Below are 72,089 nucleotides of genomic sequence, written 5' to 3'. Positions count from 1 at the left end.
GGAAATCAATGTGAAGACTCGAAGAATCTTAAGATATGGTTCTTACGATGAATTTTCCAAAGCTAGAAAGGTTTATCATTTCTCGGAGTGAAGACAAGGAAATTTAAAGACTTGAGATGAGGTAGTCTTCGACAGGGTGCTCTAAGATTAAAGGGTCTGTCATATGAGAGGACAGTTCAAGATGAAGCGGTCTTCGACGGCGTTCGCTATGATTTTGGAGGTTGTCACTTTGATTTGAGAGGAGCGGTTCGTGATGAAGCGGTCTTCGGTAGCTTTCGCTATGATTGTGGAGGTTGTCACTTTGATTTGGGAAGAGCGGTTCATGATGAAGCGGTCTTCGGTAGCTTTTGCTATGATTGGGGAGGTTATCATTTGTTTGAGAGGAGCGGTTCGTGATAAAGCAGTCTTAGATAGCTTTCGCTATGATTGGAGAGGTTATTATTTTATTTGAGAGGAGCGGTTTGTGATGAAGCGGCCTTCGATAGCTTTCGCTATGATTGGGGAGGTTATCATTTGATTTTAGAAGAAAAATTCATGATGTAGAGGTCTTCGACGACATTCGCTATGATTGTGGAGGTTCTCAAACTAGATGAATTTGATTCAAGTGATGCGACCCGGATGGGTGTACTCGACAGTGCAAGATACGCGTTTCTAACTGCCTTATTTGTAGGACAAACATTTTTCTGCAGGTATCGGCGTATAAAGAATAATTTAGGATTGCAGTACGTTGTGAATCATTCTTCATCCCTATCGATACTGTGACTTTTATTTTCGAAACTTATGTTTCTCCAAACTCAGTCAAAGTGGGGGCTTCTGTAGACACCTGATTGTGTCTCCCCAAAAACCAAACCCAGCAATGAGTACCTTTCACGTCTTTGATTATCGAGTTAGGTGAAGATTTGAAGAGTCTCTTGAATTTCTCTTTAGCCTTGACCGTTTCTAACCTTTCTTTAAATGTTTTAAGTCAAAATCATTTATTTCGTGCCTTTAAGCCCAAAATCATTCATTTCGCGTCTTTGAAAATCGTTTATTTCGTGTCCTCTTAATAAAACATCCAAACCAGTTTTTTTTGGTCCATAGTCTAGGTCCAATGATTGTGTAGTTGGATGGGTTTGAAAAGAGCTTTCTAACGATATATTATAAGCCCAAATCCGAGTTACAACGAGGAAGTTATGGCCAAAATACTAAACCAAACCCAAACCGACCCTTACCTACGGATCCAATGATCTTGTGGAAGGTCCATTAACCTTAAACATCATTCCTAAAATCCATAGGATTTATTATTGGCTTCTAAAATCCTCTGGAAGGATCTAATTTATTCTGTTTTTGAAAAGACAAAATCTAAGAATTTTACTTCGGATAAAATACTTGTTTTTAATATATTTAATTCTAATAAGATAAGGATAAGTACGGATATTCGACTAACCCAATTTGATTGGAAGTCGGATTCCATACGGATCTTATCTTCTGAAAAGCATCGCGCCGCGATGTAACCATCGTTACGCGATGAAAGGCGTTTTACTCTGAGTTGAATTATGACTCTTTTTTCTGATCTTTTCGGTCGTTTTTTCCTATAAATAGGGGCGTTTTCCTTCGTTTTGATTCACCAACAATCATCATCTTAATATCTCTCTAGCTTTAAGCTTTTTCTCTTTCTCACTCTTTCTTAGCCTTAGCCTAAATACAGCACACCATACGACCTTTGCGAGACTTGAATACTCCAACCCATTCTTGTAGTTGCCTTCGACCTCGACGTGAAAGGTTGATAGTTATGGGGTTTGGTCCCTAATCTATATTTCAATTCTTATTTGATTTATTTGTTTGATTTAATCTTTCTTGAAGTTACTAATGTGTGTATTGTTTTGATAGAAATAGGTACGAGGTATCAAAGAGAGTAATTTGATCTCCCTAATATTTATTCTTTTGGTGTAGAAATCATGCTTAAAGTATTATATTAATTCCTAGTATCGTGTTAGGATGTTGATTTTGATTTCTAGTATCATGTTAGGATGCTCTTATGATTTCTAGTATCATGTTTTGGGTGTTAATTAATATTCCTAATATCATGTTGCTTTCTAGTATCATGTTTAGGCTAAAGCTTTGATTTTTATTATTTAGTGACATGCTAGGTTGTTATTAATCCGTTTAGTATCATGCCTAAGATCTTGCTAATATTATTTTGGAGATATTACTTTATTATGATGATGATGATTTGATGTGTCAATTAATTATAATTATGTTGCTTGATTGTTTATTATTTATTATTATTACTTGATAATGCCTCTTCTTGTAGGTTTAAAGGGAATTTATACTTGAAATCACACTTAATAAGATAATTAATAATTTTGTTTTAGGCTTAATATGAATTTAATTCAAGTGATCGCCAATAATAGATTTATTTCTGCATTAATATCAACCAATATAGATTAAACAGGTTTAGGGCTAACTTGTTGATTGTATGTTGATCAGAAAACGCACATGAATATCATAAGAATTAAGTAGAGGCCGATTTAGGGCAGGTTCAATCTCTTTTAGGTTGGTTTCGTACCATCATCCACGAATATCTAGTCATGGCTTTGGACCACTATGGAGTTAGCGATCTCCGTGATCGTGAATGGGGTGTAACCTTCACACCCGTGAACGGTTTACAAGTCCCTAAAACTTGATGGCGACTCTTTTGCTCTAGCTTCTTTCCCTTTGGACGCCACCATGCTTAAATGCATGATCACAATGGACTCAAAGTTGATGTCCGAAATATTCCCTACACTAACATCACATGCGCTTTATACATAGATCAAACATATGTATAGTCATATGAAAACTTGTTAGAATGTCTCAATTATATCTATCTCAATATCAACTTTTTGTAATTTATACTCATTAACACTACTATCTTTTCTTATAATTTTTAAATACCCTGACTACCCTACTTAAATCTTTTTTTATTAAATCATTTAATTCACTTAAAAGAATGTGTTGGACAAAGTGTAACACTTAACAAAAAAACGGAGGGAGTACATGTATCCACCATGCTCCCAAGTGCCTAAGCTACAAAAAGTAAACCATAAAATTATGAGGCTTATGATATGATTAGGGTCCTTCGATCTTCTTATTGTAAAATATATGGGTGTGTTCTATGAATCTGATTTTTTACTTATCTAAACTTATTTGAACTTAATTAAGTGAACTAATTAGTTTTTATTACACATTATCAAAATTTATTTTAATTTTAATTGCACTTGAGCAACCCTTATTAGAACATTTTCCTAAATTTATCTTATCTGACCTTATATAATCTTATGAGTAGGGGTGTATGTCCATTCGATTTTCGGTTTGGATTTAGGCCAAATTCAATCTATTCCGAAATAAAGATCGATTTTTGATTTTTAAATCCGATCTGATCCAAATTTCACATCAAATCCAATCCGATTCATTCCAAATTAAAATTCAATTATTTGAATCCGATCCGAAAATCCAAATTATAATAATTTATAAGGACCTAATGCAAGTATAAAAATAAAAATGCGATTATAAAAAAACAATTCATGAAAACATAGTTGTACACTTGTAAATGATTAATGCAATAATTGTAAACATAGTTTTACATAATTAAAATGTAATAAAACATAATTTTACGTGATTAATATAAACATTCTTTAGTTGTAAAATCACAGTTTCATATTCTAGTTACTTCGATTTTTTGATCCAAATGAGGTTCATCAAATCCGATCCTAAAATTCGAATTTTCAAAAAATTCAATTCTAATCCGATCTGATTCGATTTAAAGTTCGAGTCCAATCCGAATTAATAATTCAATTTGGATTGAATTGGATTTTGGGTTCAATCCGAATAATGAACATCCCTAGCCTACTTTTGAGGGTTGAAAGAAGTGAATATAAGTAAAATAGAACAAACCTATATATAAATTTTTTTAAAAAAAAACAACTTTCTCAGCCTTTAATTCTCACGCCTCTCATTTACTTCTATCTTAAAAAAAAATAAAACCCTCTCTCCTCCTCTTCTCCTTCTCTCCCCTCTTCTTCTCCTTTGCTCTCTTCCTCTTCCTCACTTCTCTCTTTCTCACACCTCTCGTTCCTCTCTTCTCATCCTTTCTCACCCCCTCCTCTTCTCTTTCTCTCTCTTCTTCTTCCTCTGCTCTCTTTCTTTCTCTTTCTCACGCCTTTCTTTCCCTCTTTCTCATGGTTTCTTTCATTCAAATTGTTGGTCTTTACGGTCAAATTCGACAATGAAACCTCTAGATCTAGAGGTTTCATGGTCGAATTCGGCCATATTAAACCATATTTGAGGTGAAATTCAATGCCAATATCAATTTTAAAGGTATATATGTTTTCTTGTTTTTAATTTTCTTTCTGTTTTTTTATTTTTTGTTAATTTATGAGTTGTAGTTGTGGTTTTTGGCGGTCATGGTGGGTGGTTTTAGGTGGGTGGTGGGGTGGTTTGCTTAGGATGGGTGGCTCGGCCAGATTGTTTAGGGTTAGGGTTGTAGATTTGGGTTTGGGTGGTAGATCTAAATTTGAGTTGCTTAGGGTTAGGTGGGGTGGGTTAGGGTGGTGGGTCTAGTCGTTTAGGGTTAAGGGTGGGTCTGGTTCAATTGGGGTGGGTGGTGGGGTAGTTCGATTAGGATGGGTTGTTGGGTGGGGATGACTGGGTTTTCGGGTTGTTGGGTGGGGATGGCTATGGGTTTTCTTAGGCTTTTCGGGCAGTTGGGTGGGGCTGGGATAATGGGTTGTGGTGGGTGGAGGTGGTGATAGGCCGTGGCAATGGTTGTGTGGCGTGGTTTTTTTTCTAATTTTTTTTGCAGCATTTTCCGTCGGAATTTTGGGCATTCCGATGCCGGAGAATCTCATCCAATGCCCGAAATTCCGTCGGAAAAGGTTATTTTTCCTATAAATACGTAGATGTGGTTTTCGGCGGTCGTGTTGGGTGGTTTTAGGTCAATGGTGGGGTGGTTCGCTTAGGTTGGGTGGTTTAGTCGGATTGGTTAGGGTTAGGGTTAGGTGGGATGGGTTAAGGTGGTGGGTCTGGACATTTAGGGTTAGGGGGTGGGTATGGTTTGGTTGGGGTGGTGGTGGGGTAATTCGTTCAGGGTGGGTTGCTGGGTGGGGATGACTGGGTTTTTAGGTTGCTGGGTGGGGATGGCTATGGGTTTTCTTGGGTTTTTTGGGCAGTTGGGTAGGGTGGGGTAATGGGTTGTGGTGATTGGAGGTGGTGATAGGCCGTGGCGGTGGTGGTGTGGCGTGGTTGTTTTTTTTAATTTTTTTTGCAGCATTTACCGATGGAATTTTCTCGGAAACTTTCGGCGAAAAACTTTTCGACGGAATTTTCGGTGCCGGAGAATCTCATCCGACGCTCGAAATTCTGTCGAAAAAGGTCGTTTGTCCTATAAAACGTTTCCGACGATTATTTTCCGACGAAATTCATTGGAAACACGTTTTTCAAGGAAAAACAGGATATTTCTAACAGAATAATTCCGTCGAAAATCGCCTATTCTAGTAGTGTATATAATAAGGTAAATAATTGACACTTTCCACACCCGAAAGAATCCTAGCTAAAGCATATAGTTGTATTTGACAGGCCTCTTTAAGTTTTAACTTTAAGTACGTGTCAAATGCTCAATAAAAAATGCTCAATAATCTCCATAATTACCTCAATTTCTCAATATATAACATCCGTTCTTTTTTCAATTTTATCTCTTATGCATCTTAAACATGCATTTGCTACTTTTTACACCAAAAGATAAAGTATATTGGGTAAAAGGTATAGCACTTGGTACCAGTCACACTAATGGACATTATAAATTTATAAGTGCTTGTATGATTAGTTAGCTCCCAATAATTAGTACTCCCTTCGCGTTTAAATAAATGAAACGTTTTGACTTTTTGCACTATTTATCTTATTCACTTTGACTAATGTTTGTGAATTATACATAAGAATTAATAGTCTTATGGATATTTGTTGAAATCGTTCCAATGAATTATTAATATTCATTTGTTATAATTTTTACTTATTAATAACTAAAGACATTATTAGTCAAAGTATTGCATTGGCATACATGCACAAGGGAAACATTTCATTTATTTAAATACAGATGGAGTAAGTGTTTAGCTCATACGTTGTATGAATATGTTTTGAAATATATAAATTACAAATAATTATATTTATTAATCCGTAACTTATAAAAAAACGTTCTTAAAACTATCTTATATGTGTTGTGTGTCAGATACTTACACTATTAGTAATAGGCCATTTTCCGACTTAATCGTTCCGACGCACCTAGAATTCCGACGGAAAATTTGAATTTTCCGATGAAATTTAATCCGTAGGAAAATTCCGACGGAAAAAGTACTTTCGGACGGAATATCCCTCAAAAAATTTCCAACTGAATTTTTTTCTGTCGGAAATTAGTACTTCCGACGGAATATTCCGTCGTAAAGGATATTCCGACGGAATATTCTCTCGAAAGTACTAATTTCTGACATAAAAAAATTCCGTTAGAAAGTATTTAATTCAAAATCACTACTAGAAAAAAATTCGAAGTTTTCGATGAATTTTAATCCGTCAAAATATTTTATGACGAAATATCCCTCGCTATAATTTCGACGTTTCTAACGAATTTAATTCCGTCGGAAAGTCTTTAATTAAAAAAAACGAGTTTAGATCTACTCATTTGTCGAACCAGACAGAATAGGGGGAAGAGAAAGAACGACGGAAAGGGAAAGAGAAAGAGAAAGGGAAGAAAAAAGGGGGCAAAATTTCACATAGGAAACCACCGGCGTCTCATCGCCGCCGCCGTGTGAAAGGGAACGAGAAAGAGTAGGGGTAAGAGAGAGAACGACGGAAGAACGAGAAAGAGAAAGGGAAAGAGAAAAGGGGGCAAAGTTTAAAGAGGCGCTGTTTCCCAGCAACCACTAGCGTCTCGCTGCCGCCGCGTTGTGACTCCTGGGCCGCCGATTGGTAAGTTTAATAAATTTTGTATTTGGTTTTTTTTCCATTAAACCCTAACCACCATCACCATTTCTACAGGATCCACCTCCTTTGTCATCGCTATGACCAGAACCGCCACCACCTCCATCCTCCCGCCGTTGTGCAGCCGGTAAGCCTCGACCTTTATTTATTTTTTAAAATAATTAAAACTGATCGAATCCTCCATCTAGGTTGTTTTTCGGGCAGCCACCACTGAATCCTCCTCTACCCTTAGTGAATTATTTTTCCCATGTTTTCCAATTCAATTTAAGTTGTTTAATTAATTGCAAACCCTAATTAAGTTTCTAATTGTAATTATTTGTAGGATTTGTAGATTTACTTGGTTTGATTGTTAATAAAAAGTGCAGATCTAGAGGTTAGTGACATTATAAACCTTCAAATTCTTAGTTTAGTTTATACATGGCATGTTAGTGACTAATTTCATATAGATATATGTAAGTTTATCATTGTTTTTAGTGTAGTGTATACATGTTTGCTGTATTTTATGTTTAAATATGTTGAAATATTTGAAATGAATGTGCTGTATTATGATATGTTAGCTTAGTTTGGTTTAGTTTAATATAATAATGTATGTTAGTTTAGTTTAGTTTAGTTTAATATAATGTATGTTAGTTTATTTAGTTTAATATAATTGTTTTATATAATGTTTCATTGTTTAATATATTTGTTTAGTTTAGTTGTATTATGATATATTTGTTTAATACAATGCATGTGCCCTTTACTTTATATGTTTTGTAAATAAATCATTTGCATAATCATATGCCTAGATACCCGTTCAAGGCATACACATGAGGAGTATGTCTTTAATAGTCCTCGGTTGGGACTGTCCTTGTACGTTTATTCTCACTTAGGTGGTGAATGTATGCCTTGTTATTGATTCTTGGGAAAATCCTGACTTATCATTTCTCTACACTGTTCTCTGGGTACATATGTAGGTGTATCTAATTGCCTACATCGTGTACTTGGAGAATTGTAGGGAAATGCTGCCGAATTTTCCATAGAATTGAAAACCTGGCTTATCATTTCTCTGCATTGTTCTCTGGGTACATATGTAGGCTTACATTCACTAGTGAGATTAAACGTATAAGGATGGGTTAGGTTGGAGTGATAAGGACCCTTGGATATCATTTCAAATCTCATTTGCATTTCCAAACACTTTGATGGATAATGAATATTAAATATGCTTTATGACTAATGTGATTATACATATGTGTGAGTTATGTAGAAGTTGTAATCATGAAACAAATAGAACGTAGCTGGATGTATGAAAGGAAGGTTGGGCATTCTATTAATCCAGAGTTCGTGAAAGGGGTTGATGAATTCATTCAGTACGTCAAAGATCATCCCAAGTGTAGTAACCCAAATGAAGTTAGGTGTCCATGTTTTAAATGTAAGAACAAGCGGCTTTCGGATGCAGAAACGGTCAAAATTCATTTGTATCGCAAGGGTTTTGTACCTAAGTACTATGAGTGGATGTGTCATGGGGAAGGGTTTCTAGGAGTTCCTGAACGACAATCCAATGAATATCGTGAAATGGTTTTCGATGCTTTTGGTCATACACAAGATCAAGGGCATTCCGAATAGGCTAGTGCTTCATCAGAGGAGGAGCCTAATGCACAAGCCAAGCATTTTCTGGATTTGTTGAAGGCTTCTAAATAACCATTATACAAAGGGAGTTCATTGTCTGTGTTAGAGATGGGTGCTAGAATTTCTAGTCTAAAGTGCGAGTATAATTTGCCCCACATATGTATTGATGGGTTTGCTTCTTTGGTCAATGAAGCGATTCCTAACAACAACCATATGGCCGACACATTCTATTAGGTGAAGAAGATTGTGAAGGGGTTGGAGCTGCCTCATGAAATGATTCATGCATGCCCGAAAGGAAGTATGTTGTTTTGAAAGGATGATGCTCAGCTATCTACATGTAGGGTGTGTGGTAGCGACCAATACAAGAAGACATTTAAAGGCAACTTAGTGCCTTTGAATGTTTTATTTATATTCCCGATCACACCCAGGTTGCAAAGGCTCTTTGCAACCAAGAACATTTCGGAGGAAATGACATGGCATTCGAAAAACCCTCAAGTTCAAGGCCCAATAGCATACCCTATTGATAAAGAAGCTTGGAAACACCTAAATAGTTGTAGGGTTTCGTAGTGACCCGACACTACGCGGAAGGAAACCCACCAAGACCCGTCCCTTAATTAAAACAATTAACAAGCATATTAAACTTAATCAAACAAGATTAAGAACAAGAATTATACCTTTGACGCGTGCTTTGCTCCCAAACAGCTATTACTTCAAAATCCCGAAAACACGAGATCTCCGACGGGTCGTACCCTAGACCCGACCCGAGTGTCCTAAGTCTTGAAGGTTAGTCAAGACCCGGACAAAATAACTATGAGTTTTACGAATCAAAGGTTTACTCTTACTTAGAGTTTCCTTTTTAATTCCACTCAAGGTTGTATTCTCAAAATCCCAACCAAGTGGGTATTTATAGAAAATGGGGACTTAAAACCCCTTTTCATGATCAATGTGGGATCATGTGCAATTGCAATAATTTATTTAATTCTAAAATAAATAATTAGATAAAAGCAATCACAATGCAACAAGTGGCAAGAGGAGAGAATGGGTTAGGTTAAGACCATATCCCATGAAGGGACCATTGTCTTGCTCCCCAAGGGAAGCTTAGAGGCTTTGGTCCCCATCTCTCCTAAACCGCCACTCACAAGGCCGCTAGGCTGGCTGCCACCTGGTACTGCCAGCACGCACAACCACCTAGCATGCCTGGCTGGCATAGCACGCATCTCTCAGCCCAACACTTGCGTGCTGCTAGCGAGCCACGCCTTGTGCTGGGCACTAGGCGTTGTTGCCTTGCTATCGCAGGCACACACACATGCATGCGTGGTGCTGCTGCCTTGCTATCGCAGGTACACGCACATGCATGTCTCTTGCATAGCCAGTATCATACGCATCATCGCTTATTCTTCGCACATGCTCGCACACCCAGCCAACAAGCACCACTCGCCCATGTTCGCACATCTACGCGCATCCAGGCCAGCACGCACTAGCGCTGTGCTTGGTGCGTGGCCTGCGATGGTGCCTAGCACACACGCAAGGCCAATGCTGCCTGCCAGCTAGCTGGGCTTGGTGTGTGGCTTGCGAGGTGCCTAGCACACACGCAAGGCCAGTGCTGCCTGCCAAATTGTTGTGCTATGGTGCACACGCACACACGCATGTGCCTAGCACTGCGATGGTGTTGTGCGTGGTGCTAGGGGGCTGCGATAGTGCCCACGCTTATGCACACACACATGGGTGATGTGCTTGGTACGATAGGGCTGCGATGGTGCCTAGCATCATGCTAGGGCTGCGATAGCGCCTAGGCATGATGCTAGGGCTGCGATAGTGCCTAGCACACCATGGTGCGCCTAGCACATACATGGTGCGCCTAGGCTTGCAATGAGCTAGCCTAGCCTAGCTACGGCTACGCTCATACTTGTTGCTTGTGATTTTGCGACGCTCGGTCTCGACGCCCTAGGCTCGATATCCGACGTCTGTATTCGTAAAACTCTGCTGACTGATTAAATCCTTTCGGATTAATTCGTCATCACGGATCGGTGATTCGATTGGGTTCGACCCGAAGGGTTCAGTTAAGATTAAGCTGTAACATCAATTGTACATTGATATTACTGATCGGAAGCGGCCTCCACCTAAGCATTCCGATCACTTGACCTTACTGAAGAATTAGCTCCGTAATAATTCTGAACCCTCTATTGGAAGAATACACTTGTTGGAAGGACACCATTCCTTTCAATCTCCCACTTGTCCTTCCGGACAAGTGTGCATACAGTGTATAGCTCATTTCCTATGTCACTTAATGTTTCTTCGTGAACTATAAGGTAAGATTCTTTGTCATCCTTATTACGTTCAAAAGTGTTTCTCGATCTCCGAGTTCTACTGTCAATAAGCAGATGATTTCTAAAATCCATCTAAGCACGGCCATGCATTTTCACAGTCTCGCTCTTCGAGCGGCCTTGCAAACAACAAAACATTTTCCCTATTGTTAGTAGGGGGACAATCCCAGTCTTGTATTATAAGTTCTTCTTACTAAGAGGACATAGTCTCCTGAGTGTTCCCGTTATAATCCCCTATTACGGCAGACGTTTGGAAACATCAAAGAGTCTAGTACTCAAACAAGAAAACTTCACAGTACTCATGGTCGGAGGAAACAAGTTCCGATAGTCATAATGAGAAATGTACTTATGACAAAATTTAAATTTTCTTAAAGTACTCTCATAGGTCTTATCCAGTACAGTTCCAAACCGTGCCTGTGCAAATGATTTATGACCGTCACGTCCTCGCAACACAAGAAACGATGTTGTAAATCATACTACACACTAATCTATGGCGGTCATCAATCGTCCATCTGTTAGATGACCTCGATTAGGGATAATTTTCGATTTAAATATTCAATGTTCACTTAACACGTGTTTCTTTATCCGAGACATGGTCTTGATACCCTATTATGAATATTTCCGTAAATCGAATGGACTCATTATTTAATTCTAAACCACAATTAAATAGTAATGGATTGAACGATAATTTTGCACAAAAATTAATTACTCCATCAATGAATGGTTTTAATACAGTGTCTTACATTAAATATCCTATTTAATTAAAACACATGTACAGGGAATTTCAAAGCCAGTCACCAACACGCTTGATTCCCATCGCCTCAATGTGCTTGTTGTGTTTCACTTGAGGCAGCAGTTTAGTCAAAGGATCGGCTACATTATCATCTGTGCCAATCTTACAAATTTTTATTTTACCTTCGGATTTCCATTCCCTTATCATGTGAAATCGCCTTTGCACGTGTTTGATCTTCTGGTGCTCTCTCGGCCCCCTGGCGTGAGCGATAGCTCCATTGTTATCACAATAGAGGTCTATCGGCCCCTTGATTGAGGGTACAACACCAAGTTCGCTAATGAACTTGCGAATCTAAACAACTTCCTTGGCAGCTTCTGAAGCGGCCAAGTACTCGGCTTCAGTTGTAGAGTCTGCAGTGGTGCTCTGCTTGGCACTCTTCCAGCTAAACGCTCCTCCATTCAGACAGAATATGTACCCCGACTGTGACTTGAAGTCGTCTCTGTTAGTCTGAAAGCTAGCGTTGGTGTAACCTTCAACATCCAGTTCTTTATGGCCTCCATACACCAGGAATTTATCCTTGTTCCTTTTCAGGTACTTAAGGATGTTCTTGGCTGCAGTCCAATGCGCCTCTCCTGGGTTTGATTGGTATCGACTCGTTGCACTCAGGACATACGATACATCTGGCCTTGTACATATCATGGCATACATGATCGATCCGATTAGCGAAGCATATGGGATCTTATTCATTCTTTCTCGCTCAACAGGTGTTTGTGGACACTGTTTCTTGCTAAGAGTTACGCCATGGGACATGGGTAAATGCCCTCTTTTGGCATTCTATATGTGGAATCGAGCCAGTACCTTATCAATGTAATTACTCTGGCTTAATCCAATCATCCTCTTAGATCTATCCCTGTAGATCTTGATGCCCAATATGTACTGTGCCTCTCCTAACTCCTTCATTGAAAAGCACTTGCCCAATATGTATTGTGTTGTTTCCAATGAGAAGTATGCCATCGACATACAGGACTAGGAATGCAATATCACTCCCACTGACCTTCTTGTATACACAAGATTCATCAGGATTCTTGATAAAACCAAACTTGCTAATGGCTTCATCAAATCGCAGATTCCAACTTCTGCTGGCTTGCTTTAGTCCATAAATCGACTTCTTCAACTTGCAAACCTTTCCAGCGTGGCCGGGATCGACAAAACCTTCTGGCTGTGTCATACACACGGTTTCTTCTAAAATTCCATTAAGGAAGGCGGTTTTGACATCCATTTTCCATATTTCGTAATCGTAATATGCAGCAATCGCTAGGATGATCCGGACGGATTTTAGCATTGTAACTGGTGAAAACGTTTCGTCATAGTCAATCCCGTGGACTTGTCTATAACCTTTTGCCACCAGTCTAGCTTTGTATATTGATACATTTCCATCCTTGTCTGTCTTCACTTTGAAGATCCATTTGCAACCAATGGGTGTATAACCCTCGGGCAAATTCACCAAGTCCCAGACTTAATTTTAAGACATGGAGTCCATCTCGGATTTCATGGCCTCTTGCCATTTTGCAGATTCGGGGCACGTCATAGCTTGCTTGTATGTCGCCGGCTCATCACCATCCATGACTAGGATGTCCTGATCATCGGTTAAAACGATACCGAGGTATCTGTCTGGATGAGATCTTTGCCGTTGCGACCTACGAAGGGTAATCAGTTGAGCATTTTCATCGTCTGTTTTGAAAACAATCTTCCATTCACCCATTCACTATTTGTGAATGGCCCATGCAATTTTACGAAATACATAATTAAACACGCAAAACTAGTAACTAACTTAGGTGGTTAATCCAATTAACGCGCCTAATTAAAACTAGTCAAAGTTGTTTAATCCATTATTTCTAAACGCAAAAATGCTAACGCACTTGATTAAGCTCCCACTAAATTCCGCATCCGTACTTAATTAATCCGATTAATTAAGTCGGCATAACCCATAATTTATCAAAAAAATTTGCAAAATCGAAAATCGAGGTTTTTAGCCTCGTTAAAATAATTATTTAAAATTATTAAAACGGAAAAATAATCGCAAAATCATAGCTCAAACTTAAGCAACAAGGCCCCATCCTATGATGCATGGCACACCATGGCTGCTAGGCAGCAGTGTGCTGGCTGGCTGGGGCTTGCTACCTCGCTGCCCAGCAGCAGCACAAGCCCGCCAGTAGCTCATGCTTTACACGCACTAGCAGCATTGAATGGGCTGGGCTGGCGCTTGGTGCTAGCATGTTGCGCCCAACACAGCACACAACGCTGGCCAGCACCACGCATGCCTGCACGCATGCTGGCGCCTAGCAGCAAGTGGGGCTGGCTGGTGCTTGCTACCACGCTGCCCAGCAGCGCCTCCAAGCACCCAGCAGCCAAGGCCACTTCCCAAGCCCAACCATAGCATCCCTCGCCACACTGCCACGTACCAACGATGCACAGCCATATGCGCACCACAGGCAGCCTACATGTGGGCTGCTAGGCAACCTGGCTAGCCTTAGTGACGCTTGCGGTTTTGCATCGATTTGCGTGCATTTTACTTGGAATTTTAATTCCGATTTGTGTGTGACAATAATCAATTCTAAATTACATTTTAGAATTAATTTGAGGGAAAATAAAATAAAATTAAGTCCTACTTAAATAAAATTTATTTTATTGGTGCACAAGCCTGAATTGTCCAAAATTTCAATTTTGAACAAAATTAGGTCTAATTTTATGCTTAAAATAAAATGAGCTATGTCCAAAATTAATCTTGCCAATATGCAAATTAATAATGGATTTGACAAATGGGAGTTGGAAAAATAAATCAACCATCCAATGATTAAAATTTTCCAACTTGCATACTTGTGTAAAATACCAAGATTACATCTTCCAATATGAAGATTAATCAAATTTTACTCTCAAGTAATTGAACTTAATGGATTTTAATCAACCAAACATGAAAAAATCTAAACTTTGTTCAACATGGAATTTAGGGTTAGTGTTCCAATCATTTAAACTTTTAAAGATAAGAACTTTAACATTATAGGAACTTAAAATTACAAAATCACAACAAGTTTTCACACTTTATTGCAATTTATTTGCAAAATTTGTGAAAAACAAGTTTATGTGAAAAAATGGTATATCAACTTAAGCACTAATAAAAACTCCATTATTATGCTCAAGGATATTTTAAAACTAGTAGATTAGTCCATTTAATCTAACCTTGTAATGCTTGCATTAATCAAGGCTTAAAAAGAATTAAAATTTTCGTTGAAAAACGAAAACCCCAGAAAAAATTGGGTTTCTGGTTCGAATTTTGCTTCTGGAAAGTCCTGCAAGGGTTGAATCTGTTCTAGAATGTCCATTCCACCCAAAAATCACTATTTTTGAGCCAAAATCTGGGTTCGACAGCCAAATCAAAAATAAAATCGAGTTTTAAAATTAATTAAAACGAGCATCTAATCTAATTAGAAGAACATGAACCAGAAAATTAAATTCTTTTAAAACACCTTAATTAAAAATAAGTGCAAAAATTAGAAGGAGCGTGGCTCCTATACCGCTGTAGGGTTTCGTAGTGATCCGACACTACGCGGAAGGAAACCCACCAAGACCCGCCCCTTAATTAAAACAATTAACAAGCATATTAAACTTAATCAAACAAGATTAAGAACAAGAATTATACCTTTGATGCGTGCTTCGCTCCAAAAGAGCTCTTACTTCAAAATCCCGAAAACACGAGATCTCCGACAGATCGTACCCTTGACCCGACCCGAGCGTCCTAAGTCTTGAAGGTTAGTCAAGACCCGGACAAAATAACTATGAGTTTTACGAATCAAAGGTTTACTCTTACTTAGAGTTGCCTTTTTAATTTCACTCAAGGTTGTATTCTCAAAATCCCAACCAAGTGGGTATTTATAGAGAATGGGGACTTGAAACCCCTTTTCATGATCAATGTGGGATCATGTGCAATTGCAATAATTTATTTAATTCTAAAATAAAAAATTAGGCAAAAGCAATCACAAGGCAACAAGTGGCAAGAGGAGAGAATAGGTTAGGTGAGGACCATATCCCATGGGGGGACCATTGCCTTGCTCCCCAAGGGAAGCTTAGAGGCTTTGGTCCCCACCTCTCCTAAACCGCCACTCACAAGGCAGCTAGGCTGGCTGCCACCTGGTACTGCTAGCACGCACAGCCACCTAGCATGCCTGGCTGGCATAGCACGCATCTCTCAGCCCAGCACTTGCGTGCTGCTAGCGAGCCACGTCTTGTGCTGGGCACTGGGCGCTGCTGCCTTGCTATCGCGGGCACACTCACATGCATGCGTGGTGCTGCTGCCTTGCTATCGCAGGCACATGCACATGCATGGCTCTCGCATAGCCAGCATCACACGTATCATCGCTACACCCTTCGCACATGCTCCCACACCCAGCCAGCTAGCACCACTCACCCATGTTCGCACATCTACACGCATCCAGGCCAGCACGCACTAGCAATGTGCTTGGTGCGTGGCCTGCGATAATGTCTAGCACACACGTAAGGCTAGTGCTGCCTGCCAGCTTGCTGTGCTATGGTGCACACGCACACACGCATATGCCTAACACTGCGATGGTGTTGTGCGTGGTGCTAGGGGGCTGCGATAGTGCCCACGCTTATGCACACACACATGGGTGTTGTGCTTGGTATGATAGGGCTGCGATGGTGCCTAGCATCATGCTAGGGCTGCGATAGCGCCTAGGCATGATGCTAGGGCTGCGATAGTGCCTAGCACACCATGGTGCGCCTAGCACACACATGGTGCGCCTAGGCTAGCGATGAGCTAGCTTAGCCTAGCTACGGCTACGCTCATACTTGTTGCTTGTGATTTTGCGACGCTCGGTCTCGATGCCCTAGGCTCGATATCCGACGTCTGTATTCGTAAAACTCTGTTGACTCATTAAATCCTTTCGGATTAATTCGTCTTCTCGGATCGGTGATTCGATTGGGTTTGACCCGAAGGGTTCAGTTAAGATTAAGCTGTAACATCAATTGTACATTGATATTACTGATCGGAAGCGGCCTCCACCTAGGCATTCTGATCACTTGACCTTACTAAAGAATTCGCTCCGTAATAATTCTGAACCCTCTATCGGAAGAATACACTTGTTGGAAGGACACCATTCCTTTCAATAGTTGCTTTCCAGAGTTTGCCTCTGAGCCTCATAATGTTCGAATTGGCTTGTGTACAGATGGTTTTTCTCCTCTTGGTAAGTTTGGGGGACAATATTATTGTTATCATGTCATTTTAACCCCTTATAACTTGCATCTCTCAATGTGTATGAAAAGACAATTCATGTTCCTTTCGTTGCTCGTTCATGGTCCTAAAAACGCTAAGGGCAACTTGAATGTGTACATGCAACCGTTGATAGAAGAGTTGAAACAATTATGGGAAGTTGGCGTAAATACTTACGATATTTCGAGGAAACATAATTTCAATCATCGAGCAGCCATCCTATCAACCGTTAGTGACTTCCTGGCTTATGGTATGTTGTCTGGTTGGACCACATCTGGTAAGAAGGCTTGTCCATATTGCATGGAGAAAAGCAAAGCAATTTAGCTCAAACATGGGGGTAAAGTTTCTTGGTTTGATTGCCACCGCCAATTCCTTTCGACAGATTAACCTTTTTGGAATAGTAGAACTGCATTTTGTAAAAACAAAGTCGAAAAAGATGCACCTCCACACATAATGTCAGGAGAGGAATTGTGAGAATGTGTGAAAGACCTTCCGAAGGCTACAAATGGGCCTGAGGCACTTAAACGCCTCAAAAAAGCTAAAAAGGGGTGGTTCAAGCAAAGCACACTGTGGGAGCTTCCATATTGGATGCCTCTGCTCTTCGTCATAACTTAGATGTCATGCACATTGAAAAGTACTTCTTTGATCAATTAATTCACACTATAATGGATGTGAAAAAGCATACATGTGACACGCCATTAGCTCGAAATGACATTGTCAAATATTGTAAACGGCCGCAGCTTCATCTTTAGGAGGATGATAGAGGAAAAGAGTTCATGCCAAAGGCTTCATTCGCTCTTGACATGGCTCAGAGAAAATCTTTGTGTGAGTGGGTTAAATAGTTGCGGTTTCCTGATGGTTACGCCTCCAATTTGAGCAGATGCGTAGATTTGCAAGCATGTAAGCTACACGAAATGAAAAGCCATGATTGTCACGTGTTCATGGAGAAGTTGTTGCCCACTGCTTTAAGGTAATTGCTCCCTGACCATATTTGGAATGCAATTATAGAGATCAGCCAATTCTTCCGTGATTTATGTTGCTACACAATCACAGTTAGTAACATGGACTGATTGGAGAAAAACATAGCTGAGATCCTTTGCAATCTTGAGAAGGTCTTCCCTCCTGCATTCTTTAACTCCATGGAGCATTTACCTATTCATTTTCCATATGAGGGCAAGTTATGTGGTCTTGTTCAATATAGATGGATGTATCCCTTCAAAAGGTAAATCAAAGACCCTTTCACATCCTCTTATTTACATCTCATTCATTGTCATGACTTGTTTATACATTTATATAACTATAATTGCAGGTTCCTCAATCACTTGAAACAAAAAATTGGGAACAAGGCTCGAGTTGAAGGTTCCATATGCAATGCTTATCTCACCCAAGGGATAGCAAGCTTCCGCTCTAATTACTTTCAAGCGTCAGTTGACACAAAAACACGAGATCTCGGTTGAAATGTGAATGCCGACGTGGACTCCATAGTGGACAACACTGAAATACCAGAGTTGTTCATGGTGGATAGCGGTCGTGTGTCAAATGAGGGTAAAGCTCAGTTTTTAGATGAAAAAGAACTCGAGTGTGCTCATTTGTTCGTGTTACGAAACAGCGGCATTCTTGGTGAATACGAAAGGTATAATATGTTTAGGAATGAATTGTATTCAAAGTTATGAACAATTAAAATGATTACAATGTTGATTTACCGCGTGTCTTTGACCTCGTAGGAAGTTTGAGGACTGCATTCTTAGTACTCGACCTTATCTGCATAGAGAAAAAGTCATGGAGAAATGCGAAGTTGAATTCTCTAATTAGTTTCATCACAAGGTGATATAAATGGTCTAACTGTGACATAATTATGAATTTTACATCTTGCACTTCAATTTATTCTATTCATGAATTGTGACGTTTATATTCAAAACGTTGGTAGGTGGTTGAAGAGAAACCAAATTCGGATGTCCTGCGAGCATTGTGCATGCGTCCTTTCAAGCGTGTTCGAACTTGGAGGCAGATTTTTGTCGGTGGATTTAATTTCCATATACATGCCCATGGCAAGCACAAATCTACAATGAATTATGGTGTGTGTGTATCAAGTGAGGATGGTGGAGACTACTTCGGCATTTTAGACGACATAATTGAACTTGTCTACACTGGTCCCGAAAAAGAGTACAAGACTATTTTGTTAAAGTGTAGTTGGATGGATTGTGGTAGGGGAATTAACATACATGAACAATACAAGCTTGTCAAAGTAAATCATATTAAGAAATACCCCAAGTATGATCCCTTTGTATTATCTTACCAAGTGACTCAAGTGTACTACGCATCATACCCTAGCCTGAATTAGGATCGAGTTCAATGGTGGGTTGTGTTTAAAACACAAGCAAGGTCAGTGGTTGATGCTCCGGTGGACTTAGAGTTTTTGCAGGCACCATCCCCACAAGTACATGCAACACTTTGCCCACCGAATGACATTCCAAACTATGTCCTAGATGATGATGATGAAGATGATAACGATGGCTTTGTTATCTCAAGCGATGAAGATGATGAATCTAACATCGACTCTAGTGATAGTGACGAGGATGATGACATCGATGTATTATTAGATGATAGTAGTGATGATTACAGTAGTGATTGTAGTGATGAGATTAATGAATACGAGAATTTGTTAATCTCCTTTAAGAATTTGCTTGTTATTGTAAAATCAAAATATGACTTAGTCTTATAATAAATCATTACTTTTTGTATAAAATTTTATTACATCGCACTATACTTGTAATTTATAATATCATGTCATCTTACTAACAACTATTTCAGGTGGTCATGGCGGGGGGTAAAGATGGAGAATCGTCGAAGAAAACAAAGGGGAACGGGAAAGCTCAAATGGTGATCGATGACGATGACGAAGAAATGGAGGAAGCGGAGGCACATGATTTGGGTGCCACTCAGGAGCCCGCCTTCACCCAACCACAAAATTAGACACAGCAGCATTCATAGTTGTCGGTATTAGACCTTACTACGCTCTGGTACATATGTACATTTAATGAATTGGACTTATATTCTTATTTTCAAAAAATTAACCTATTTATTACTTCTAACAAGTTCTATATTACTTTTTGTTGATGATTATCTAACATTGTTGTTTCTCGTTTAATGTAGGTTTGATGATACCAAGGTGAAGAGTGTGGTCTCCGGTACGCTAACTAAATACTATCGAGACCCTTGGAGGAATTATGGAGAGGTTGATGAAGGAACAAAACAACACCAGAGGAACTTGATCAGCGTATGCTATTTTTAACTAAGTTAATACATGTTTTATTAAGTGTATTGATGGAGTTGAGTTTATAACTCTTAAAGTTTATCATTCGGAGAAATTGTAGGGTTTCGTAGTGACCCGACACTACGCGGAAGGAAATCCACCAAGACCCGCCCCTTAATTAAAGCAATTAACAAGCATAATAAACTTAATCAAACAAGATTAAGAACAAGAATAATACCTTTGACGCGTGCTTCGCTCCTAAAGAGCTCTTACTTCAAAATCCCAAAAAGACGAAATCTCCGACGGATCGTACCCTCGACCCGACCCGAGCGTCCTAAGTCTTGAAGGTTAGTGAAGACCCGGACAAAATAACTATGAGTTTTACGAATCAAAGGTTTACTCTTTCTTAGAGTTGCCTTTTTAATTCCACTCAAGGTTGTTCATTTCCCAATACCCAAGCTTGGTATTTATAGGGAAATGAACCCTTGCATTTCATTCCCCAACCAATGTGGGAGAATGTATAATTTGCTAATTAATTTATTTCTAAAATAAATTAATAAATAAATCTAATCATAATGCAATAAATGTCAAAGGGAGAGAGAAGGTTAGGTAAGGACCATGAAGGGGTGGGGGGGACCATTTCCTTGCTCCCCAAGGCTTTCCCAAAGCCTTGGTCCCCACCCTCACAAAACCGCCTCACCTAAGAGGGGTGATGGGCTGCTGCCAGCTAGCACGCCAGCTAGCATGGTGCTGGCCAGCCCAGCCAGCTAGCATGTGCCTGCCCAGCAGCCTCGCATGCCTGGTGCTAGGCTGTGCTAGGCGTTGGTGCTGCTGGCTGCCTAGCACTGCCTATCGCACGCACATGCATCTCTCTTGCAGCATCTCCCTCGCATCCCATTGCTAGCACAACCAGCATGCGTGCTGCTAGCGAGCCACGCATGCTGGCCCCTTCCTTCGCACCATTCACGCTGCGCACCATGCATCCCTCGCACACGCATCAACCAGTGCCTAGCACTGCTATGCTTGGTGCAAGGCACACACACACACACTAGCCCACACGCATCATTGCTGCTGCTGTGCGAGGCTACTGTGCGAGGATGCGAGGCTAGGCTGCGAGGCACACACGCAAGCCCTTGGCATTGCGATGGTGCCTGGCCTTGAGCTTTCGTGCTGCGATGGCCTGCCACATGCACCCAGGCACCCAAGCTAGCACGCTGCTAGCTGCGATGGGCTGCCTAGCGCTTGTGGAGCTTGCGATAACTGCCATGCGCACCCAAGCTAGCATGCTGCTAGCTGCGATGGGTTGCTAGGTGCGCCTGGTGCGCCTATTGCTTGCGATAGGTGCCATGCGCACTCAGGCACCCATGCTAGCATGCTGCTGGCTTGCGATGGGCTGCCATGGCACGCCTAGGGTGCGATAGTGCCTAGCACACCATGGTGCGCCTAGCACACACATGGTGCGCCTATGCATGCGATGAGCTATCCTAGCCTAGCTATGGCTACACTCATACTTGTTGCTTGTGATTTTGTGACGCTTGGTCTCGACGCCCTAGGCTCGATTTCCGACGTCTGTATTCGTAAAACTCTGTCGACTCATTAAATCCTTTCAGATTAATTCGTCGTCTCGGATCGGTGATTCGATTGGGTTCGACCCGAAGGGTTCAGTTAAGATTAAGTTGTAATATCAATTGTACCTCGATATTACTGATCGGAAGCGGCCTCCACCTAGGCATTCCGATCACTTGACCTTACTGAAGAATTAGCTCTGTAATAATTCTGAACCCTCTAACGGAAGAATACACTTGTTGGAAGGACACCATTCCTTTCAGAAACAATTCACATGGGCACCTCAATTGAACGAGCATATGAAGCAAACTTTTGAAAGGAAGTTTGCAACTCGCCTACGTGACATGTTCTACACAGTCACACACAATATGAATGGCACCAAGCTAGGCTTGCTCAATGAGGAAGTCCACAAGAAGGTGATGGATATTGTTGCCACAGATCCAACGTATAAGAAGCGGTCGGCCCAAAATAGGAAGAACAGAAGGGGCGGTTCCCTGAAAAATGTGGTTTAACCAACCCACTATCAAGGTTCTATGTCACCTATACAACATGCAAAAAGGATGGTAAATATTTTTAATAGGCAAGTAAAATAGAAGGCATTTGTGTATTACTATGTAATGGTGGTGTGACATTTATAACGATGATTTTCTGCATGTATAATCAAAGGTGGCGAAGAATCAAGGCCAGTTACCAATAGCTCCTGAGCTTTTTCTGAAGACGCACTTCAAGGATGTGCCTGGGAAAGGCACAGTGCTATCCAACACCAAAGCGAAGCAAATTGCGGTAACAACTTCAATATAACTTAGAATCTAAACTTATTTGATTGATTTCATGAAAATGGGGCAAAGTAGAAGTCAATTAGAGCATATTTTGATGAATTTGGATGAAAATGGTTCTTAAAACTTAGGTAATTGGTCATTTTTTGTGATTTCAAGCCCTATGCACCTAAAACTACCTATTATTGACATATTATGAGAAAGAAAGAGTTCATTTGGTAAGAAATGAAGACAATGGGTAAAGTAGAAGTCATTTAGGCCATATTTGGATGAAAATGGTTCTTAAAACTTAGTTAATTGTTTTTTTTTTTGTGATTTCAAGCCCTATACACCTAAAACTACCTATTATTGACATGTTATGAAAAATAAAGAGTTCATTTGGTAAGAAAGGAAGAAAATGGGCAAAGTAGAAGTCATTTAGGCCATATTTGGATGAATTTGGATTAAATGGTTCTTAAAACTTAGTTAATTTGTTTTTTAATGATTTCAATCCCTATATACCTAAAACTACCTTATTATTGACATGTTATGAGAAAGAAAGAGTTCATTTGGTAAGAAATGAAGAAAATGGGCAAAGTAGAACTCATTTAGGCCATATTTGGATGAATTTAGATGAAAATGGTTCTTAAGACTTAAGTAATTGGTCATTTTTTGTGATTTCAAGCCTTATACACCTAAAACTAACTATTATTGACATGTTATGAGAAAGAAATAGTTCATTTGATAAGAAATGAAGAAAATGGGCAAAGTAGAAGTCAATTAGGCCTTACTTGGTTCTATTTTGTTAAAAATGCTTCCTTAAACTTAGTAAGTTGCTCCTTTTCATATGTATATCTTGTAGGAGGCCTACCAGAAGAAGGTTGAAGAAGAAAGCACTCAAGGGATTTGGAAGAGTCCGAATAAGTTGTACTAGGAGATTGCGGGTGGTCGCAACAAGAAGGGTCGTGTGAAGGGACTTGGCCAAAGTGCAGAGCTATACCATGGAAACCGGATGTCGATGGGTCGAGTTTCCACGTCTTCACAACAATATACACCTTCCGTTGTTTCTCAGATGCAAGATCAAATGGAGCATTGGGTGCAGGCTCTTCGCAGTGAAATCCGGAAACAATTGGAAGTCGAGATGGAAGCCCGATTTCAAGCCCAAATGGCCGCAATAGAGAGGAGAAACTTGGAGAAGTGGGATGAGTTTATGCATCGTTTCCCCAGCGACACATGTTCCCCCATTCAACCTCAGAGTCGAGACCCTAGGGACGACCCGAGTAGTGGCGGAGCATGGCAGGGTACCCCGGCTATAGCTTAGCTTTTGTTTATGTAGTATGTACATGTACTTAATTTGGATTATGTTTTATGCCTGCATACAATCTATATATTATTATTATTATTATTATTACTATTATTATTATTATTATTATACATATATATATATATTTGTAATTAAATCATTAATTTAATTTTATCTTGAATTAGGTGCAGGAGGTATAGGTTTCGAATGGTGGTAATTCCAAACAAAAATCGATTAATTTTGTTAAATTAGCAGGTGAAATTCCGACGAAATTTCTGATGGTATTATCCGTCGGAAGCAGGTTGGTTGCGACAGAAAAATAATCCGTCGGAATATGGCGACGGATTTTCAGATGGACAATTCCGTCGGAAATCATATATTTTTCGAGGGAAAAAAATTCGTCGGAACTTTGCGACGGAAAAATGCATCGTAAGATTCCGACGGAAATTTAATCCCTCGAAAAATACAGACCTTACGACAGAATATTTATGTCGGAAAAGTATTTGATTATGACGGATTATTCCGTCGGAAGAGGTATATACTGACAGAATTAATTTCGTCGGAATATTGCGACGGATTCTCAATTTAAGTCAATCCATGCGCCGGCAGATCTAATTCCGTCGGAATATGCTTTTCCGACAAAAAATCCCTCGGAAAAAGTCGAATTTCCTACAAAATGTTTCACGACAGACCATTCTGACAGAATTCCGTCAGAAAGATGATTTCCGACGGAATTTCAAATGATTCCTACGGATTTTATCCGTCAAAAAACAATTGTTTTCTAGTAGTGTTAACAAAATTTAATAAAACACAAATATTCCCTACGTTCTTATTTGTTTGTCCCATTATTACATATATCGTATTTGTGAGTATATCACTGACTATTGACCACAAATACGTGGTTTAGTATTTGTTTGAAACATTGACCACAAAGTATAATCATCTATAAATCTATAATCATATGAGATAATGTTTAATTTGTTTTTATGCCTACTTTTAAAATACTCTATAATTTCTTCATTTTTTTTATATCTTCCTACTTTTCGTTTTGATTTTTTTTAAGAAACCTTTCTACTTTTGCTTTTTTCCTTTTATGGTAAAGACAATTTTCATTTTTATCACTTCTTCCCACCATATGGTCCACATAAAACTATATAATAATATTAATGTTTCTAAACAACTTTCTTTCTCCTATCTAATAAGTAAAATTATTAAAAAAAAAAAAAAAGAAAAGGGACCTGTATTCCACTACTACTTTATTTTATATGAACAGTAAATAGGAAGATGAATAGTAAATGGGAAGATAAAGTAATATTACACTTTTATAATTGTTATTTAAACCAATGTTGAAGATATTTTTAACAAATAAAATATATCTTAAAAAAACTGTTAAAAAAAATACTCCCACCGTTACAACTCTATTTTGACTTTTGCACTATTCACATGCACCACGTACTTGGCCAATTTTTATCTTTTATATAAAAGATTAATCATAGTCACGAGGGTACATTTTAGAATCATCTCAATATATAACTTTGGAATATTAACTTTTTATCAATTATTACTGTATTTTATTGATAATAAAAGATATTTTTGGTTAAAATTCCGCATTGAAATATATATATATTAAATAAAACATTTATTTTAAAACAGAGGAAATAAATCTTGCTAACAAACGCCCCCTGGTGCTAGATAACCCTTTAAAATAGTTCTTAAAAGTATTAATTTAGAAATGTATGTCAAAATTATGAGTCGATAGGTATAATTAATGTTTATTTAAAGTAAATATATTTAGTTTTAATCATCATATCCAACACCCCTAAAACATTCATTAGCTTTTGCCCAAATAAATAAATAAATAAAATAAAATAAAATAAAAACTACCCCGTAGGATTCTTTATTTAAAGTGTCCCATCATAACACCCCCTTTCCCCTTCCCAAGTCCTTCTCTCCAACCCCCTTTTATTTATAAATCTCTCGTATCCAACATCTTCTCTACCAATCACCTTCCCCTTAACTTCTCTCTCCCTTGACCATTTTTATCACTACACAAATACGCGCTCCTTTCCTCTTCTACTTCCACCCTTTTTCCTCCTAACAAAAAAAAATGGTTAGTTTTTCTTTACTTTAATTATTTTCTAACACTGTAAAATCTTTCATCAATCCCTAACTAACAATTGAATTCATTCTTGTAGGATGTAGAAAATCACCAACTAGCACATAAACAACAAGGTGGCGGTGGTGGTGAGAAATGGGAAGGCTACGTCGATTGGAAAGGCCGGCCAGCTCGTCGTGGCCGCCATGGCGGGTTTATATCCGCATCTTTTGTTTTAGGTAATAATCAATAAAGTATATAAAATCAATCTTGACACTCCAACCTTAGGTAATGGTAACAGTGTCAGGATTGATTTTATACTCTATCAGTAATTATTGAAATCCCCATCTAAAAACGTAAATATATTCAAAATTAATAATTTGCTATATTTTAATTTTGTGTATTAATATTGTTATTATTATGTTACAGTGGTGGAAGTGATGGAAAATATGGCATTCTTGGCAAATGCAAGCAATTTAGTATTGTATGTATCAAAATACATGCATTTTACGCCCTCGAAATCATCAAATACGGTCACAAATTTCATGGGCACCGCTTTTCTTCTTGCTTTGTTGGGTGGTTTTCTTTCGGATGCCTTTTTCACAACTTATCAAGTCTACCTTACTAGTGCTCTCATTGAATTTTTGGTAAGTTTGTTCAATTTTTCCTCTACGTTTATTTCAATATGTTTATTTATTTTTATTTCCAACAATTATTAGTCAACTTGCCTTTGATGATATTATTCAATTAAAGTTCTAGAGTATTTTCTATGATTTGACTCGATATACCATTTGATTTTTCTTTTGAAATTGCCTCTTAATCGAATATTTGCATGGTTGAACCAAATAGTTATTTGGTTTTGTTAGTCTTGAATTTCAATTTTTGAATTCTAGGAGTATAATTTAATTACATTTATGTATTTAGTTTTATAAAAAATCAAATGTAACAAATGTTTCCTTTCACATTAAGGAGTAATCTTTAATTTACTAGAAATAATAATTTTACATTTTCTAAAACCATGTAGTGGTAGGTTTAGTTGTAATCAATGGTTTGACATATGTATTGCATTGAGGTGTCAGTTGACACGCCAATAATAAAAACAAATTTATGTAATTTAATTATTTTGTTTCAACAATGTTTCTTTGATTTTAATTTTATACTTCGTATATATTTATGACTATAACGATGTTGATATTAATAACCTCAAACATTAAATAAAAGGTTATTATAATTTTACACTTTCTTTTACTTGTCACCAATCAATTAGTTACTTTAAAAATAAAAAATAAAAAATTTAAAATTAATATTCCCAAATTGTGCAAAATAGAACTCTGATTTGCCTAATTTGGTCATGGACCTCCTATAAAGAAATATTCAATTAATATAAAGAGACTTTAAAGTTAGGAAAGAAAATAGGAAAACAACTAACCTTTGTTGCTAGTATGGACAATAATTGTTTAGATAAAGTAGTTTTTACAAAAATTAGTTTCTTAAAATATAAAATAATAGTAAGTCCCGAAAGCTAAGGAAAAACCCATGTTGATAATGTCAATTTACTTCATCTATATTGTCGTTTAATGATGGGTGATTCCTTTCACAAACACAACCTAAATTTGTTTGGTAGTAATATATGAATTTCAAATTGTCTTAATTAGTGAATGATGTAGCTTTTGAATGAAAAGGAAAGGGTGAATAATTTTAGTTGCCAATCTATTCAACATTTTTAAATTCACTTTTTACTTGACATGGTAGCAATTTAGTTTTGAGGGGTAATTTATAAGTAGGTAACATGTACATTAACTCTTATTACAGTTGTAATTAAGATAGGCCATAACTTAAGGAGTTGATATCAAGCTTAGTATGAATATTTAATTAACCAAGTCAATTACGTAAGTTTATTTAATAATAATGCTATTAATATTAAAAAGAATCTTGCTAACGAACACCCCAGGCGTTAGATAACCCTTTAAAATAGTTCCTAAAATGGTATTAATTTGTGAATGCATGTCAAAATCATACGTCGATCGGTGTAGTTAATGTTTATTTTAGATTAATATTTCTACTTTTAGTTATCTTATTCAACATCCGCAGGGCATTCGTTAGCTTTACCTATTAAAAATAATACATTGGAAAACTCTATCATCTAAATTCTAATAAAATATACAGAGTAAATAAAAAAAAATCTAATTCAAATTAAAGGCATAAACCTTTAAAAAATAGGTAAAAGCTAACGAACGTTCCGAGAACATTATATAAAAAGACTAAAAAATAACTTATCCAATTTATACATGGTAACTAGTAAATTATTTTTTCTTTTCTTCTTTTTTTTTTTTTTTTTTTTTTGACAAAAGCAAATTAACAAACTACAAAAGACTATCCATAATCAAAAAGGGAAAGTCGACATCTCCTTGCCATATTGTTTGCCCTTTGCACTTGATTTCTTTGTACCTTTAACATCGAGCACCTGTTGAAAGTTTCACCCACCTCCCTAATTTCCTTTAACATCCACGTTATTGAAACATCCTTACCCAGCCTGTCTTGTAGGTTGCTTAAGAGAAAAGCCGAGTCTAAGAGGATAAGAATCCCTTGCTTACCTTCCGCACATGCCCATTTCATCGCCTCCAGGCAAGCTCGGGATTCACATTGTAGGGCTGATGAGGCTACTCCATGTTTGCCACCCTCACTCCTTACATTACCTTGGCCCCTTCCCGTAACTGCCCAACCAATACCTGCCCTTTTGGTCTCCTTATCCCAAGACCCATCCACTTCTACAATCCAATTATCGTAGCCAATCATTTCTTTTCCCAGTTGCACATGATTAAACCCGGGTGGCAGGGTTGGTCCTTCCCTGATATCATCATTTGTATCCTTATGCCTACCGTTTTGGGTATAAGTCCCATGATGATCTTCCATTGCTTTGCTGACGAATTCCCTCGCCAAGCTTGTTGTCCCAGTGGTCCCATTGAAGCTTCTTGTGTTCCTGGTTTTCCACAACCCCCATAGTGTAGCAATAAACAAAACACTACGGGTTCCCTGTATACCATACTTGCTATAAAAAGAGCAGGATATAATGTTGGATCCAACTTCTAAAAGAGTTGAATCCAGTAGAGTTAGAGCAAATTGCCAGGGAGCCATTCTCCCAGACTTCCTTTGCCAGAATACAAAACCTAAAGAGATGTTGACTATCTTCCAAGTCCACCCCACAGAAGCTACACATAGCATCAACTTGTATACCTCTATTAGCTAAGTCGAGCTTTACTGCGATCCCATCATGAAAAAGCCTCCATAAGAACAATTTCCATTTTGGTTGGATATTCATCCTCCAAATGATCTTCATCAACTTCTGCTCACTGTTACTGAGATTCGCTCGATCTAAACCCTGTTCCTTGGAAAGGTAGTAGTAACCAGTTTTGACAGTATATCTACCCGACGGGTGGTACTTCCAATAGAGGAAGTCATCTTCCATTGTGGGGGAGATTTCCATAGCCAGAGTTGACCTTGCACTATTCCAATCAAAACATTCCCTTACCTTTCCTACTTTCCACTGCACCGTGTCACTGTCGATAAAATTACTAACCTTCCAACCCAAAGAGACCCCCAATGTTTGGTTTGAGTTTACTATCGGGGTTTCCCCATTAACTCAGAGCATACTGATAGCCTTAATATCCTTCCCATTGCCAACTTTCCACATAAAGCCTTCCTTGAAAGAGTTGGCAACTTTTTGGAGGCTTGCCCTTCCCATCGATGGATTCCCTATCCTTACATATGGTCTGGTCATATTACAAATCCCACAAGGTTGAAATCCTTTATGCACTCTAGATAGCAACAGATGCGGATTGAGATGCATTCTTGTTGCTTGCTTGAAAAGAAGAGCATCATTTAGGTTTGCAGCTCCTCGTATGCCTAGACCTCCCATGCCTTTAGGGAGTTGGATGATAGCTCTATTCACCCAGTGCATACCCTTATTTCCGTTATTAGACCACCAAAACCTTGTGATGAGCGAATCAATTTTGTTTGCAGTACTTTGGGGAAGCTTTAAACATTTCAGAACATGAGATGAGATACTAAATTATTTTTTCTAATGCACGAACTTTTCCACTTTAAAAAGAAAATATAAAAAACCTAATTTCGGCATAGTACATTATCCAATTTTATTCTCTTTCATACACGATGCTGAATATGATTTTGAAAACATTATATTTGGGACAGAGAAATTATATCCATTGGTGGAATTTAATTTAATACGTTGTATTTTTTAGTATTTAAAATAATTTTGTTGAATTAATCAGAGGGTTCATAAATTTGTTGATAAAATTTTGGACGGATATGATAAGTGCAGTATTGGAGAGTTATAAATCGCCACGCATTCCAATGTACAGTATAACTAACTGCACTGAACCCATGGTCTTAACAACGTGGGACTGTGATCGGGATAGGACTATCTATATAAGAGACTGAAACAGATGTTGCCCACCGCGCATAAATGACTATTTTATTTTCAGGTAGTCTTAAGTCCTAACTCCTACTCATACACGTGTATATTGAGTATATATAACGGTATAAACATTACTCCGTGTATGTTTAAATTATTAATTAAAATACCAATAATTTTGAAAATCAATGTCATATCATATGACAATAGCTGTTATAGTACCACGTATTAATTGTTAAAATTGGAATACTCCCTCTGTCCCAAAATAAATAACACAGTCAACTTTGCACACATGTCGATATATTAGTTTGATTTTATTTTTATATAATTAATGAAAATTATTTTTAAAATTATATTATGAAACTTTACATTAGTATCTACTTAACAACATATTTTATGATAAAATATGTTTTTATTTTGTTAGTAAAAATTATAGTCAAAACTAATACATAAATAGTGAAAAAAAAACAACATCCCACTTATTCTCGGACGAAGGGAGTAAAATTTATTTCCTTCGTTTCATTATATTTTTATACACCAATTTGATATCATAAAAACATTTTAAACAGAAAGAACAATATGAAACTAGGGTGTCCAAATTATTAATAAAAAATGAATAGGTAAATATTCCGTAGTACAAATTCAAAACATGTCGTTATATATACGGTCTTTAAAAACTGTATGTAACATTTTCCTTTGAATTATACGCATTAATTACTTCAAACTTGGGGCAGACCAACAAACAAATGTAGGAGCGCAATATTTTTGTCTGGTGTATGTGTAATGTGGAGATTAATGTATCATTTTTTTTGTTTTTTTTTTTTTTTTTTTTTTTTTTTTTGGGTTGTTATTTGGACTTACATACAATATTAATGTTAGTTTGCTTTTGCCTTTTGCAACTTGATTATCCTCCAATATAAACTTCTTGTTTTTAATTTCTTTCTTCCTCATAATAATTCTCTCTTTATGATTTTGTTTTCTATAAAACTTTTGCAAGTTGAGTCTAAAGCTAAAATACTAAAGAGAGAAGTGGTGGTTTCTTGCTAATAAATTAAATGCGCCCACAAGTTTTAACAATTAATGAGTAGTGGTTTTTGCTTAGCTTATTTGGTGCACTTGACTATTCACATTAGCTAGTTTTTAAACCTTCTCATCACTTTCAAGATATATAACATTCCAAGGAAAGTAAAAAAATTTAGTTAATTAAAATATTTATTGTATCGATGGACGTGTAATTGTGTCATATATTCCTAACTTAATACAATATAGTATTTGAATTTTTTTATTTTTTTTTTAAATCTAGTATTTGAATTAATTTGAGAAATGTAATTTAAACCCTAGAGTTCTAGTTATAGCCTCATAAGAAGCATGTCTTCACTATATATATACCTAGAGCTAGGTGTACTCATCCGTCACCACTATATTTATATGCTATACTCCTCTCCGATCACCCGAAAATGACATAGGACATGCCCTAGCTTCTTGGATCATCTAAATATATTAAAATTGAAAACATAGTTTTATTTGTATGGAGTCTTTACTTTATAATATGAACTTTATTATCAACATATTTTGCATAAAATAGTTGTAAAAATTTGAATTTGATAAGCTTTATTTTTGGGGAATATGAAAAGGGGATTTAGAATTGGAGTATATATATTTATATATCTATCAATCAAATAGAAAATAATATGAGATTTTGATTAGTTCATACGGTTTAGGCCAAAGTTGTTTCTTATATTCATACGGTTTCTTATGATTTGATTAGTTCCATTAATATGGGATGCATGCATTATGATTGTCGTATACTTGTATACCATAATATTTATTAGGAAATTTTGATACCATAAGCCTGTAAAAAGTGAGAAATAATTAATTAAAGTAATTTTGCAATTTATTGTCTATTTACATGAATTGAATATGTAACAAGTGTGATTTATTATTTAGAGTATATGATTCTTTCACTACTGCAATCAAGAATCTTTACCATTGAAGCTTTTAATACATCTAAATTAGATGTTTCAGTATTTAGTATTGATACATTGAAATGAGCTTTTCTTTCTTTATTCTGGATGATAATGATAAATATGGATTTTAATAGTAATACACATACTTTTGTCCATGTAGCTAGAAAATGTTCTTATCTGTAGGCCAGGTATAATATACGAATTGAATAAGTCGTCTATGGAAGGGGTTCTCATTAAAGACTACTTTCTTATGCTTAATAGACTACTTTGTGAATTACGGTTTTAATCCTATAAGGTAACACTTAGGAAATATTTGATTGACCGATAGAGTTTTTGTGTACTAATAAAAACACGTAAATAGCGGAAGGAATAGATTTATTAGGATACTTAATCTTAATGAATAAGCTATTTTTAGGCATAGAATAATAATCTTAAGGAAACTCCTAATTAAGTAATGGGATCAAAAGTCCACCAAAACGTAGTTTATATATTCATATGTAATAATTTGGATTAGCGTGAAGATTTAGGCCGGTGTTACAATATACTTGCAAGTGGGATATAAGATACGAAATTTGTAAAAATAATTCTTAAGTAAAAGGCCAGGTACAGTTGTACTCATATGGCTTGTCATCTTTTTCTTGGTGGCAAAATATTATATTATAATAAAAAAAATTAACAACAATAGAATCTAGGAAAATACGTTGACGAAAGGAAGAGTTGACCACTTCAATAACGTTGAATGCACTATAGGCAAGTCAAACCACAACCACTTCGAAATAATACACGATGTTGTTAATTAATTGATTAAAAAGCTCCATAGTTATTTGGAAAAAGCTGTATATAGTCGTTAGGGTTGCATATAATAAGAAGTTAAAAGTGGAAAGAATAGATATTAAATAAACATTTTTACACTAATGTACTTGTGAATTGTCGATAAATTTCCAACTTAATACTAAAAAAGAAAATATATTAAATGCTTATATGCAGCCCTAATTAAATGGTATATGCAGCCCTAAGGGCTGCATATAGCATAACCCTAATTATTATTTTTATAATAATAATAAATTACCCTAATTATTTATACATTGCAAATTATTTGATTTTTAAGGAGAAAGTGCATTATTGTGCATTATCATCAATTGATTTGATATTGTTAAGAAATATTGTTTTATTAGAAAATGGTATGTTAAAATAGGCTTATAAATTTCAGCATCTCAATTGCTAATTCCTAGATGATTGGAAACAATGTTTATGATCAATTAACGTTACATGCTTAAATTATTAGCTGGTCAAATAATTCAAACCAATTGTGTAAGGGTGCGTTCTATTCATCTGATTTTCACTTATTAGACCTGAAATAAGTGAAAATAAGGTGAACAGAACAGGCCCTAAGTGTAACTACTACTCCGTATATTATTAAAGAATTAGCATTTTGATCCGTTCTATGCACAGGCTATTTCTTATATATAGTAGATTTTTTTGAGGTGTGTTTAAGAAAATGAAACAACTCATTTTGTTACTTAAATAATGCAAGTAACGGAATGCCTAGAGGCTTCAACCGTTTAATGCTATATAATCTATATTTAAAATGTGAAAGTAATATTGATTACATGTAATGAATTAACTTTAAAAAAAATAAAAATAAATAAATAAATAAAACTTTATTGATGATTTTAATATAAATGTTTTATAAAAAAAATTAAAAAGAAAAAAAAGCTGAGCGTGACATGTGGCGCTATGTATTTGACGGTTTGTGTTATTATATACTAAGTATAGATATAGATATATAGGGTACAAGGAGCCAATTTTCAGACTTGGCCTTAATTTTTTTTATTAGGAAGAGAAATTAATCGCCTTTTTTTCTAGCTAGATATGAATAAATGGATTTAATTAAGGAAAAATTGACTCTAGTTGTTATAATTATAATCGGTCTTCTTTAAAATGTCCCAACTATCGACTAACTCAAGTTGACCCTAACTTTAAGAGGAGTTTTTCTCAAATTGGTCTTTTACACATTTATATCCAGTTCGACCAATTAATAGTGTCACATGTCTTGCTTTCATTAGGCGTATTTAATATAATAAATCCTTCACCGTGCCACTCTAAACCTTTTAGCTCTTGTTCTCTTGACATTAAAACAATACTCCGTATTATTTAGTAAAACAGACCACTAAAAATTCAATATATGTCAATATTAACCTATTTACAATCATAATAAGGTGCGTAGGGACTATTTTAAGATGGAACCCTTTAAAATTAGAACCGTCAGAAAATGAATTAATCAATTGTTGAGACCTTTTAACGAATAATGTCCATATTTAGAAATGGTATAGATAATATATGGAAATGGTATAGATACATTAATTTTCCTTTAATTTAAATAAATATATGTGGAAATGCTTAAGGGAACTTAGGGTCCCATCTCCTATGCACACGCAACATGCACGTAATGATTTTGGACTTATGACAGTTATGAGCAATTTAATTTGTAGTGTACCAAAAACTCCAATATTATAAGTGGTCATTGGAGTGACTTATAAGAAATGGCTAAACCCATGCATTTCCATTATCCTAGTTCTTGCTGATAAAACAATACGGAAGTCTTTCTGTTTTGGATTGGTTACATTTTTGTTTTGTTTGTTACTCGTATTTGGCTGACCAACTAATTTTTTGCTTATGGATGGATATCCACACAAAAAAGATATATAAGTAAATAAATATGCTATGGAAAATATGTACCCTGCAAGCTAAGTGCACCAATTTTCAAATTTTTCTCTTGGTTAAGTATTTTTAATTTTTCACCAAGAACAAGAATGAAATTAATTAAAGCCCTTGTGTTTAATTTTTGAGTGAATATCGTGGATTGGTGCTTGCATAAATGAGCATTATGATTTATACGTAAAATTTTACATACATGCTTTATGTTTTAAGATGACCATGGATATATGGAGTACTTTGTATTTCTAAGCAAAAACTAATGTGAGATTAGTTTCACCATAACAGTTCACAATTCACAACCATTTTCAAAATTCAGGTCGGTTTAGGGATGATATGAATCTGAGCGTGGTCAATAATAATAATAATTATTATTATTATTATTATTATTATTATTATTGGTATTGCTGAGACCGCAATAATAATAAATTATTATTATTGTTATTATTATTATTATTATTGGCTACTGAGACCGCTTTACTACATTCATATGTAAATTATCCCACATTGGGAAGAGGGAAAAAGCACCTTATATGTAAGCTTGTGGAATTACTTTCCTATCATATTTGTTTCGAGACAGAAACTTTTATGGGTTTATTATTAATTAGATAGTTATACCTTCGTTTTTATCGGAATAGCCCATGCCCATTCTATCTTGTTTAAAACATTCAACATTGTATCATAGCCTAAATTTGTTGAGCCCTTCATAATTGTGCATTTTATTGCCATGGTATAGGTTTAGGGCCTCTATCTGATATGATGTTCATTCCTAAAAAGAATTATAATTGTGTCTTGTGTATTTGTGTTACCTTCTAGTGTAATCTAATTCTAATGAAACTCATCAATGTAACTAAGATTTAAGGGATTTTTTCTATATCGTTGAGGAGTAACTTGATGTGTGTGTCTCACCAGCATATATAGATTGGTCGGATGATATTTCATTGTTTTATTTTGCTAAAGTTTTGCCTATAAATTCTAAACCGCATTAAAGTATAGCTTTTTCAGTCTTCTAACATTAAAGACAAAATCCCACATGAACGAAGTGACCCAACAGTTTTTTGTGTTTTCGCCAAGAAATTGACATTAAATAGTATTATACGAAAATTATATAAATATCATTGTCAACGTTATTATAATGCATGATAATTGGGCCATTGGCCCACTAGTTTCCTAATCTATAGGGTTGATATGAACCAATGAGCAACAAATTTGTTCTTAGTATGAAAAAAAGATGCATGCATTTTTGTAATTTGTTTCTTTTTGTGAAGAGATATGGTCCTAAAGCACTTTCACCTTCAGTAATTGTCAAATGCATAAACATTATACATTTATAAATCAAGTTATAAAAATTGCAATGCCATTAGTTACTCGAATCGTAAATTGTTCAATTGGAATTATTATAAATAATAAATATAATAAGACAATATATTATTCGATCTACCTTGAAAGTAACTAATTGTGATTATGACATTTTTTTTCTTTTCTAACAGGGTTTAATTGTCTTAACCGTCCAAGCTTACAAACCTTCCCTACAACCGCCGCAGTGTAACCCAAAGGACCCCACAACACCATGCCGGGAACCTAACACCTCAGAAGCAGCAATGCTCTACATAGGACTCTACCTAGTGGCCGCGGGTGTTGGAGGGATTAAAGGGTCGTTACCAACCCATGGCGCGGAGCAATTTGATGAGAGCACTTCTCAAGGAAGGATTAAGAGATCTACGTTCTTCAACTACTTCGTGTTCTGCCTATCAGCTGGTGGCCTCATTGCCACGACGTTTGTGGTGTGGGTGGAGGACAACAAGGGCTGGAAATGGGGCTTCTTTATCTCCACCTTGTCTATATTGTTATCTATTCCTGTCTTCCTTGGTGGCTCTCCGTTTTATCGTAACAAGATCCCCTCTGGAAGTCCTTTAACTACCATATCAAAGGTATGCAAGATTGACATAATGTTTGTTTTTCAACATAAAGTTATCACAATATAAATTTGTCTTGGAATTACTATAGGTGCAACAATCATACCATGTGAATTTAGTATGCATCCAAAATGTATGATTTAGCAACCATGTTGGTTTCTTTTTGGTTAATTAGTGAGGGTAATTGACAATTTTCTCACTAATTAGCGACATGGACAATTTTATGTAGCTAGGATCATAATTTACTCCATAGAGAATATAAGGAGCAAAAAAAAAATGTTGTAATAATGAGATGAAAATAACTCAACTGCCACAAATTAAAAATAGTGACATACATTAGAAGATATGTTTGGGTGATCAAAATGTGGCCTGGCCTGGTTGCCTGATTTGGCCCAAAAAAGTGCGTGTTTGGGCAAGCCTTATAACATATTTTTAATTAAAAACCCGAGCGTGGCTCGAAATTGTTTCAATGACACTTTTTTGCGGATTTAGGCATGAATTTTTGATACTAAGGCCCGGTCCGGCCCAAATTTTGATCACCTCATTATTTGATGTTTATGTTAAAAAGGTGCATTAGACTTATCAACTTGTGATAATGTTGAAATAAAGAAGTTTAGACCTTGCATTATTTTATCTACCACAGGAATAACTAACTAACTTTGCTTTAATTTAAAACGCAGGTATTAATAGCTGCTACACTCAACAGCTGCATGAGCAAAAACACCAGCAATGCAGTAGCAAACCTGGCCGTGAGCCCACAAAGTTATCCGCTACAAACGTCGAAGGAAGGCGAGCAGTCCATGAAGGGTTGCCAAGAGATAATTGTTATTTTAGATGAACTACTACAAGAGGGGGGGTGAATGGTAGTAGGTTCCAATCGCGAAACTTATGCGGAAATTAAAAACAAAACGTAAAGGAACTTAAAGCACAAAGCAAGTTTTACGAGGAAACCATCCAGTGCCTAACTGGAAGTAAAACCTCGGCCCTATTGGGACTTATAAACAAATTCCACTATAATAGGCAACTCTCCTAGTACAACCTATTACACAGACCTTTGCTTTGCAAGTTCCACCACGGACACTTGACTATATGATAGGACACTTCCTACCAGACCTAAGACACTTTTCAGGACCCTTTTTCTCCCTTTACCCAGGACACTTCCTAGGTGACCCAAGACACTTCTCAGGTTCCTTTCACTCACTGTGCAACCCAAGACACACTCAGGGTGACTAACTACCACTCGAATTTTACGAGATTTCAAACTCATACACAAGCGTGAATTTAAGAGAATTCACAATCTCAACCCAAAATACAAAACACTCAAAACCCTTTTTCCCATTACAAGATCTCGTCGAATATCCCTAAATACATATCTATGAATAAAGAGATAAAAATAATATGTTGAACACTCAAGATCTGTCTGGAACTCACTAGACGTACTGTAACCAAAAACCTGATAGGAACTTTGACCAGGAGGACTGACTTAGCTTCGTAGTGAAGGATAAAACCATTAAGCACGACCACTACACTTCGTCAGCCTCAACTTTGAATGAATGCATATGAGCATATTTATAGTACACTCGAATTATTCATTTCATCTTGAAAAAGATAGATTTTCTGAAAAGATAAGTTTAAAAGATATTTTCTAAAAATCAGTTTTCCGAAAATATATCTTTTTGTTAAGAATAAAAACTGTCAATAATAATAAGATAAACTTAGCATAAAATCAGATTTTATTCAAAACTTATCTTTTTGTTTAAAATACTTTTTAAACAATCTTATCTTTTTCCAAAAGGGATTTATTAGAAGATAAATATCTTTATTCAGTAAAACCAAATCCCTAAAAGATATGCACGTATAAGGTAAATATATATATCATTAAAACCGACTTTTAACGACGTTCATACTTAAGTTCCTATTAGGTTCCTGAACTCTGACAGTCTCTGAGTTCCTGACAAGTCAGTTACTCTAATTTCATTGACTGTTTGGAATTCACCTTGGTTCTATATAGACTTGTTCCAGACCGACTTTTATGTCCAACATACTTACATGAATCCTAGAGCAATATACTTCTATTTCTCTGTCTTCATGTTGCTTCTCTGAAACTCTTGTTCTGGAATCCTGTAGTCTTGATATATTCTGGATCTTAGGGTTTTCCCCAGCATTACACCGAAACCAGGTCGTTACAACCCGTTTTGAAGTTCCTGTTAAGAAACTTCTGGAAGTTCCATTTCTGGAACTCTTCTTCTAAATTTACTTGTATCCTCATGGATCCTCTAAAGTTCCTCTGTTTCAATTCCTACTTCAGCCCTCAACGCTTACTGAACCTGCAAACATCACAACACTAGAAAATCCTTATTAAATGGAAGTTTGCTCAATTCTTAACATCATCATCAAAACCTCATAAGGATCAACAAGTTGTCCCTTTTTGATGATGACGAACTGAGCAAACTTCTGAGAATAACAAAGTAAAACAGAAGGTTAGTTTTTTATTTATAAAAACAATAAAGAAAACTAAACTAAATTAAAAGACTCCTACACATACATAACCTATATATGTATAGGATACTTACCTTATGAAGCTAACATATGTAAACACATGTTTACATAGTTACCTTCATGGTCCCTTAGCCATCATCATGCTTATCAACCATAACACTTATCGTTGTTCTTGTTCCTCTATTGCTTATCCTATATTGCTCAAGTTCCTTACATATATACCTGTCATTACTCAGGTTCCTTGTATCCTGTTCCAAGCATAATTTGCTTTTTCTATGCACAACTTAACATACACGTTAGATAGATAATCATCATTAGTTTATAATCATCAAAACCTAATTGCTCAACAATTTCCCCCTTTTTGATGATGACAAACTATTGATGCTCATCACATATTAAAGGATAATCGTTGTACATTTATTCCCCCTTAGTTTTTCAAGGAAATAACATTTAAACAAGTTAAGAACATACACAAGAACTTAATAGTTAGGAACTTAGCAATACACATCATTTATCAATATATAAATACTTTCAACAATCATGATGTAATAACTTTAGACTTAATTACTGCATACCATAAGCATCATACATATTCTTCCCCCTTTTGTCATTATCAAAAAGGGTATTGTTCCACACGTTTGTTTTTCGTAAATTATATGCACTTAAAGTCATATGTCACACCTACCACCATATAATAAGTAAGTATATACTAGTTAAACACTTGTTGTTCCTAAAAGCCTCAAGGTACTCACTTTTCAAACACGGATACCATTTCCACACTAACTTCCAACTCACAATCCAAAGGCCCAACTTCAAAACCCTTAATTGAACTTGACAAATAAGAAGTTAAAATTCAAGTAAAGATCAGAGCTAAAAAGTTAGAAATGGATTGCATGAATAGACCAATTAAAGCGCAAGCTTAAAGGATATATAAAGAAGCATATGGAACAAAATAAGTAGAGGGAACGTGAAGTGGAATTTGTGCTCTTCGTTTAAACCTTTTGAGATGAGAACCGCCACATTGTACTTTATCTCAAACTCTTGAATCTCCTATTGAACACAACACATATTCATCTTGCCAATTGATAACCAAGTTCCCTTACCTTAACCACCAACTTCTTTGAGGAACATTCTCCATACTGGAACTTAAATAGATTTCAGTTTCATCATAATCAAGTTCCTTCGTCGTTTATTATTGTTCCTTCACTAGCTCACCAAGTATACGAGTACACGACATCAACATAGTCAACATTCTTCATATATAGATACCCAGGAAATTAAATATTTGATCACCCTTTTTCCTTTTCTTTCTTTTTTTTATTTTTATTTTTTTAAAGGGTGTCATTATACAAATTTTGCATGCTTTCCTGGAATAACACATTTTAAATCAATGAAGATATTACTCACTCATACACTTGAGTTCCACAACCAGATCTGAACCATTTTGATTTCTTGGTTCCTACCTTATTCCCCCTGAGTCCCTTACCATTCTTCTTCCTTTATCTTCAACTTCCTCCTCAACATATAATCACCATTTTTTATGTTTCATCAAATCATTAAAAATCATAAAAAGATGATCAACAAACTTAGAGCACATGGGAATTAAGAATAAGAAGTAAAAGTGTGTGAACGGAAAGAGGAAATTGAATTGGGTGAATAAGAATCTTCAATTTTCTAAATATAAGACAATTAGAGTATATGCAACACAGACACACAACTTAGAGTTGTAGAATAATGTTGCGATCGAAGATATATGGTGTGGATGCTTGAAAGTTGACTAAAAGATAGGTTAGTTCCCTCTGAAATTTAAACAAGTGAGTTACAAACGGTCTGGGAACTTACCTGTCTTGTTCCACCAAAGTTTCTTCCATTGTTCCTTTGGCAACTTAGGAACTTCGTGTTTGACAGCACCCATAGTTCTATTAAGAGACCTCTAATACTATTAGGCAAGTGAGTATGTCTTTTACAACACAAGAACTAAGTGTGACACATAAACAATAAGCGCACATTCTTTACTTTATGTTTAACATGCATAGGAACCCCAACTTGACATAACTTAAGGGAAAAATACTTTATACTCATGTTATATTTCATCGAGTCTTGTTCCATTAAGCAATAAACAAGAATATGATAAGTCAAGACACAACCATAAGAGAATCAATTCACAAATTCACATATTGCATCCATACCAAAGATATATCAATCCAATTCATCTAATGCCGACATGTGAAAGGAACTTATATCTTATATAGTCTCATATCAATAAAGATGTAACTATTAATACATAGGTTGATATGATGGCTTACCTTGGAGTTCTTGAAGTGGTTATTCTGTTCCTTGATGATTTCGAATCTAATATGAACTTCCACTTCTAACACAAGTTCCATTGTCAGTGGTTAATGCTTAAAAATATATTTTCTTATCATAGATTAGCAAAAATCAATGCACAATGTCTCGTTAGTTGTACCAAAAATATAATTAATGTAAGTAAGTACAACTAATAACTCAATCCATCTTGAAAACAAAAATTGATAATTTTAAAGCTCAATTTTCAAGAAGGAACTTGGATAGCAATCTATCCTAGAGTATGTTCCACATAGACATCTATAACAAAATGTTATACAAAAGACATCCAAGACATCCATGTGGTACAACTCTAATCCCATATAAACAACAAGATAAAATAATGTTCAATTACCTTCAAGTCTAGCTACACGAGCAATAAGTTCCTTAAAAACAATACATACCTTTGTATTGGTTGTTTCCTTTAAGAACCAACCTAGCTTTGTTCCATTCACGTGCCTTACTCAACAAGCTTTTTCCAGAACACCCTTTTTGATCTCCGACCCTTTTTAGGTGTTCTAGAATAGGTTTAGAATGTAATACACACCTTCTTCCTTTTAAGCTCATCGAGTTCCTGTTGCACATCTAATCTTCAAGCTACATCCTCAAATCCTTCAATGTCGTGAGGCTCGGCCTTGGTTACATATGCATATAAGACACTTTAGTTCCATAGTTTGTTGAGATATTGCTGGTCAGAACAAATATTATCTCAGCTCTGGAACTTCGTTGGAACTTGCTTTCTTATATTGAGTTCATTGAACTTTGCTGCATGAGTTGGAACTTAACATCTAAAAGTTCCTCAACATATGTAGCTATCCCTTGCTGTTATTCTTAGTGACATATTTCTTTACTAGGAACTCAGTTAGTTCTACAGTAACTTGTGAGTTCATCTTTATAACCTGTTTGATGGGAACAAACCTGTTAGTCTCAAAATATGTTCACTTATGGCACATTAAACATGATAGTGTCAACTCTATATGTTTTACTAGTCTAGGCGTTTATGGATAAATCGCCTTGGTACTTCTATCATCAAACATCCCTAAGTAGAACATAGGGTGTCTTGTTCATCAAAGATCTATTGCTTCAGTGTTGATGATGTAGCCAGAGACATTGAAAACTATTCTAAAGAACCTGAAAAGACCATTAGTATATAATTTTGTTCTCTTCTTGTCTTTCATGATTCAAAATTGGAAACTTGTTGACAATCCTGTGTTCCTGCAACAAACACTAAACATGACTGGAACTAGGTTCCATTGTTAGATCTATAATCTCATAAGTGATGAATACTTAGCCACATACCCTGTGATAGAAAAGACTTTCAATAAACAGTTCATCATCTCTTCTATTAAGAAAAGAAACCAAGTATTCATTTGCTTTCATTACTTATAAACAAGACATCTCTTTCAATTAGTCTCTACATATCACATGGTAAACATATCCATATCACTAAGATCCAATGGATTAGTGTTGCTTACCATCTACCTGATGTTGAAAGAGAATGTAACATGTGTTTCATTCTCATGCTTCTCGATCTTAACCTGTTTGGAACTTACATGTACATATACCTCTTATCGAGTTCCTACTAGGTTTATCAAGCATGAAAAGATTAACATGTTCACAGTTTGAAGCATAGAGGTATCTCATCTTCAATAAAACCTAGAAATGTCAGGTTGTTGTTAGGAATCACCTTGAGATCCACAAATGATGTGTTCCCTTTTTGACTCCCTTCATATGTGACATTTCCACTCTTTATTGATGATGTCATTTTGAAGCCATAAAACAACTAGAGTTACAAGCAATTGAAAACCAGAATGTGCATTAAAAACTTGACAAGAAAAATATTCACAATGGGATAGGAACTTGACTTACTAACTTCCTGTTATGTAGAAATTTTACCTTTCGTGTTAGTATTATAAGTCAAAGTTCTTCCATTGCAGGTTTATAGCAAGAGATACCTTGATTTGGCTATCATCATCTCTTTTGGATCCTCGCTGTCGAGATAATGCAAGTTCCCTCCTATTATAAACCTTCAACTCTTCCATGTTCCTTTTGACATAAAGTTGGAACATGTCCTTCTGGTCCTTTAGACCGTTGTATCTTGGGTAGAGGAACGTGTTGATTTAATCTCAAATTCTTCAACACCTTGTCAAAGTCCCTCATATTATCATTCAAAAGATATAACCTGAAAGTTCACAACCCAAGAGATTCCTTTGTGCCTTTAAAATGTCAGTAGGTTAGTCAAAAGAGGTAGATAAAACCTAAAGCATAAAAGTGTTAAAACATAAAGTTCCTGTAAGAATACTCCCTTTTAGATGTCGTTCCATCAACAAAATGATGAATCTCCAACACGCAGTCAAAGATAATCATCTTAACTCATTATCCTTCATAAGAGTCTGCTACAGGAATTAATGCTTTGTTCCAAATAAGAACTTAACTGGAACTTGAACAAGAATCTTTACAGGAACGTATACGCTAACTCCTATAGCACCTTGATATAGAAGCTTTGTTATTCCTGTATCCCTAATTCGTTTTATCATTCCAAGTTCACCAAGTTCCAACCAATTTAAGCACTGAGCTCCTAATGGAACAAACTTTTACGCACCAATTTGTCTCAATGGACAAACCTACAAAACAATGATTAATAACTTGCACAAAGCTAGAAGAGAAGTTAGTTTGTCATGATATACATTATAAACATCCAAACAACTTCTCTTTTCATCCATTCACAAATAACCTTCATAAGATTAGGGAATTGAATTTCAATTGGAATTTGTGAAGGATTAATACATACCAAAAGAACATGACCAATATTTACAGAGAGATGTATAGGCAACTTACACACTTATTCATGTTGTCGATTCACCTACTACAAACCTCTTATAAAGGCTTTCTAGTGAGAGGAATTTGCACATAATTGCTTATATACAAACAACCAAAGTTCATCATTATTAATAAGTTGTCTCCACTCACTTAGCCTGCAAAATCAGTCATCTTTTGGCTTTGGTTACCCAATTTATATTGGGTACTTTCATGTTAGTAATAGACATTAATAATCCATAATTAAAACAACTACGGTTAAACCAACTATCTTTACTAACAATAAACATCATGTGTCTACATAATAAATATTCAGAAAAACACATACACATGATAAGGTCATTCTTTGGAAAATATTCAAAATATACGTTCATTACCTTGCCCAAAGAATTAAGTTTCCATACAGGGATAATCCAGGTTCCAAGAGACCAAATATGCATAATTCTACATAATACGTTCCTTGAACTATTTCCAGTAAACCGATTCTTTAAAAATAAATCAATTTGTAAATCTGACAAATACTTTTCACTCTATAAATCAAATTTGAGGTTACACAAAATTGATTTGCAAACTTTCAAAACAAAATCCAAAATTTAACTAGAAATACTACAAGGAACTTGTACACATAATGTCATGCATATAATCAAGACTTCAAAGACGAGACACTTACCTCAAAGATGTTCATCTTTGAATCACATCTGCTTCACAAGCAGACTTTGGTCTTCACGTGGTATTCGGAACGTTCTAGGGTTGAGTTCCATTCACTGCATTCCTTGTAGATATCCATCCTAGCCTGGAACTTGCTCCTCGGGGTTACCCGGTTTATCAAGAGCACCTGCTCTGATACCAATTGTTATTTTAGATGAACTACTACAAGGGGGGGGGGTGAATGGTAGTAGGTTCCAATCGCGAAACTTATGCGGAAATTAAAAACAAAACGTAAAGGAACTTAAAGCACAAAGCAAGTTTTACGAGGAAACCATCCAGTGCCTAACTGGAAGTAAAACCTCGGCCCTATTGGGACTTATAAACAAATTCCACTATAATAGGCAACTCTCCTAGTACAACCTATTACACAGACCTTTGCTTTGCAAGTTCCACCACGGACACTTGACTATATGATAGGACACTTCCTACCAGACCTAAGACACTTTTCAGGACCCTTTTTCTCCCTTTACCCAGGACACTTCCTAGGTGACCCAAGACACTTCTCAGGTTCCTTTCACTCACTGTGCAACCCAAGACACACTCAGGGTGACTAACTACCACTCGAATTTTACGAGATTTCAAACTCATACACAAGCGTGAATTTAAGAGAATTCACAATCTCAACCCAAAATACAAAACACTCAAAACCCTTTTTCCCATTACAAGATCTCGTCGAATATCCCTAAATACATATCTATGAATAAAGAGATAAAAATAATATGTTGAACACTCAAGATCTGTCTGGAACTCACTAGACGTACTGTAACCAAAAACCTGATAGGAACTTTGACCAGGAGGACTGACTTAGCTTCGTAGTGAAGGATAAAACCATTAAGCACGACCACTACACTTCGTCAGCCTCAACTTTGAATGAATGCATATGAGCATATTTATAGTACACTCGAATTATTCATTTCATCTTGAAAAAGATAGATTTTCTGAAAAGATAAGTTTAAAAGATATTTTCTAAAAATCAGTTTTCCGAAAATATATCTTTTTGTTAAGAATAAAAACTGTCAATAATAATAAGATAAACTTAGCATAAAATCAGATTTTATTCAAAACTTATCTTTTTGTTTAAAATACTTTTTAAACAATCTTATCTTTTTCCAAAAGGGATTTATTAGAAGATAAATATCTTTATTCAGTAAAACCAAATCCCTAAAAGATATGCACGTATAAGGTAAATATATATATCATTAAAACCGACTTTTAACGACGTTCATACTTAAGTTCCTATTAGGTTCCTGAACTCTGACAGTCTCTGAGTTCCTGACAAGTCAGTTACTCTAATTTCATTGACTGTTTGGAATTCACCTTGGTTCTATATAGACTTGTTCCAGACCGACTTTTATGTCCAACATACTTACATGAATCCTAGAGCAATATACTTCTATTTCTCTGTCTTCATGTTGCTTCTCTGAAACTCTTGTTCTGGAATCCTGTAGTCTTGATATATTCTGGATCTTAGGGTTTTCCCCAGCATTACACCGAAACCAGGTCGTTACAACCCGTTTTGAAGTTCCTGTTAAGAAACTTCTGGAAGTTCCATTTCTGGAACTCTTCTTCTAAATTTACTTGTATCCTCATGGATCCTCTAAAGTTCCTCTGTTTCAATTCCTACTTCAGCCCTCAACGCTTACTGAACCTGCAAACATCACAACACTAGAAAATCCTTATTAAATGGAAGTTTGCTCAATTCTTAACATCATCATCAAAACCTCATAAGGATCAACAAGTTGTCCCTTTTTGATGATGACGAACTGAGCAAACTTCTGAGAATAACAAAGTAAAACAGAAGGTTAGTTTTTTATTTATAAAAACAATAAAGAAAACTAAACTAAATTAAAAGACTCCTACAAATACATAACCTATATATGTATAGGATACTTACCTTATGAAGCTAACATATGTAAACACATGTTTACATAGTTACCTTCATGGTCCCTTAGCCATCATCATGCTTATCAACCATAACACTTATCGTTGTTCTTGTTCCTCTATTGCTTATCCTATATTGCTCAAGTTCCTTACATATATACCTGTCATTACTCAGGTTCCTTGTATCCTGTTCCAAGCATAATTTGCTTTTTCTATGCACAACTTAACATACACGTTAGATAGATAATCATCATTAGTTTATAATCATCAAAACCTAATTGCTCAACAATAATAAAAACTGATCCTTTGGAAACATTAACAGAGAGCTTTAAATCGTTAAACAATGCAGTGAACTCTAACCCCTTTTCTCCATCTCTAAAATGCACCATAAAAGAGGTAGAGGAAGTGAAAATAGTCCTTAAAATCTTTCCAATTTTTGCAAGTACAATACTTCTCAACTGTTGTCTAGCCCAACTGTCCACCTTCTCGGTGGAACAAGCTGCATCGATGGACACCAACCTCGGCTCCTTGAAAGTACCCCCAGCCTCACTCCCCGTGTTTCCAATAGTCATCATCATGGTCCTTGCACCGGTCTATGACCACATTATCATCCCCTTTGCACGTAACATTACTAAAAGAGAGACCGGTATTTCTCACCTCCAGAGGATTGGTGTTGGCCTAATTCTCTCGGTTGCAGCCATGGCCGTGGCTGCCCTAGTTGAGGTCAAAAGGAAACAAGTAGCAATCGACCAAGGAATGGTTGACTCGGTTGAACCATTGCCATTAACTTTCTTTTGGATTGCCATTCAGTACGCGTTGCTTGGATCAGCCGATCTCTTTTGCTTAGCCGGGATGCTAGAGTTCTTTTTTACTGAAGCTCCATCAAGCATGAGGTCTCTTGCAACCTCGCTCTCTTGGGCGTCATTGGCCATTGGTTACTACCTTAGCTCGGTTATTGTTTCCATTATTAACGCGGCTACTAGAAGAGGGCATGATGAGCACAATGCTTGGTTAGCTGGGAGCAATTTGAATCGTTACCACCTTGAGAGGTTTTACTGGTTGTTATGTGTTTTAGGTGCCTTAAACTTCTTAAACTACCTCTTTTGGGCATGTAAGTACAAATACAGATCAACTGGATCAATAAGGTGATTCAGAAGTAAACCATTTTGTATTTTCCTTTTGGGGGGAGAACCTATAAACTACATCTTAATTCATACCGGTGATATACTACGATCAGATCATCACTTGTACATTATTACATCTGTTTCGATTTTAACCCCGAAAAATTATTGGGGTCGAATTTTTATTAGGTGATCAACCAAGAGTAATACAATCATTTGTAACCTACAATAAAATGATATTAATAATGACAAACGTATTGGAGGTAATAATTGCAACATCTAGACAGGTACAGTATGAAACTCAATGAGCTATTTTATCAATTATCAAAAGAGGCAAATAACTTAGCAAGGGTTGGCCTAAGTCGTGAGATCAAATCCCACTAAGGGCTCTTTAGAGAATGGGGATTTTCTTATCTTTTCCTACTTTCACTTCTAATAAACCTGCCAGCAAAGCTAGAGTGCATTTATAACTAATATTAAAGTAGCAATCGCTAATGTTATCTTTTCCCAAAGCTGTACACGTGGTGCTACCTCATAAAAAAATTTCCCGCTCAAATGTTAAGTCCATCTATCTACATACCTAAACTATATTAGAGTTTTTTGGAGGGAATTTTCCATCCTAAACTCTATTTTTTTCGTTTAGATTTTTGCAGAATTATTAATGTATCTATAAATTTATAATTTAATTATTTATTATTATGATGGACTATTAGATCACATTTTTATGAGACTTCTATATTTAATTTCTATTACCATCATTAAAAACCGAGCATGGCTCGGTTATTATCTAGTTTGATTTATAAGAGGTACCAATTCAAGCAAGTTTTTTTTTTTAAGCAGTTTTGCCAAATTGACTTAAATGAATATTTTGGTGTTTGGTATAAAAAAACTAACACTTGATATTGTAAATTTTTTTAATTCTAAGTCAAATGGACCAACTTAGTTAGTAATGAGGGTGTAAAGGAATTGAATTTATAAATTTGCTTCATGGATTATATTATAAAGTAATTTGATACTCTGTAGTTATTTTCATAAAAAAAAAAAAAAAAAAAAAAAAAAAAAAAAACCTTTGCAAGTGCTTTATGGAGAATATGGAGCTCAAGAGTGTAACCTTGTAAAGGTATGGACCGAAGTTGTTGCTAAGAACACGGGCCATATTGGCACGGGCCGGACTGCTTCACTTCTTTTATTAGACTCTTTGGATCATACTCTAATCGAATCATCATCCTCTCCAAAACTGAACTAAACCCAATTATTGTTACCCAAATTTGCATTTTTCAAAAATTAATGTGAGTTGTGTTTGTTAATACTCACTCTGTCCAACAAAATTCGTCTCATTTATCTAGAGCACTAAAGTTTTACGGGAGTTTATGTCCCAATAAAAAAGTTGTATGGAAATTTATTTTTTTGGTTAGGTAAGATAAAGAGTCTATCGGGCCAAAACTCTTATCAAGCTAATGAACTAAACAATTTGAAAGAGTGGGAGGAAAGTAAGGGAATCTCCTCTCCTAAATTGTGTTTTAGTAGGGATTGAACCTACTATTCACTAGACCAAGCTTAGCTTGGTGCTTTAGATGAGTATTGATGGTGAGTTTTTATTACATATGTTCATGAAAAAAGACTAGGTTATGATATGAGCAATCACAAGGGGAAAGTACAAACACAATGTTGGAGTTATGAGAGAAGTGTTATTAATCGTACTAGCTACTTCTAAGCATTCGAAGAACTACAACAAAATTTAACTATCTATCTCAACTTCTCCCTTTAATCCTCTACCACTAAGCTTTATAACTAAGGGGGTGTTTGGTTATGAGTTTTTTGTATATGAACATTTCATAAAGCTATTTCGGATATTTGGTAAAGAGTTGTTTGAAAGAGCATTTTGAGTCCAAAGTGCTCATATGAGGAGCTTTTTGAAAAAGTCTTTAACCTTTTTGTTGGTTATACTCTAAAATAACGTAACTAAGAATAATTTACCAAATGCTTTTACATAAACAATTATTTATAATCCGTTAGTTAAAACAACTAATGCAAACAACTACTAGTTAACAACTGATCAATATAGTTAACGTCAAATATGCCCTAAAGCAAACCTCAAAAGTTCTAAAAGTGTGAACACATACTAAAATTAAAAGATCTTTAAGATTCTCAACACGCCTCAAAGTCTAAGATGGTCATAACTTTTTTTTTTCTTGAGAAGATATCATACAATAATTTTATGCTTCCTTAGATTTTTCAAGTGTCTTATGTTAACTTTTCTACACTATTTACGTAATTCACTTTTACCAATATAAGTGTTTTATACATAATAAAATAAAATATAGTAATGTGGCCATGTGGGTACATAATGAAATTTTCACAATTTATAGTTTTTAAATATTAACTTTTTATAATTTATATTCATTGATAATTAAAGAAATTATTGTTCAAAGTTTAATATTGATATACGTTCTCAGTCCAAAACAAGGGAGTACATATCAACTTCATTATGTACTTCTTACGTTGTGCTTTGTAACTCTTAAGTGTGCAACTTATGTGAAAATTTTAATTTATTATCTCCATATAAACCCTTGATATTTTTATAAATACCTCTATATTTCAACTAAATTTTTGAAATAAATTTGATCAAACTACTTAATTAGGGTCTAATTCGAAGTCAAAATTGACAAAAAAATTATTGAAAATGATCCTCAAAAACCTTCATAGAGCAATTTTATTGTTAGTTTGCAAAATCTAAGGTTCTGATTTGATGTCAAACTACTAATTGTTGGGGGGGGGGGTTATTTTGGTTTTTAAGGGTCTGATTTGATGTCAAATGATAAAAAATATATCGAAAATGCTTTGTTTAACATGCTAAGAAACACCTCGTTTTACATGAGAAAATTGATTCTTGAACCCCTTTTACGCAAGCGATTCTAGCTAGCCTCTCCTTCATCGTTGCCAGTTTCCAAGACTGGTGTCATCGAAAGCTCTGCTTTCATTATGATTGGCTACAAGAAGGGATAAGGGCAGGTGGGAACGAGCGGAGCGAGAGCAAGTTCTAGTGGCGGGCTATCTTCATGGTTCCCAGATCATGGTATAGAACGTTATTTAGTTCTTAAGGGTCCGATTTGAAGTCAAAGTTGACAAAAATTTACTGGAAATGGTCCTCGATCAAAAACCTTAATAACAATTTTATTGTTAGTTTGCAAAATTTACATATGATTAATACAATTAAGACTAATTTTAAGATTACTATACAGCTTAAGCCATGTCACCAAAAATCTATAACTAATACTAAAATAGCAACCGCTGACATCATTCTATCTTTAAATTAGACACATGTCATGTTGTTATTAAAAAAATTTCCCTCCAAAACTATAAATGATGTTATCATTTTATGATTTTTTTTTATTATTAAAATTTTGGTCAACAATATTATTATAGTAGCAATTTCCGAAAAATAATCTATTCTTTCTAACAATAATAATTTAATTTTTCTTCCTCAAGTACCCTAGCCCTTTCATCATTCAATATTTCTATGAGCTCTAATTTTATTTTTTTAATATTTGATGTATTATTTGTTTTGGAAATTTTTTTGTTTTTAATTTTGGTATGAAAAAAATAAACAAATTTAGAATATTTTATTTGTTTAAATCATGCATTGCACGAGACTAATCTAGTTTAAAACAGTTTGTGATAACGAATGGGACCTGAATGCTAATAAATAGTCAAGAACAAAAAAAAAGATTACCCTTCCAGTCCTAAATAATTGACACGTTTGACTTTTTTTTTCACTATCTATGTACTCCCTCCGTCTCATAATACAATATACCTTTGAATTTTTATGCGGGAATTAAGAAAGTTAACTAATTAATAGAAGTAAATATGTACATGTGGGGTTAGAAAGAGATAGAGAGAAAGAAAAAGTGATTGGAATAATTGAAGAGATAGAGAGAGAAAGTGCTGGAAATTGATGTTATAAGTACAAAAAAAAGGAAAAAAATGACAACTCATCAAATAGAGGATAATAATGTCAATAAGTACAACTTTTAAATAGAAAGAGGCAATGTATTTTGGTTTACACAAAAAGGAAAAGAGGCATTGTATTATGAGATGGAGGGAGTACTAACTTTAACTGTCGTTTGTTTACTAACACAAATTTTAGCATAAAATCCTGTATATTGTTAAATAGTTACTAATATAAAGATTTATAATATCAATTTTTTAAAACAAGTAGTAATTTTTACTAATGTTTAATCATATATATTTAAGGTAAAACTAATGCAAGTGTCATATTTGAGTGTATTAATTATTCAAGAACGGATGGAGTAATAAATTGATAGTGATAATGAACAGAACCTAAATATTACTGAAGAGAACAATCAATATTATTTAAGGTTATATTTTAAGGTTAATTAAGGTTTAAATCACTAACATTTCTCTCTCTACTTTATCCTTAGCTGGCTCATAATTGATACAGTATTAATTCGGGCCGGACGGCAACACCCCCACTCCCCCAGTATTAATATCGTTACATAATCGAAAATAGCTTACTCAGATCTGCATCAGCCTAATCCAAATGCCATTAATGTTACCAAAATAAACATAACACTATATGAGTCCCAGCAACACTTCCACATTCAATCATCACCAACTTCAACTTTGGTCCACAATTCTCCCCCTCCAGGTGAATCACATAAAAACTTTATATTTCGTATATGATTTTGAATAACATTGCACCATATATTTCTTTTTTTTTTTTTTTTTTTTTTTTTTTTCTTTTTTTACATGTGATATAATTTCTACTTCAATTTTATAAGAAAACCAAAGTCTTCCTCTCTTTTTCTCTCTCTCAGTCATTACAAAAAGTTTTGATTTTTCCGTTTCATATTGATGAACCAGAAGCAATTGTTTGTTTTATGGGTATCTAATACTTGTATTACTTGTTGAAATCCACATATTTAATCAGATATTTTCATTTCCACTAATCATGGGTCCATATTTTTCACTTTAAACTTCACACCATAAACAAACATAATCCTTGCATAGGGAGTTTAATAAAAAAAGGTAAACCCTTTCAATCTTTATAAAAATAAATTAAAAATATTATTATTGTATTAATCTTCTTAATTTTTCAGTTGATTAAATATATACTTGTATCTGTTATGTAAGGAGTAGTTATTTTTTTTGTTGATTGAACAACTATTTAACAGTATTTTTTTTTTTTTTTTGGGTAAACAACCGCTAGAGATTATATCGTTGGTTTATGTAGCGGATCCCATTGAATTTATTGGTATTAATGCATTGATATTGCTGTTGTTGTACTATGTAACAGAATTAGGTGGTAAGATATTGCTTGGTTAAGTTGCCTGATGGGATTGGATTGTTGCTTCATTGTAAGAAAAGAAGGGATAGGATTATGGAATCACAATTGGAACTAGCAATTAATCAATCTGTTGATGCCCATTACTCAAATTGGGTTTATGAAGCTTTAGATGAATTGCCCTGTAATTTTACTATAACTGATCCTTGTATATCTGGTAACCCTATTGTGTTTGCAAGCCGGGGTTTTTTAGAGATGTTTGGATATTCTAGAGATGAGGTGGTTGGGAGAAATGGGAGGATGTTTCAGGGGGAAGGGACTAGTAGGATGACAGTGATGGAAATTCGAGAGGCGATTCGTGAAGAACGAGCAATTCAAGTTAGTTTGTTGAATTATCATAAAAATGGGACACCCTTTTGGATTTTGTTTTGTATGAGTCCGGTTATTAGTGGGGAGGATGGAAGGGTAATCCATTTTGTTGCTGTTCAACTCCCAATTTCAAGGAAGCCATTGCGTTCTAGTAGACATGGTAAGAGTGATTTTTGCTTATGTGAAGATGGGGTTAAGTCGCGTGAATTTTTGCTTGGGTCTTGTAGGAGAGAGGTGTGCTCGGATTCTGTGTCTGAATTGAGTCATAGCACAGCATTTGATTCATTTTTTGACTCGGATATAGGTAAGACATTGCCACCAAATATTTGCTTATTGTTGTTGCTTGTTTGATTGCATCATTTAATTCAGCTCAAGTCTGCTTGTATTAGGAGCTTATTCATCAGTAAGATCCTTAAGACCTTAACCACATTTAATGGTTACAACTGTGGCATGCTTAAAGTTTGTGCTTGTTTGGTCAGTTCTTAATGTGTGCATATGACATTAGAATGTGTATGTCTCTATGATGTTTTAGCAGCTCGTATAGCTTTTTGCAATGTGCTAACTAAATGCATATCAATATATCTCAGTATTTTGAAGCATTACAATATTCTGATTTGGACTGGGACGTGGAAATTATTATAGCTTTTTTGAGTTGCTTTGCAGTACTACTGTTGTCTACTTATCTTTATCTCAATTTTGCATTCTTGGAAGCTTCTCTTTGATAGTCATGATGTTGTGGGTAACTTGAACAATGTTTGTTCCACCGTTTAACCTTAAAACCTACGGAGTAGTCCCTAAGCTTATGAGCTAGCGAGCTGAGCATTGTTATTTTCTTTTTGATGTTCATTTTCATTTCATCTGAAACAACCTTGATTTAAATTCTGTCTGCATCAAACATTCGTTGTGCAGTATAAAATTTGGTTCATATATGGCTTGATTGGCTTCTAACTTCTAAGGTGTTATATTGTGCTTGACAGGAGTAGAGGTTGAGGAATTTTGTGAAGCAAGTGAGTTTGATAAGCAAAAAGCTACTACGTCTATTAGCAATATTTTGTCTGTGCTAACTCAGTACAGTGCATTACGGGGCAAACCCATTTCTGAGAGGAGTTGCTGTGTGGAGGGGCAGAGCATTCCAAATTCTGCCTTACTAACATCTCTCGGTAGAATCAAACAAAGCTTTGTATTGTGAGTTGTTAAGATTGTTATTTGTTGTTGCTCATTATGAATCAATTTTTTGCATAGGCGTTGAATATCTGATTAATCTTTTTCATTGGCTTTCAGAATTGATCCACTTTTACCGAGCATGCCCATTATTTATGCAAGTGAAGCATTCTTGAAACTAACTGGTGGGTTGTGGTCACTATTAGGCTATTAGTCTCAAGTTTTCTAAATCTTTTGGAATTTTCTTTTATCATGTCCATATCTTGATATCTAGTCTATGTTTGTGTATATTGACAATCTGTAGAGTTGTCTCTTCCTGCTCTGACTCACATTTGAATCACATATGGTGACTCTAGGTTAATCTGCCCTTTCTGCTCTTCTTTTGCTGGAGTTAGTTGGGTGTTCAAATGGTTTCCTTTGAACAATCAACTACTGAGAAGAGAGGGAACTGGGAAAATTCTGCATTAGCCTAGATTTGAGCTAAAAAGAGCAGGAGGCTTCTAAAATTCATGTTTATCTATTTCAAACCAGATCAGGGATTACAAAATGATGAAGAGAATATAATAGGATGGGGTAATTTTTTTGGTAGATAGTGGGGGATTAAGAATAAATATACAAAGCATTTCTTAAAAGAATAATAGTGGGTAAGAGGACCCACATGTAGTAGTATACTTCCTCCGTTCTTTTTTATTTGACCTAGTTTGACTATTGCACTATTCAGATCCTCAGCTTTGACCGTCTTTTATGATTTATATGTAAGAACAACTATACTTATGTGGGATCTTGTTAGAATCGCCTCAATAAATACTACAACAATATCTAATTTTTATAATTTTGTCTTATTGAGAATTAAAGATATTGATGGATAAAGTTATATGTTGGCAAACGTTATAAATGAAACAGCCCAAGTAAAAAAGAACGGAGGAAGTATGAGAGAGAGTTAGTGGAGGGTTTCACATCACATGGGTTGAGTGGGTTTCTACTTTGAGTAACATGAAGATTTTTGTGGATTTCTTAAAAGGAATACATGAAGATTAATTATGGACAGGCCGGAGGAGTAGTTTTTTTAGGAACATTCTCATCCAATATGATCATCTGTCCACCCAAAAGTCACCTTGCTTACCTGCTAATTAAGCAATTAATGACTTAGATTTTGTCAGATCAATAGGAATGTGAATAATCTGATTGTTGTCCTGTGTAGGCTATGATAGACATGAAGTGTTGGGCCGCAAGCATAGATTTATAAGTGGCTCTGATACGGATCCATCCACCTTGTTGCAGGTATTTCCTCTTAGGACCAGGTTTCTTTATTGTTAGGTTTGTTGCCTTTTGTTTATTGGTGTATCAAATCAATCATTCAATCACGCCTTTCAGCTTGTCCAGCGAAGTTGGAACTGAGAAGAATTACTGGTACCATTTTTTTGTGCAGATATATGAGTGCATTCAGAATAGCAAGCCATGCACAACGCGAATCCTAGATTATAGGTTAGTACCTTAATTAGTATTGTACAGCAGTTTAAATTATTGATAAACAGCTTCTCTAGATATTTGGGACAGTAAGATAATCTTGTTGGCTGGTTTACTTTTCAGAAAAGACATGACTTCATTCTGGAATCTACTTCATTTATCACCTGTGCGAAATGCTTCTGGAAAGGTAATTTAAAATGTTTCTTAATTTTTTAAATAGCTCTAAGAAAAAATAATAGCTAATTCCGCTTTTGGAGAGCAGTTTTCAGTTCCTTCAAGCTTCTCAATTGCTTGCAGAACTCCTAGCTTAAACTGTGTTCTCTTGCAGATTTTCACCCTTAACCTGTGGGTCAATTATGCAGGCCACTTTGGTTTCAAGACCCCTTGGCCTACAGACAAGGGGTCTTGGTGTATAATACATGACTTGTCCTTCAGTTTTACGGACGAGTGCTTTGCAAAAGGCTGTTACCTGTTTATCTAATGTTTGTTTAGTACTCTATGTTACCGTGGTTCAAATATTGCACCCTAACTATTCCATCTTGTTGTGTACAAGGACTGCTTTTGGAGTCTTGCTCATCCAATTGAACTTGGGAACAAAAAATGTTATGGGATCTCAATATCGTGCTTAAATGACATCGAAGGAATGAAAATTCTGTGTTTTATTCACTTGTATGCAACATTGTGCTGCTAGACTACACCATGTTTGCTAGTTGAAGTGGCATATTGTTAATTTGCTGTAATCCTCTATCTTCCTCTGTTGGGATCAAAGGCTTAATTTTACATTGTCCCAATCTTTGTGGTTTGCAGGTAGCATACTTTGTCGAGGTTCATATGGAAGATTGTATAAATCAAGATGGACAAGCATTGAACGCAGAATTGAGGCAGCTTGGTGCTATAGCTGCAGTTAAAGTTGCTGTAAGGAGTGCAACTATGGGTCTTGGTTCTTCTAGATGATAGGAGCGATCATCCTGCATTTTGGCACAGGGCTTTGTGCTCAAATTTTGCCTCTGCAATATTGTAATATATCTTAGTTGAGTTCTCTGTAATCTCCATCGACATCACGTTGCAGGACTGCAGCTTAAAAGACACTACCATATTTCTGATTTATCCAGATGAATTGTACAAATCGAGATTACAGAATGCATACCACATATATAATTTGCCTCTTATTATCGACTTCTGCTTTGTCTATTTATTCATTCTAATTAAGGACAGCGAATTGCCTTTTAAATTTTGTTAAGGAGGACAGGAAGGATCCTTTAGACTGTTTTGATAGAGCTCTGTGGGTAGCACCGCAGTGTTAATGCTTAGTTACTAACAAATACTTTGAATTTGGAGAAGGTGAGAAATCTGGAGTGATAAGGAGTACTATCTAAAGTCAGAAAGTGATGAGCTATTGAGCTGATACCTACAAGCAGTTCTAGCTAGCGCCTAGCACTAGACTATGTAAGAGACTAAGGCCATGTTTACTTATTTTTACAGATACCTACAAGCAGTTCACCTTATTTTTACTTATTTCAGAAAAAAATAAGTTCAGTTCAGATCAAATCAGAAAAAATAAGTTCTAACACAATTTATCGTTTAATGTGAGGTCTTTTATTGCTATATATCTTTGATTTTGTAATGAAAAAAATTATGAAAATTATATATTAATAAAATACACATTATCACGAATCTAATAAGACCCTACTTGAAATACTTTTTCTTATAGATTATCGTATACATAAGATCAAAGTTTGGTCAAATTAGACAATCAGATCAGATCATACCAAATAAGATAAGCAAAAATAAGGTGAACTAAACAAACCCAGAATGTACTCGTTTTTTTTTTTAAAAAAATAATAATAATAAAGCCCTAAAAGTGCACTTGTTTTTATCTCCTCTCAATCTTACAAAGTTGTTCTTTACTAGTTATGACAAAAGTACTTCAATCCTATAATCTACAACGCATAAATCTCCATCTTGAGCAAGTTCGGGTCGCACTCATTATCATGTGATGAGATATGACAATGAGAGGAGTAACTCATTAGTCTTATAAAGTACTCCCTATGAATGTGAATAAGTGCATTCGCTTGATTGGCACACGTATTAGGCACAACTTTGACCATTAATATCTTTCATTGTTTATTACCAAAATTAATAAAATGTTGATATTATGGACATATACATTATGATTAGTTTAGCAAAACTTCACATAATAATAACATTTTCCCAATAGTCTATGTTTGGGGTCCAAATAACTTATACTTGGGCCTAGTCCATAATGAAAATAATAAAAGCCCAAAAGGCAAGGTTCAACCCTCAATCACATTTGCCAAGTCAGGTATAGCAAGGCCCAATCAAATGGCAGCCCATTTGATTGTCCAAGCCCTATTCATCTAATTGGAACAAGGTATAAAAGCTTTCATTTTTATACAATTACATTCATTCACATTAAATGCCTCAAGCAACAAACTCTCTTGCATAGTTTTTCTCTCATCATCTTGCATCCGTACTGACTTCGGCATCGGAGGGGCCTTCCTCGGTACACCCCCCGAGGCCAGTTTACGTTTGCCTTGCTGTGCAGGAAATCCCCAATTCGGTTATCACTCGAATTGGGCTTCATCTCCACTCATCCGAAGGGCCTGCTGAAGGTCCATTGTTTTCTAACCGAAACAATTTTGGCGCCGTCTGTGGGGATACTTACAAAAATTCAGCCAAAAATCTCATACGAATCTTAGCAAACTCAAAAAATGACTAAGAGTGCAAAGAACTCTAAAAAAGCTAAGAAGATGGGTCTTATAACGGTAACGGCCGGTAGAACACCTTCCCCATCGCCCGAACCGACTGCTTCCAACTCCCCGAGGGGAGAAAATACGCGTGAGGGATCTCCTTCCCAACGGGATTACCAAAATGGGAATTCGCCGAGGGATAGTGAGGTTCATAAGCGTGATCCTTCACCTAGCACGCGTTCAACTCCTCCTACCGGACCGTCAACCGAGGAGGTCATGAAGGCCATGGCTGTGTGCATGGACTTTATGCATGCTCTGGGAGGACGCTTCCCATCAACAAAAAAGTCACTCTCTCCCCCTCCTAGATCGCATGATCGAAAGAGGAAAAGTGGAACCGAGGGAGAGAGGCAGGCTCCATCCTTGAAAGGGGAAGGTAGCCGAAGGGCTGGGCATCCAGGTGATTCCGGGCAGAATCAGAGGAGAGGCTCTGGCCACTCCAAAAATTCCAAAGCTCGTAACTCCGGGGATCATCATGATAGCCATAATGTTTCTCGCCGAAGCGTTCATGAGCGCTTGGGAGGCAAAGAAGGAGGGGTGCATAGTCGCCTCACCTTCCCAGAAGGGTCTCAGCCCTCTATGTCACGCAAGGGGACACCCCCTGCATCCACCTCTCTGAGAGGGAGAAGCAGGGTTCCTTCGGCACGGCAGAAGGGAAAGGCCGTAATGGTTCCAACCAGTTCCCCATTCTAAAGGTGGATACTGGAGGAACATGTGCCGATGGTTAAAATTCCGGCACACATTACATATGATGGTACTTCGGATCCGAAGGACCACATAGCCTCCTACGAGGGGCATATGTACCTTAACCCCAGGTCCGAAGCTACCTGGTGCAAGTACTTCCCAACAACCCTTAAAGGTGTGGCCCAATCATGGATCACCAAAGGGCTGAAGGAAGGCTCAGTAACGGGCTGGAGCGACCTGGCCAATAAGTTCAGAAGTAAGTTTTCCACGGCTAACCGCCGAGAGAAAACTACTGCAGAGCTCATGGCCTGCAGCAAGCGGAGGACGAAAGTCTCCGAGATTATTTGACTCGCTTCAGCAACGAGTCATCCAGAATCACAAGTCTGGATCAAAGCCTGGCCATATTCGCACTACGGAATGGCTTGCAAGCTGGCAAATTTCTGGATTTCATGGTCATGCATCACCCGCAGACCTTGGAATAAGCCCTCGACGCCTTGGATAAATTCATCCGAGCCGAGGAATGGAACAAGGCAAAGCTGCAATCTCAGTCCGGGCTTGCGAAACCAAAAGGACAGCAGGCCGAAGTTCTAGGGTCAAGGAAAGGGAAGGCAAAAGCCTCAGAACCTCCCTTGACCGCAGAGCCGAAGAAGGATAAGGCTCCCTACCTAGGGAAATTTGAATCTTACACTTCTCTCACCTTACCACGTACTAAGATCTTTAGTGCGACGAGGGAAGAGGGGAGATTCAGAAAGCCGAAGCCACCTCCTTCCTGGCATCAAAAGAAAGGGAAGGACCATTGGTGTGAGTTCCATGAATCTCGTGGACATCGCACCGAGGACTGCCTCCAGCTGAAAGACCCAATCGAAGAGCTGGTCCAAAAAGGATATTTAAAGAAGTATGTCGCGGAGCGCCGCGAAAAGAAGAAAGCTGAGAAAGATTCTCGGCAAGAGCTGGACTATCACCGGAAAAGGGACAAACCTCCCAAAGGAGGGCACAATGACATCCTGACCATTTCCGGTGGCATATCTTGGAACGCACTTAAGCGCCATCTGAGGGGCCTCACCCATCAGATTCATCATGCCGAGTTCCAGAAACCGCAGTCTCCGGTGCCGAACATAACGTTCACATCTGAAGACTGCATGGGGGTGGTGTATCCCCATGATGACCCTTTGGTTATCATGACAAGCATTGCAAATCACAACGTCTATCGGACACTGGTAGACGGTGGCAGCGGGGCGAATATACTTTTTCGGAAGGCATTCGACCAGCTGAAGTTGGAGAGCAGGCATTTGACTCCAGTCCCTTATCCGGTCACTGGATTCAACGGCTCTTCTTCATATCCAGATGGGAAGATTCTTCTTCCCGTCAGCCTCGGCAAAGACCGGGCAAGACGAAGCATCATGGCCAAATTCTTGGTCATTGATGCCCCATCAATATATAACGTCATTATGGGGAGACCCCTCATCCATGATGTTCAAGGAGTCGTCTCGACATATCATCAAGCAATGATCTATGTTTCAAGCGAGGGACGCTCCGAAAAAATATTGGGCAGGCAAAGGGAGGCCCGAGAATGTAATTCCCTCAAGCCATCCAAGAGTCGCCGAAGCGACAAGGATGATGAGGAAGAAAAAGAGAAAGAAAAGGAGCGGGGTACTAAAAGGTCGAAGGGCCTAAGTGCTTCGGCTCAGGGGTCCCCAAAAAAGAAAGCATCTTTGGGGACCGAAAAGGCAAGCTCTTCGGACGGACCGAAAGATTCGGACGACAGCCAGCCGAAGAAAGGAAGGTCTGCTGAGATTGACAGTAGACCTGAACCATAAGAGTCTGACTCTAAGGCAATGGAGTCAGATGAGCAAACCGAGTCAATCCAGTTGACCGAGGGGGATACCGAAAAATGTGTCAACATCGGACAAGGTCTCGATCCGAGCCTCCGTGTTGAATTAATCCAACTCCTTCGGGACAACAAAGATGTGTTCGCATTCTTAGCATCTGACATGCCAGGAATCGATCCGAACCTCATCTCGCACAAGCTTAATGTCGACCCCACATGTCGGCCAATTAAGCAAAAGAAGCGGAATTACTCCGCTCAGAAGAAACATGAAATCAAAGCCAAAGTCAAGAAACTTCTGGACGCAGGGTTCATCGAGCCCTGCCAATACCCTGAATGGCTGGCGAATGTAGTAATGGTTCAGAAAGTTAATGGCACCTGGAGAATGTTAGTTGACTTCACGGATCTGAATAGGGCCTGCCCGAAGGACTTCTATCCCTTGCCGAGAATCGACCAGCTGGTTGACTCGACAAGTGGTCATGCTCTGCTCAGCTTCATGAACACATTTTCTAGGTACCATCAGATTTTCATGCACCCCGATGACAGAGCAAAAACGGCATTTGTTACAAGCACCGGGGTGTATAATTACAAAATGATGCCCCTCGGCCTGAAGAATGCCGGGGCTACATATCAGAGGCTGGTGGACCAAGTGTTTGCCGAGCAAAAAGGCCGCAACATGGAAGTCTATGTTGACGATTCCATCGTCAAAAGCAAAGAGGCGAAAGACCATGTTGCGGACCTAGCTGAAACGTTCGCCACTATGAGAAAGCACCCAATGAAGCTGAATCCGAAGAAGTGTGTCTTCGGCGTGAGGTCTGGGAAATTCCTAGGTTTCATGGTCAGCAAGAGGGGGATTGATGCCAATCTCGCTAAAGTTCAAGCAGCCCTGGATCTTCCCGAGCCGAAAACAAAGAGGGACATTCAGCGTCTTACTGGGAGGATGGCTGCTTTATCCATGTTCATCTCAAAAGCCTCGGACAAGGGTCTTCCCTTCTTCAAGGCGCTGAAATTTCCGAAATCAAGGAGCTCACATGGGAAGATGAGCAAAAAGTAGCCTTCCAGCAGCTCCGGGAGTACTTGGCAAACCTTCCGACGCTGGCAAGACCAGCTGAAGGAGAAGTCTTGTACCTATATGCGGCAGTTAGCCCTGCTACAGTGAGTGCGGTGCTGCTGAAGGAAGAAGAAAAGGTTCAGCAACCGATCTATTTTGTCAGTCATACTTTGATTGATGCCGAGACGCGCTACCCTCTGCTCGAAAAAGTTGCATATGCGGTGGTAGTGGCAGCTCGGAAGTTAAGGCCTTACTTTGACTCGCATCAAATAGTGGTCTTAACAGATCAACCGCTGGAAAAAGTCCTCGGTAAGGTGGAAAAATCGGGAAGACTCGCAAAGTGGGCCTTCGAGCTCACTGAGTTCAGCATAAGCTACCAGCCGAGGGCAGCAATCAAGGCCCAAGCCCTAGCAGACTTCCTAGCCGAATGTTCCTACCAGGAAACACTCGATGAAGGGAAGGGGACTTGGACTGTGTTCACGGATGGCTCAGCCACCTTAAATGGTTCGGGGGCTGGGGTGGTGATCACTTCTCCCGAAGGCAGAAACTTCGAGTATGCACTCAAATTCTCATTTAAGGCTTCTAACAACGAAGCAGAATACGAAGCAGCAGTTGCTGGCTTGGAACTGTGCATAGCTCTCGAAGCCGAACATATCTGTTTAAAGACAGACTCTCAACTAGTCGCTAATCAGGTTTGGGGCGAGTACGAGGCCAAGGAGCCCTCTATGATCTCCTATCTTGCCAAGATCAAGTCGGTTATATCGAAGCTGAGAACTTTTGAAATTGAGCTGATCCCAAGGGGTCAGAATGCTCAAGCCGATGCACTCTCCAAACTTGCAAGTTCAACTCTTACGGAGCTGAACCGATCTATTTATGTGGAGGTGCGCCGAAACAGAAGCATTGACCCAGAAATTGAGGTCCAATGCGCTGAAGCTGAGCCTAGCTGGATGGACCCCATCTTGGCTTACAAGCTACAAGGAGCGCTACCCGAGGACAAGAACTTAGCAGCGAAAATGAAAAGGGTAGCCTCAAGGTTCATTGTCTATAAGGGGGAGCTGCTGAAAAAATCCTTCTCAGCCCCACTGCTGAAATGTGTGGGTCCAACAGATGCAGACTACATACTTCGGGAGATCCACTTCGGCATATGTGGAAACCACATTGGGGGAAGGACCCTAGCCCATAAAGCATTACGGGCAGGATATTATTGGCCAACCATGATCCAAGATGCCAAAGACTAAGTGCGGAAATGCGAAAAATGCCAAAAAATTCGCACCTGTCATTCATAGGCCTTCAAGGGACCTTCAGCCGATCTTGAATCCACTCCCTTTTGCTCAATGGGGGTTGGATATTTTAGAATCATTTCCCGAGGCTCCCTACCAGAAAAAATGGTTGATAGTCGGAATTGACTACTTCAGCAAATGGATAGAAGCCGAAGCAGCTTCAAACATAACTGAGCAAACTGTCAGAAAATTTATCTAGCAGAATATCATCACGCGCTTCGGCATTCCAAAGGTGTTTGTCTTCGATCATGGAAGACAATTTGACAATTTGTCGTTGAGGCGGTACACAGATCAGTTCGGCATAAAGCTGGCATACTCGGCAGTCTGACATCCTCAAAGTAATGGCCAAGCCGAAGCTGCAAATAAACAGATACTCAACGCTCTCAAAAAGAGAGCTGAAGATCAAAAGTCCAAGTGGATAGAAGAGCTTCCTGGAACTCTATGGTCGCTTCGGACAACCGAAAAAGAGGCGACGGGGCATTCACCTTTTGAATTGGTGTATGGATCCGAAGCCGTCTTGCCGGTGGAAATTGGCTCAGAAAGTCTCCGAGTCAACCAGTTCTCAGCCGAAGAAAACGAGCATCTCATGAAAGAGTCCCTCGATTTCCTAGATGAGATCCGAGATTCGGCAAGGGACAGAATGGCAGCATACAAACAGAGAATTATCAAGTTCTACAACCGAAGAGTCCAGTCAAGACTCCTTAAAGTTGGGGACTTAGTTCTTCGGAATGCCGCCACTGTTCAGAATAGCCGCATCCATGGAAAACTCTCAGCTAACTGGGAAGGGCCTTATGAAATATATGATGAGCTCCAACCAGGAACTTATCGTCTTCGGCAGTTAGATGGAACTGAGTTGAAAAACCACTGGAATGCAGACGTACTTAGAAAATTTCATGTTTAAAAATCTGTGTAAGTACATTCTCTTTAGATTAATGAAAGGCCTTTGAGCCACAACTATTCATAATTTTATTCTACTTTCATTATTTCTGTTTTTGCCGATTTTTGAAAAATTCAAGGTTTACACCCGGTGCTGTCCGAAGTATTGCATTGTGATGCACTGTACTTCGGCAAGCCGGAGAACCTGCCGATATGAGAGTGGCAGATAGAACCTCGAGGTATTGCATAATGATGCACTGTACCTCGGACAGATTTGCTGCTCTCGGCGAAGGGGTCACAGGCTCATCTAGGACATAGCCGAAAATAGGAATTGATAAAATGCCCGAAGCATTGCATAATGATGCGTTGTGCTTCGGCGAGTCAATTTCGGGTGGCAATTGCACCTCTGAAGTATTGCATAATGATGCCTTATACTTCAGATGATCGCTGCCCTGGCATTGTGTCTAAGGTAGTCGTTCCCTCGGGTGAAATAAAATCAGGAAAAATATATAAGGAATAAGCATAAGTGCGTAAGCTACAACAAAGCTTCGACCACATCAGAATGATCAAGGGCAATAGCACTCAGAACTCAGAAGACTTCATATTCAAAGTTCTGGGGGGAGCAGAAGACACTCACATACTGAGCTCCTATCTGAAGCTCTCATGGAAAAATTTCATGAAAAGCCAAGTAAAATAGATAAAGGCATTATCAGCTGAAGACTTCTACGCCGAAGCTCTGTACTTAGCTAAAATTTTGAAAAAAAAAATTTCAGAGAAAAGCAATCAAGTTCAAAGCTAGAAAAACAGGAAAAAGAAGAAGAAACAACTGAAATTCTATTTCATCTACTCATAAAGATTGGAAAATCACAAACAGTGAGTATGAGTTATAGAAACCAAATCCAGAATGTTTAAACTATAGAAATTCAAATTTGGCAGCCGCCCACATAGCGGAAAACACAGCTGCCGAAAGTACACAAAAACAAATTAGAAGTTTGTACAAGGTGAGCTGAAACAAAAGAGAACTGGCAAAAGTTGATGCGGCGTCTTCAAATTAATTGCACGTTGATCCGCAGGACTCAGTAGACGACTGCCCGATTTCCTATGCTTCAGCATTTTTAGGAACATCATTCGGAGCAGCCAGAGCCTCAGCATCGGCTGAAGAGGAAGCAGAATGGGCAGCATTCAGTTCTCTCTCAACTTCTCTCTCCCTTTCCTCACGCTCAGTTTGACGCCACCTCAGCTGGGCTGGCCTCATGCACATGAGCGTCTGCTGGATCCATGGACCAGGCTTCAACCTGATCCCAATTGATGTTAGGCTCAATGTGGAGGGCCAACCGCCTAGCTACCTTCCAGCCATTCTCGTATCCCTCCTCATACTCGGCCTCGGTATATATCCTGGTCTTCAGAAGCTCATTAGCAGCAGCGAGGTCAGCCGAGGCCTTGGAGGACACATTCTTCTCAGCCTTCAGCGCATTTTGCAGTCGCTGAACCTGGGCCTCGAGCTCAGTTTGCTTGTCTTTGGCCTGAGTGCGGAGAAGATCCATTTGGCTAGCATGGTCTGCGATCAGCTTATCCCGCTTCTTAGCTTCTTCCTTGTCTCTGCTCTCGATATAGGCTTTGAATTCAGCAAGGGTGTCAGCTCCATATTCTTTCAGCAGAGAATGGCCCTCTTCGATCCAAGGGAAGACGGTCTGCTCCAGGCCCCAGCAGAAGAGCTGGAAGTTCTCATCCATCTGCTGCATCTTCAGCTTAGTGGCTGAAGCCTCATCCTCAGCTCTCTGCTGTTTCAGCTCAGCTAGCCGAGCCAAGTTCTCAACCTTGTCAGCCTTGGATTGCAGCTCCTCATTCATTTCTACAGCTAAGAAATGATTATGGACTACCTGCAAAGTTGGAAGTCAGCCGAGGCTTGATACTTGGATAAATTCTCTCAAAAAAAAAAAAAAAAAAAAGAAGAAGGGAAAGAGAGAGAGGAAAGAAAGGGTTGGGCACTCACCTGCATCAACAGCCGCTGGTTCTCCACAAAAGGATTGGGCACCTTGTCAAGAGGTTCGGCAGCCCCAGCAGCAGCGCCTGCAATCCAAGCCTTAGCCCTCTCCAGTGCTGATAAGTTGGCCAGATGGCCGAAGTGAGCATTAGCAGTCTCGCGCTTCAGTTCAAAGAGGGCCCGGGCATGCTCGGGAACAGGGACCAGTGGCGCTAAACCAAAGCCCATGTCAGAAGACTGAAAGCTCCTGAAGGAATTCGCAGCCGAGATAGAGGGCATCTCTTCATGTTTTGGCTCTTCTGATTCGGTCACAGGCGGCGTGACATGAGTTGCAGCAGTACCATCGGCAGGAATGTTCAGCGCGTCCATCTCCTGCTGAATGCTCTCTGAGAACATTCCGGGGTCACAAGGAGGAGTCGAAGGAGAAGTTTGCAGATCAACAATCTCCAGTAAGATTTCCCAAGATGGAGATGTGACTTTTCTCATCTCTACTTCTTCGGCTCGAACCTCCTCGTGCCGAGGCTTCTTGATAGGCGGCTTTGGCGCCTTAAATTGTCCAGGTCGAACAAGGATTCTTCGGCCACTAGCCATTTCTTCGGCAGTGGGCTCGGAAAGAGGATCAGCTTCTTCTTCTTTCTGTACTTCTTCTCCTTCGGACTGCAGAAGAAAAGAAAGAGGGGGCAGGAAGACGAGTAAGAGATCAAAGAAGTCAGAAGTACAACAAAATCAGCAGCAAGCAAACTGAAGGCAGAAGCACACAGAGGTTTCAACCGAAGCCACATACTTAACAATTTTGGCAAAATAAACTGCATCAGACAGATACGCATCCGAAGATCTACACTTAGCAAAATATTCATACAAGTTCGAGAAAAGCTACGTGTAACATGCATATCTAACTACATGGCCGTACACTAAAAAAAATGCTTCACAATTTGAGAGAACAAGATGTTGAAGTTCTATACTTAGAAAAGTTTTCGAGTCAGGAGCTTACTGAAGGACCGAACAGATCTTCGGTATCCTCTTCCGAATATTCCTCCCTGTTAGGCTCGGATGGAGGGGGTGGTGGTTGTACAACGTCACCTCCTTCAGCAGCTTCAGCAGCAGCTTTCTCTTCAGCTGAGTGCAGGAAGAAAGGGTCAAGCTTCTTGTACCAGGGCTTCTGCGCTAGGAACTCAAAGGCGCTGACCACTTCAAGCTTCTTTGCCTGCAGCGCTAGTGGCCGATCCTTTACGGCTGTGATGGGAGGGGTGTTGGTGATCGGCTCTCTGGTCTGGCTTATCCCCAACACCTCGTAGTCGATACCAGAGGTCGCTTCGCAGATCGCTGAAAAAGTGTCAGAACAAAACATTAGTTCAGACAAAAAGCTTTGGACTACGAAAACTTAAAAGATAGAAAGCAAAAGCTTCGGCCCCAGCCAAATCACTTACCACCTTGGTATCTTCGGCTGAGGCCGACGACTGCTAACATCTTCTCTTGGAAGATGTAATGGCAACATGGCAGCCAGACAATTGGTACAATTGCCATTCGGCCAGTTACGCCAGGATTCGAGGATCTGCCAAAAAGTTCCATCTGCTGGCGATCCGCTTCGGTGAAATCGTCATCACCGATACTCGACATAGACGGGTCGGGCTTCCTAACATAGTGAGGCCCCCCGAAGTAATTAGGGTGTCTCTCATCCGAAGGGGCCCGCACCCAGATCCATTGATCCCTCCAGAATTTATCCGAGGTATCATTCGGATAGGAGGTCAAGTAACCCTTCTCGTCCTCTATGTGCCACCAGCCTCGGCCATGCCATTTGCTGGATTGGGTGTTCGGGGACAGTTTGTGTATGCACCGAAAATAGTGAACGCTCGGCTGCAGACCATAGAAAATGCACACCCAGAGATAAGTCATGATTCTCTTGATGCTTACTGGGGTTAGCTGAGCCAGGGAAATATTTTACCCATTCAGAACTTTATGACGAATGGGTGAACTAGAAACCGTAGCCCGTTCTGCAGCTGCCGAACATACACCCCAATATAACCTGGAGGGGCCCGATAGATTCTCTCCAGCACCGTGGGCATTCGGCACCAATACCCATCGGCTTCCATTATGCCGTAATAAACTTCTAACTGCTCGGCAAAGCGATACTGAGCATTATTTGCAAGCCACCATTCGGCTGGCTCGGTCTTCAGCAGACTGGAATTCTCGTACTCATCGGTCCACTCCCTCTCTTCAGGGGTCAAAGGCCGAGATCTGGAGAAAGCCCTTCAACCAGAAGTGCTGGCTTCGGCTGGCTCTCTAGGGGGAGCACTATTTAGTGGAATAACCTTTAATCCCTCTCCACTCGAGGACGAACCGACCTCGATTCGGGCATTAGGGTTACGGCCGCTTAGAAACGACATTACTGGCAGAGGACGGCTGCGCTTCAAAACCAGTTGCGACACTTCTTCTTCAGACTCCATTGGCCTCTTTTCGGGATTGCCGGCCATTGTGAAATCGGCGGTGACGCGAAAAAAGCAAGAAAAAGGGGAATAGCTCAAAAAAAAACAGGGGAAATCCGAATGAAATTCGGAAAAAATTACCTCGATCTGACTCGGAATTCGCCGATTTGGTGGTTCGGAGCAACGAATTTCACTAAAATGCTTCGGAAAATGCGGAATTTGGTGAAAGAGAAAAGAGAATTTGCGCGAGTTCGCTGGGAAAGTGAGCAAAATGCGAAGTGTGTTTAATTTGGGAATGCCGGAGATGATTATGCAAATTCAAATTAAATACCTGGTAAAATAAGCCCCACTCACTTGATTTTAACTCACAAACTCTTTAAATTCTCCTCAAACCAATTGCAAACCGCCAAAAATTAATTTTCCACTAAGTCCACCCCACTATCATTAGTTAACCGTCATTAAGGTTAATTAATCATCATTAACGGTTATTATAACTGTACAAAACTCTAAAAAACATTTAAATTATTTTCATTTATTTCCCTCCAAATCCTTCAGCTGCTGAAACCCGACCCGTTATCCTCACGAATCGGGTCTGAGGGGCAAGTTGTTTGGGGTCCAAATAACTTATACTTGGGCCCAGTCCATAATGAAAATAATAAAATCCCAAAAGGCAAGGTTCAACCCTCAATCACATTTTCCAAGTCAGGTATAGCAAGGCCCAATCAAATGGAAGCCCATTTGATTGTCCAAGCCCTATTCATCTAATTGGAACAAGGTATAAAAGCTTTCATTTTTATACAATTACATTCATTCACATTAAATGCCTCAAGCAACAAACTCTCTTGCATAGTTTTTCTCTCATCATCTTGCATCCGTACTGACTTCGGCATCGGAGCGGCCTTCCTCGGCACACCCCCCGAGGCCAGTTTACGTTTGACTTGCTGTGCAGGAAATCCCCATTTCGGTCATCACTCGAATTGGGCTTCATCTCCACTCATCCGAAGGGCATGCTGAAGGTCCATTGTTTTCTAACCGAAACAGTCTAAAATCAAGTCAAAGTTGGTATGTGAGGTAATCTAAAAGTTAAACCGATGCACTTATTTAGATACGATAACTCTTTTCTTTTATCAATATGAGACATTCACATCTATTAGCTATTACTAAAATAAAACATGCTGATGTCATCAATCTCTTGAAGTGTCTTACGTGTCAAGCTCTCATTAAAAAATTTCCCTCCAAATTTAAATATGATGTCATCATTTTTTTTTTTTTTGCCATTTTCCTTTTAATTGATAGAAACTAGGACCAAGTAGGTTTGAAACTATAATACGAAACTTAACATTGGCATCAATATTGTTGTATATTCCGTATTACTTTTGGATGTTTAAAATACAACAATATTTAATAGATATAGATACTGTTTCGGGTGAAAACAATGGGACCTTGTCAAAGGTTCGATGAAGTGGAGAAGACTGGATTCGGTCCAAGTGATGTTGGGCCGAAGGTTTCCTTCACAGTAAACACACGTAAACTAGCCTCGGGGGTGTTGCCGAGGAAGGCCCCTCCGATGCTAAAGTCAGTATAGTGTGTAGAAAGAGAACACTATGCAAGAGAATTAATTGCTTGAGGCTTTGCTTGAATGAATGTACAAATGTAATATTGATGGCTTTTATACCTTTGCATATATGGAGAAGTTGGGCCTTAGCCCAATTGGCTTGCCTTGAGGACTGATCTTTGACTTTAGCACAATTGGAGAGATGAACCTTGACCTTGGGCTTTTAATTGGATCATTTAATGCCTAGGCCCAATTGGACTAAATTGGACCCAAACAACTTGCCCCCCAGACCCGATTTGGAAGGATGACGGGTCGGGTTTGATTTAATCAGAAAAGGAGGGAAGTGAATGATTTAATTAATCCAAAAATTTGAATTTAAACCGTAATTAAACCGTAATTAATGAGATAACAACAGTTAAGGCGGATAATTGTGGAAGTTGGACGGATAATGGGCAGTTTAATCGCAAGGTCGTGTGTTTAACAGTTACTTAGTGGGGTATTTAAGAGAAATTGAAACGCGGACTCCCCGTATTCCAATTTCTGGAGATATAATTAGAGGCGCGTCATCTCTCCTCACTTATTCACCAACACAAACCCAGAATTCTCGAGAGAACCCAAGAACCCGCATCAAAACTTTGCAAATTCCCCGAGCATTAAGCTTAGAAACTGAGACTCGCCACTACCAATTCGTAAATCGACAACTTTCGCTTCAGATTAAGGTAAATTCCTTTGATTTTAGTTTATTTTTCTTTGAATTTGAACTCCTTCCCCTTTTTTCGACTTTTTTCTTCGAAATTATCAATGGCGAGAGGAGTTAGGGGTAGAGCCCGTGATCCAAGAAGAGCGAGGCCAATTCCCGATCCCAGGAACAAGATTGGGACCTGGAATGGACAAAGAGCAGAGTCTGACCCTACTGAAGGGATTAGGGCGACTCCAATTTCTTCGGCTCCTCCTTAGAGAACGGAGGGGCCGAGCGCTTCTGGGCGGGATGATGAAGTTCCCGCTGTCCTTTGGGATATCCTTCCCGGGTTTTCAGA

General features: G+C 37.7%; 3 protein-coding genes across 4 annotated transcripts; all 3 read left to right on the top strand.

The window, feature by feature from the left end:
- Nucleotides 1-25,762: 25,762 nt before the first annotated feature.
- Nucleotides 25,763-48,438, top strand: LOC110698016 (protein NRT1/ PTR FAMILY 4.6-like). Its single transcript, XM_021875418.1, has 6 exons — nucleotides 25,763-25,920; nucleotides 26,006-26,144; nucleotides 26,335-26,552; nucleotides 36,510-36,950; nucleotides 37,616-37,753; nucleotides 47,472-48,438. Exons 1-6 carry the CDS (start codon nucleotides 25,918-25,920, stop codon nucleotides 48,330-48,332), a joined length of 1,800 nt encoding a protein of 599 aa, XP_021731110.1. The 5' UTR covers nucleotides 25,763-25,917; the 3' UTR covers nucleotides 48,333-48,438.
- A 4,353-nt stretch (nucleotides 48,439-52,791) lies between these two features.
- On the top strand, nucleotides 52,792-57,782 carry LOC110698015 (protein TWIN LOV 1). 2 transcript variants are annotated; one of them, XM_021875417.1, is made up of 8 exons: nucleotides 52,792-52,973; nucleotides 53,622-54,282; nucleotides 54,956-55,163; nucleotides 55,260-55,324; nucleotides 56,341-56,420; nucleotides 56,569-56,624; nucleotides 56,730-56,793; nucleotides 57,414-57,782. In XM_021875417.1, exons 2-8 carry the CDS (start codon nucleotides 53,706-53,708, stop codon nucleotides 57,558-57,560), a joined length of 1,197 nt encoding a protein of 398 aa, XP_021731109.1. In that variant the 5' UTR covers nucleotides 52,792-52,973; nucleotides 53,622-53,705; the 3' UTR covers nucleotides 57,561-57,782. The 2 variants fall into 2 exon arrangements, with proteins under 2 accessions (XP_021731109.1, XP_021731108.1); XM_021875416.1 differs by lacking the exon at nucleotides 52,792-52,973 and adding an exon at nucleotides 53,029-53,353.
- A 2,312-nt stretch (nucleotides 57,783-60,094) lies between these two features.
- LOC110698237 lies at nucleotides 60,095-61,875 on the top strand. Its single transcript, XM_021875635.1, has 2 exons — nucleotides 60,095-60,314; nucleotides 60,542-61,875. The coding sequence occupies exons 1-2, from the start codon at nucleotides 60,095-60,097 to the stop codon at nucleotides 61,873-61,875; spliced, it is 1,554 nt and encodes a 517-aa protein (XP_021731327.1).
- Nucleotides 61,876-72,089: the final 10,214 nt, after the last annotated feature.

Source organism: Chenopodium quinoa, unplaced genomic scaffold, assembly GCF_001683475.1.
Source record: "Chenopodium quinoa cultivar QQ74 unplaced genomic scaffold, ASM168347v1, whole genome shotgun sequence".
NCBI classification, from domain to species: domain Eukaryota; kingdom Viridiplantae; phylum Streptophyta; class Magnoliopsida; order Caryophyllales; family Amaranthaceae; genus Chenopodium; species Chenopodium quinoa.
The sequence above is the reverse complement of the archived record's forward strand: the minus strand, read 5'-3'. Positions and strand labels throughout refer to the sequence as shown.

Excerpts from the sequence above, each read along its gene's own strand:
- LOC110698016 (XM_021875418.1), top strand. Across the intron at positions 26,553-36,509 it reads GTGCTCTCATTGAATTTTTG|GGTTTAATTGTCTTAACCGT; the intron begins GTAAGTTTGTTC and ends CTTTTCTAACAG. Across the intron at positions 37,754-47,471 it reads CCATGAAGGGTTGCCAAGAG|ATAATAAAAACTGATCCTTT; the intron begins ATAATTGTTATT and ends AATTGCTCAACA.
- LOC110698015 (XM_021875417.1), top strand. The coding sequence starts at position 53,706 with ATGGAATCACAATTGGAACTAGCAATTAATCAATCTGTTGATGCCCAT. Across the intron at positions 55,325-56,340 it reads AGCATTCTTGAAACTAACTG|GCTATGATAGACATGAAGTG; the intron begins GTGGGTTGTGGT and ends TGTCCTGTGTAG. Across the intron at positions 56,794-57,413 it reads TGCGAAATGCTTCTGGAAAG|GTAGCATACTTTGTCGAGGT; the intron begins GTAATTTAAAAT and ends TGTGGTTTGCAG.
- LOC110698237 (XM_021875635.1), top strand. The coding sequence starts at position 60,095 with ATGGTTAAAATTCCGGCACACATTACATATGATGGTACTTCGGATCCG. Across the intron at positions 60,315-60,541 it reads CCTGGCCAATAAGTTCAGAA|CCCTCGACGCCTTGGATAAA; the intron begins GTAAGTTTTCCA and ends CCTTGGAATAAG.